Source organism: Macrobrachium rosenbergii, chromosome 54, assembly GCF_040412425.1.
Source record: "Macrobrachium rosenbergii isolate ZJJX-2024 chromosome 54, ASM4041242v1, whole genome shotgun sequence".
Taxonomy (NCBI): Eukaryota; Metazoa; Arthropoda; class Malacostraca; order Decapoda; family Palaemonidae; genus Macrobrachium; species Macrobrachium rosenbergii.
Window position 1 is genome coordinate 14,846,286 of NC_089794.1, and position 62,946 is coordinate 14,909,231.

Genomic DNA, 62,946 nt, shown 5'->3' on the forward strand with positions numbered 1-62,946 from the left:
AATCGAGTGTGCAATATACAACCAAAGTTTTTACGTGTCAAGAATTTTCGAGTGGTGAAGATCGTAAGAAATGTGTTAAAAGTTGTGTTAAGTAGAGTCAGTAATACATACCATAGTGGAAATGTGATTTATAAAGAATTGGTACTGTTTATCAGTTACGTGTGTTGCGTAAGGTTGCAGGAGCTACGTGGCCTTGACTTGGTTTAGTAAGCCTGGTGAAGAAAACGCCAAGCAGATGCTTTTGTTTGCATTTTCAAGCAATTGCTTCAGTTCCGGTGAATAGAACGAAGCAAATGCCCTTGCTAGTAACAAATGCTTATATATATATATATATATATATATATATATATATATATATATATATATATATATGTATCATATTTTCTTCATCAGTGAGCCAGGGTTGGATATTTGACATTTGTATAATTTAGTTAGACGATTAGAAACTATGTCATCCTTATCCTACCCTGTTATCAAAACAGGTTAATTTATGATTTAAATTTTCATTTACTGCAATTTCTTTATTACTACAAATCATCCATTACTAATTCTTTCGTTAATTTTACGTGTTAAGTCTTAGAAACGTAGAACAATAGTGTCAAGCTGTTTACCCTCTCTGACCTGGTAATAAGGAAGATATGGGAAAGTTTCTGCCACATCTACACCATGTCCCAACTTAGGTCAAGGTTTTATGAATCAACTCTGGGAAAAGTGGCAACGTCTAAGGCTTCTTACACACTACAGCGAATCGAAGCGACGCGACGATGAGCGATATTAATGTTTTTAGATATTCCTATGCAGAAACGCTTTGGTCTTCACACACGAGCGAAACGGAGCGAAACGAAGCGAAGCGATTCGCTCAATAAATGGACGATATTTTTTATCGCTAGCGACAATCAAATTAGGTAAGTTCCCCGTTAACGTTTTCTGTTGAATGTTTATAGTAAACGCATATAAAAGATCAATATATATTTAATAGAACTTGTTAAATACAGTTCTAATCAAATGTTTAATTGTTTTAAGCAAGTAAACCATTGGTAAAAAGCAAATGGGAAAAACTGTATGTTTAAAACATAAAGTTATGTCATATATTTGTGAAATACGATGTGTCATATTTTGAGAGTTGGTATATATTACCATTTCGAAACGTGTATCGAACCTGTATCAAAAACGACGCCGCGCTTGAGATGTAAAGAAACAATTCAGTCTGTTTCTTGACTGATTGAGTGCTGCAAGTTGCTGTCAATATGGCCAAGAAGATGCGTTCAAAGGTGAGTTTTTATTAAGAAATTTGAAAGAAGCTAGCCTAGTGCATATAGTGATTTCAATGGAATTATAGATAGAAGTTGTATTCTCTACTAAGAATTTAAAGAAAATATCAGCTGCTGACCGATAAAGTGTCAGTTCTTGCATTTAAGTGCATAACTACGGTAAGAGCCTCTTGTATCGTCACATTCCCTCTATCGACATACTCATCAGGTATTTTTTAACAAGAAGAATAGTTTGTTAATAATAACAAAATATAATAACTTGATGTTGTACACTATTTTTTTTTAAGAAAACATCAAAATGCACCTAATCGCTCCGCTCCGTTTCGCTTATATGTAAACACCTAATCGTTTCGTATCGCTTCACTCATCATCGCTTCCCGTCGCGTCGCTCTGCTTCGTTTGTAGTGTGTAAGAAGCCTAAGATGTACTACATGTTCTTAGTCACTTTGGTTTGACTGTAACGGCTCCACGGTGCACAAGCAATAGCTATGTAGGCTGTGAATCTATTCACCAAATATTCTATTCTGCACTTAATTTCTTCGTTCCCCCCGTGAAATATCAATATTGATTGACTGATCACCTCTCTTCCTCCTCCTTTCCATTGATGGGTCTTGTGGAAGCTGACAGTGATGTGGAGATATTTATGTTCCAGTTCCCATGCAAAACTTATGTGAATTCTTTGTGATCTTTAACCACTAGATAATTTGGTTTAAGTAGATGTCAACAATTACAATATTTTAATGAAAATTCACAAACACCACTTTGTTTGATGGGCAGCGCTTAAAGCTTACTGTATCATGTATATTAGGCTAAATACTAGATGATGTTAAAACTTGGTATGATGATGTGATGTAGTTAATTGTAGATGATGAAGACTTATTAGAACAGTTTCATACAATAGATTCAGTCGTACTGTTTATACTATAAGCCTTTGTAGCCATTTTTGTAAGTTCAATCAAATGTTCGAAATTTGTTGAATAATTTGTTTTGCAAGGCTTTTCAAAAAGCATAGCAAAACAGTTGTAGGGTGTAATGCCTATCGCATAGAGAGAGATGAGGCAGCCTTGTACATCCGAATAATGATCAAGACTTGTCAAAGCAATATAATTAGTATCCAAATGATAATATTTTTGAAAGAATATTGAGAATACATGTGGATTTCACGTACTACCTGGAACTATTACGTGTTAATGATTTGGCAGTAAATGCGACTTGAGTGTTTACTACTAAATTGACATAACAGAATTGCAGCATTGCACCCTGTGTTGCTCATACCTGTGGATCAGTATACGGTTACTTTGTTAGTACTTATATGTTGTCATTGTTCATATTAATTTACAGGAAGCAGAAGAAATGGCAAGTTTTGACTTTGGCAGACTGGCCTCTGAGCTTAACCTTGGTCATTATCGGGGAGAACAGTGCTTGGATGAAATCTTTGAGTGGACTTGGAACCATTTTCAGTTTAATTGCAAGGCCTTAGAAGAATCGGTAAAGTCTGAAGATAAAGCTGATATGTTACGATTGCTTGGCAATCAGTGTTACAAGGCAAAAGATTATGCAGAAGCTCTGAACTTCTATAATCGGAGTATCATGGCTGCGCCACACCCAGTGTTGAATAATGTCAGAATTGAAAAGAGCGAAGGTAATGCAGAGTTTGGTTTTCCTCGCGTCAACCCTGCTAGGTACGGTGGCGTTGCATTAGAGAAATGTAGTGCCTTAGGAAAAGGGTTTGCAAATAGATCAGCTGTTATGCTTGCTTTAGGGGAGTATGAGAAGTGTATAGAAGACGTTGATCTAGCCCTAGAGTATGGACATCTTGAGGAACTGCGTCCGAAGCTAGAGGAAAGACGGTTAAAGTGCCAAGAAGCACGAGGGCAAGAGGAGCCATCAAACTTCAGACATAGAGATGTGAATCTTGATAAACTTATCCTACAACACTTTCTTAAGGAAATGAAGTCCACCTTAGCCAAGAAGCCTCCAGTGTTAAAAGATCCCAATCCATGCATACCAGCTGTCAGTAGTGCTGTCAGTGTGTCTCATTGGCCCAATAAAGGGAGAGGCCTTGTTGCAACAAGAGATATTAAACCAGGTTAGTATTGTGTAACCTCCTGTAACTATTAAGGATGACCAGCACTGTATTATATCTTAAATGTTTTATGGCATCTGCATGTACTGTATCAGTTTTTCTAAGTTGCTGAATAATCCTGTCCTTTTCTCATGGGTTTTCCAATCTGATAGGTGGTTTTGTAGGTCTTATACTTCTGTAAAATCTTGTGCTTCAAATTATACAAAGTTGATTTTGTAAAATAATCATTATCATAAATTAAAAAGTATAAAATTAGGTACTGTGTTTTAAGAGACAGACCAAGATAAAATTACCTTCAATATAAAGCGAGTAAAATTAGTATAAGGAAAGAAATGGGAAAAACAGTTGCTCAATATTTACCTGCCTTCAGATAATAGATTAAGAAGTATAAGTAACCATCTTTCAAACAGTAGATATGAGAAAGCTGTTGGTATTAAGAACATGCATTTTTAGTACTAACTGGATATTAGTAGACAGAATGTCATGGGACATTACCTATTGTGTGAAGAGCATTTTTGTGTAGCAATTGGAGTAAAGGGGGTTTAGTGTAAAATTTAGGTAGTGATGCACTTTCAAAGTCACAATAGTGAGTATATATAGAATACAAATTATAGTGCTAGTCTTATATTAACAGAAAAGTGAGCAGTGAAAGACTTCAGTCTCCAGAATTGAAAGGAACAAAATCACACACAACTCCAGTGTACCTTATGAATCAACTAATATTAGAAAAAGTGTGTTCAGTAAAGCCTAAATTTTCTTTTAATACAAAGGGAGCTGCTTTCAGTGTGAATCTTAGCTGAATTCGTTTCATAACATCTTTTATTTTTACGTTTGGATGAGGTTGTCAGCAAGAACAGCTAAAATCCCACTGTTTCAGAACAAAGTCGGGTAAAAAGCTACGATGACTTTAGGGGGAGTGGGAAGTGCCCCTCTTTATGACTTTGCAGACCCCTTGGTCAGTTGTGCGTGCATACGTTCTAGAGCCCGGGGGTACAGACCATATCAAATTGATAGGTAGGAGCCATTTTTGAGTATGATGGGAAGAGTTTGGTTCGTTTGAAGTGGGCAGTTGGTGTTGGACTAAATGTGGAGCCTTCTCCTTTTTTAGTTGGAAAAGTATCTGGCTAGGCATAAAATTAGCTGCAACCACGGTGTGCAATATTCCATTGCTAGATACTACTTACGTGAAAGTAATTGATAATAGAACTATTCCAGGAAGAGATATAAGGAGAATTTATAGGGATTAGAGGAATATGTGCAATTATGATCTCAAATGTTGAAATGATGTTGAACTGGCTGTTGAAGAAGTTTGAAATGGTTGAAAGAAGAGAGTACAAAGCCATGTTAGTTTATTAAAAATTCCAGATATATGATGGAATTGTAGTATGAATGACAGACTAATCAACATTTGTGAACTGTAGAGGTACTGTATTCAAGAGTAAACTTATCAATGATAGATCACCAGTTACATAAACTGAGAAAAGCATTGCAGACCTAGTAAAAATTGCCAAAGAGAAGGAGTGTCTAGAAAAAGTTAAGTATACCTTAGTTTAACCAGACCACTGGGCTGATTAACAGCTCTCCTAGAGAAACAAAAGTTTGATTTTATAATGTGTTTCCTTCCCAAATTTTATTCACAAGAAGAAATCGTGATTGTTGAACAAACATGCAGAACAATAAAAGGAGGAAAGTGATAACTGTTCTGATGACTTACTTGCAGTGCAGTATATCAAGAGAAGAGTAAATGGGTAAGAGATTTGCATAAGCAGTCGTAAGAGGATTTTAAATTGCTGGAGGTGTCATCCACCAGTCCTTCCATTCATCCTATGTTATTAAGCCATAAATATAACGAAGTATTGAAATCATTACACCTTAGTTATAATGTACACTCAAGGGGAACTAAAGTCCTTGGGTATAAGGTTCAGCTTATTGCCAAGGTAAAGAGAATTTGGTATTATGGATCATATATTGGAAATAAAAAAGTGTTCGAAGAATACCACACCAAGATGAATTTTAATCTTAAATTTGCACCTGCAGGTGAGGTCCTAGGTGTGGAAAGGGCATTTGCCGTTGCTCTTAGGCAAGATCTGCTAACTTCAAATTGTTCCACTTGTACTTCCCCATGTGTGAACCCTCTTCCTTGCCCTGGATGTACCCAGGTAGTGTACCTTTGTTACTTTGTAAAAGTAAATTTCATGTCCAGGTACATTTTGTATTGTTGTGTTCCTAGGGAATGCACACACAAACCAGTTGCTGTCACGAGTCAGAAGTTACTTTTATATCTCTGAGTATTGAAAGTTTTTGTACTAAGCTGTTTCAGTAATAATAATATATATATATATATATATATATATATATATATATATATATATATATTGATTGATTGATTGATTGATTGGCAAAGTAATAGTTATTAGAATATGTCTATTACTGTACATCAGTTCATAAAAAGGGGAAGCATTTTTTCTGGTCTGATGTCCCCAAGTAGTTTGCAGGTGTTACCAGCAAATATAGTATATAGGTGGAACAAGGTAAGATTTTAATGAAATTTAAATCCTTATAGTTAGTTAGCAAGAATAGTTTAATACATATTCCTACTGACGTTGTAAAGTCGGGCAAAAATCGTTAAATGTGAATGAAAGTGCTTGAAGTTTTTTTGAAAAGTTTAAAACCAGTTAAAATACTGATGTGGGGAAGTTTTTTAATGGATGTATGGGACATTTTGAGCTGTTCTATTTTGTAGCCAAAATTCAAAAGTCTGAGACTAGCAGTTTACATACGCGTGTCAAAGAGAGTGTGTCGTGTGTTTTTAATAAGATTTGAAGCACCGTATAATTTTTTTGTTCATTCAGTCCTTCTTATCCTCCAGGTAGTGTTCTGCAGCAAATCCTGTAGGGTTAAGGGTCTTTCAGAAGACCATTGGTTAGAGTGCAAGATCCTGAGCTCAGTAATTGCCTATGGACTTCATACAAAGGCATGTTCCTATAAACTGCTGAAAACTTGGAGCTTCAGGCAAATGAAATCTATCTGCAATAAACTGAAGAGGGATAAACCTACTCTCCCTGAAAAGTTAGGATTTGATGAAAGTGGAAAATATAGTTCTTCCTCTTTCCAAGCCGTTTACCATCTTAAGCAAGACTTGGAGATTTTTCCTTTTGAAAGAGTAATATCCTTATGCATGGATGCATTTCGGTTGGCCAAACTCATAGAATTGAGCAAAAGGTTCTTTGTTGATAAGTTGGGCAAACCTGTACCAGTGAGCAAAGAAGATTTTTTGGACACATGCAAGATTCTAGTCAACAACTACGCTAAGTTTATTCAGAATTCCTTTGGAACCCCAAGGAAAGAGGTTAGTAATAATGATTTAGCAGAGAAATGTAGCAGAAATTCAGAATCTGCTCCTTCACAGTTGATCTTTATTGTTAAAGTTTGCCTTCTCGTTTAAATGTTGAACACTGTAACCTTTGTACTGTGTCACCTTTACAGGCAGTTTTGTCTTGTGTCATTGTATATCTATGAATGTATTTAATCTCTCTTCATTGCATGTGTTCGAGCAAAATATATTTATGTAAAGTAGCACCAAATCCACCACACCGTAACAGTAACCATACGAAGACCATGAGACTTAAGAGCTATGCATTTGGAGTATGGAACGATTTCATAATGCACTTGAGGAATGGTACAGATATTGTTATACAGTTTTGCTTCCCCCTGTATGGTTTGGCAAGCTGTTTTGGGACCAGTACTGTACGTGTGACCCTCTAACCAATTCCATGTTTCCCTATTTTGAGATTTGAGATCTAAAGTGCATCTCTACATTTCATATATTTTTATTTCTTTTAATTTTGTTGTTGGATTTTTATTCTCCTACAGCGTTTCGTCTAGATTTCTGGATTTTTATAGTTTCTTACCATATTACCATTCTTATGCCTGCCTCATTTTTTCAATTTATTTTGTATACTTTTGCTTGCCTGCATCTTCAATTTTTTTTCATATGAAGTTCAGGAAAGAGCAGACCATGTTGCATTTGCAATTTTTTCCCATATAGGTAGTGCAATATTTTATGACAATATTGATATTGTTAAGTGGGACTAAATATTTTATTTTGAAAAATCACAAATGTCAGTATGGTTATTAAATATATCTACATATTTACAATGACCTCAAGTACTCTAGGCATCCAAGTTTATAGTGACACAAAATGAGGTCACACAAATGGAAGTTTATACTGCACGATATATTAAACTTGAATATCAGCTCGTATATTTAATGCAAATGATGTTTGATAAAATGTTATCAGTTGTAATATTCACAATGACTCCAAAATGATTTCTAAACATTAGGCCTGATTCTTTCTTAACAGGAGGCTTCATTATTTCTAAGTGAGACTGATTCTTTGTTCTTGCATATTTTCAGATGATGGAACTGTTCCCAGCAAAGAGTCTTATCAACCACTCCTGCTATCCTGTTATATCTACTAATATTTTTGGTCGAGATTCGTTCTGGTATGCTGTAAAACCCATTGCAGCCGGCGAGGAGCTGGCAGTTTCCTATATACCTGACTTTAGCATTCAACCAAGGTATCAAAGAAAAAGAAATGTGGTGTCCTTCCAGAATATTGTCTGTAGCTGCCAAGCTTGTGAGGAGAACTGGCCAATTTTGTCGCATCTACCTGAAATTAGGTGTTTATGTGTAAATTGCAAGAACCCCTTTTCATATGTAGGAATGTATTGCAGCAATTGTTTGAAAAGGTTGACAGGAAAATTAGATATTGAAAAAGTTCTTGAACTGAGCAGCATTTCTGAAAAGGTGAAGTCAGCCCTCAACGTTTTACATCGAATGCAAAACAAAGTAGCTCTTGGGGTACCCATCTCAAAACAAGAGTTCAGATATCTTTGTGGAGCATCAGAGGTAGCCTTTGAATATTCAGCAATGCCTTCCAAAGCACTTTTAAGTTTCATGAAGTTGGTGGATGATTGTGCTGAAGCTGGATTGATGTGAAGAATGAAGTATTATTGAATTACACGTTCAAGAGGGGTAATTTTGAATTGGTAAGCATCCACTAGTAACTTAAAGCCGACCCTAGTCATACACACTGTATCCCGGGAAGGGAAAAGGGACATAGAAGTGTAAAAATCAGAGGGATTTGGTTGTAGTCAGTAGCTTCTTGAATAAATATTGCAATAAAGCAGAAATAAATAGTATGTTGATGCCAATTTTTTGTTTCTTTTGCCAGTGTGTTTCGTGAGTGATTGTAATTTTTGTTATTTACTTTTGATTTGAGCAGCAGTGTCAAGAGTGTATTTCGCCCCAAGTTTCAGATATGTTTCATGTATAACAAGAAATGTGGTCACGTGCAGTAGTTTTTTTTTTTTTTTAGTGTTTACTTAAAACTCAATGCTGTTATCATTGGTCAATGTGAGCACGGTGGTTGTGCACTCGATTCAGAATCTTGTTTCATAAGGAGTTAATAGCAGGAATGAGTTAAGAGTATTGGTTTTGGAATTCAGGTCATTTTCAAAGACGGGGTATTTATGAAGATGTATCATTTAGTACTTTTCAGTGCCTCAGGTTTGCTATTCTATTTATCTGATTTTTTTTTCCTTTTTAATAAGGGGGATCTCTTTCCGTGTTTCACTTTACTTCCTCTTACTTCTTAATGAACACCATATTCTTTGGAAGCTTGAATTTCAAGTCAGTGACCCCTGTGGGTTTGTTCCATATGAATAGGTTTCATCTACTGAATAATAATAATAATAGTAGCTCACACTGGTATTGCTTTGTCAGGGGTGTCATTTGTTTTTTTTGGGGGGGGAGGGGCGACGCTGGAGGGGCATTTGCCCTCCTGAAGACACTGATGGCCCACCCCCTAAGACTTGGTTTGCCCCCTAGCCTTTGAAATAATAATAATAACAGCAGTAAGATTCACTCTAAAGTGTGTGTGTGTGTTTGGGGATGGAGACTGGAGAAGGGCCTCTGGCTGAAACGACCAAGAAAAGGTTGTCAGGACTGCATGAGGCAGGGTGATGTAGAAGCTGTGTTGCCTAATTTTGGCTAGATCTCGATATTTTTTCATGAGTTTTAGCAGAGGAAAAATGCTCCCAGTCAATAGTCGACAAGGTTAGCTGAACGAACATTCTATAGTCAATCCATTAAATGAAAGATTCTTACTAAGCGAGAACTGCTAAGTTTGTGAACACGCAACGTCTGAACTATTATCCTATGGAGAACCGTTCCATTAACCATTGTAAACAGTACATATGATCGTCAGTTGTCAGCCAAGAGCCCTGCAATCCGTTTATTTGCCCGATTGTGTGGTGTAGCAATAATTTAATGTAGCGCTGCCTTATTAACTGAATACAGCTCGTATATGGCTTAAAAATGCTTCAAAATGCGCACAAATTTCCAAAAATTTTTCGGACGGTTTCACAGCGCCCCCTACTCCAAGCTGATAGGGCTCGTTTCGCTCGCCACCCTACCCATGTTATAAGTTCTAAACTTTGGCACCCCACCCACAGGAATGATCTGAAATGACGCCACTGTGCTTTGTAACAGTTGATTATCCCATAGCATGCATTGATTACATAGGTCAAGATCCTTAACCATTGTTATGGTGAATGCAATATATTTCTGACAAGAGTAAAAGTTATGTTTTTGAAAATTAACCATTAAAATATGTCCCACATATTGTTCCTTTGTTTTCGTTTGTGCATTGAGTGTATGGAGTCAATAAAACTTTTGATAAAGTCACTGAATGTCAGAATCCAGAGTAACAGTTCAACACTTCATGTGTCATTGTCCAAATTCCAATCTACAATGAACGAATACCCAAACATTTTGGCTGCCTGCACACGGGACACTTTTTGTGGAATACTGCAGACGAGCCAGTAAAAGTGGACAACACAAAGAGTGGGTTTGAAGTGGCTATCGGATCTGTTTCGTGGCCACACCTCATTGGCTCACCACTAGTAGCCGGGTTAGAAACCGATTTCAAATGAGAGCGCGCATGAAATTTTTTTGCAGAGATAGTTCCCGCTCAGTGGGTGAGATTGACTGACAGAGGAATCACACCATACTGATGCTGTCATAATGATATGTAGAAAGGTAATTGACTGGGAATCTCTAATTATGAAGGTGGAGAAAAGACCAGTTCTCTATGATTTTAAACTGGAAGAATATAGTGATAAACATGTAAAAGGGAAATTATTGACTGAGGTATGTGTGGTTGTTTTTAATAAAGGGAAAGAGCTCACGTCAGAGGCCAAAAAGGAAGTGTTGTAAAATTTTTCAGTGTAAGACTTCAAGTCTTCAAATAACACGTGGAACTTTCCCCTAGCAGTCTTTTGGTAATTATTGGGTGTACCTAGTGCTTTCGTCTACGTATTTTTTTTTTCTTTTCTTTCTCTTTAGTAGCAAAGTATAGACACATGCAACTTCAAAGGTATCCATGGTGAAACTGTTGGGAATTCATCTGTGGCCGCCACAAATAGTGTCTCATCTGCCAGTACAAGCTGATATTATCAGTGGCTGACCACTTTGTGGCCAGCCACTTTCCACTGAAAGTGTCTCGTGGCTCCCAAGACCATTCATTGAGGCATAGAGCCTACAGCTTCATTCTAAAAATTCCTGCATTTAGATTTGCAACAGGCCAGTATAGTAGCTTGAGTAGTCATGTAAGGTGTTCCTCAAGATAGAGTTTTAGATCTTTGTTATACTATTTGTAGTAGTGACATATCAAGGTCTGGAGAATAAATTGATTGCAAATGTTCATTCTGGCTTTGTATCCTGGTATAGATATAAATGGTATGATTTTAAATGGCCAACTCATTTAAGAAACTGACTTTTGAGAAGCATATGTCTAATGCTGCTTCTTTAGTTACTAAGAAAGTTATCTTGGAGAAATGCTTCAGAATATTTTGGGATGAAGCTGTTATATATATGCGTTGAGTTCTTCTTCTTCCTTGTTTAGAGGACTGTTTTGCAGTGTGGTCATCTGGTGCTGAGAGTAACTTCAAACTCTTGGATAGATTTATATCGTCATTGAAGTTTATTTTTCCAATTCTTATGTTTACTTATGGCACAGATGTAATGCGAGTTTATTATGTTTGTTACATAATGTACCACAACGACCAGTATCCAATGCACTCTTCTCTAACTGGCCTAGTGTCACCAGGCAGGCTGTGGTTGCAGTGTGACGTTTTCTAGCATCTGCATTAATAATGCTGAGTTTGTTCGCAGTTTTGTCTCGGCTACGACTGAAATGATCTTCAGATGCTGAAGCGAGGGGCTGACGCCTCCTGAATTTCGTGTTCGTCAGTTTTACTGTCTATATTTATTTACATATCAGCTTTTCTTATAACTTGTCTCTCTCATTTCCCTTTTGAAGTCCGATTTCCCTTTTGAAGTCCCTTGGGTTGATGTGTGTTGACTCTATCCATATGGGATTTCAGTTGAAGATCTAAAGAAAAGAAAAAAGCCCAAGTTTATGTATTACTGATGCTATACGTTTGAAAGAATAATTCCTGGTTCGCAAACAGAATGAATTAATTAGCAATTTTTTACCAACTGAACTAGCTTAGCTCAAATTTTATTACCTGGACATTGTTCCAGAATATCATGTACCCATCCTACTAGACAAGAGGGTATTGATGGGCATGTCTTCTTCAGTGATGACTCACCGTCTTGGTAGTCCTGTCCGAAGTAATATCTTTCAAGTTGGAAGTTAGAATTGTAAAAAGTTGTACGATCTGGTTCTGTTAATAGGTGATGAGCCTTTTGACTCAACCTTCTCCAGGAAAACAATGAGGGAATTTCTTGCAAGATATAAGATCGACGACACTCCTTTCAGGGCAAGAGAAGTCCCATATGTAGTGAAGAAGCTGCTCAGAGGAGAGGTACAGTTATCTGTTGTAACACTACTTTGGTAGTCTTGGAATGATTTCAATTATGAAATAATAACCTGGGAAATTCTCTCTCTCTCTCTCTCTCTCTCTCTCTCTCTCTCTCTCTCTCTCTCTCTCTCTCTCTCTCTCTCTCTCTCTATACACCCATGATAGCATAATTAGTGACATTCTGGAAACAGAAATATGCATATATTTAAAGCTCTATTTCCTATCTGATAAATAAAGGATTCGCGAACAGAAATCTAAAGGCCATTAGTATGTAAATGAGAGTCCATTATAGAGTAATTTTTCACATTCATTGCAGAAGCAACTTTGTCACCCAACCCTGCTCCCCTCCCAGCCCCCTTCCGCACATATTCTTCCACCCCCACCCCACCCCCAAACAAAAGTGGAAATAACAAATATTCCCCTTTTTCTGGTATGCTTTTTGGTGACAATTCTTTCATAACGAGTTCTTTTGTTTGGCTTCAACACAACCACACTATAAATATACAGAAATTATATATATATTATATATATATATATATAATATATATATATATATATATATATATATATATATATATATATATATATATATATATATATATATATATATATATATATATATATATATATATATATATATATATATATATATAATATATAATTCCCTAGTACCGCTGGTCACAAGGACCAACCTTGGGCCTATGAATTATCTTCATGTTTTTTCAGTCACTAAATATATGTAATCAGTTGCAGTATGAACTGCTTATTTCATTTAGCATTTTGTACAAAACTATGCTGTTTGTAAAGTATGCAGTATGTCCATTTCACGGTCAAGAAAGAACAGGTCAGCCAGTGCCCAGATATGGGTATGACTATAATCCATAAGTAAAGTTAAGTATATCTTAGTTTAACCAGACCAGTGAGCTGATTAACAGCTCTCCTAGTGCTGGCCGGAAGGATTAGATTTATTTTACGCGGCTAGGAACCATTTTCCCCGGACTCTACGTACAGTAGGTCGCGCACCTAAACAACCTTTTAGCGTGCTGCTTGCATTTGGAAAGTGTAAAACTGACCCTTTTCAAAATAGGACATCTTTCGAGTATCCCAAGGCAGGTAGAGAAGTTTTTTGTGTTTGCTGGTGTTCCTCAGTTGTTGAAACTGATTAAAAATAATTTTAACTCAGATTTTTTCTTTTTGACGAGCAACCAGGCTGATTTATGGATGGACTGCATTAATCGGGGGGGGGGAGTTGTTAATTTTTTTCTTATTTACTTATTATGAGGGATATTGATATTGATAAATAAACAAGTCCATTACATAAAGGTGATCGAGGCCAAGGGTAGTATGAGAATTAGAAGCTCCAAAACGAAAATTCTTTTCAAGTTTCAGGAAGGTACGATTTTATCATCAAAGGCAATAATTGCTTTCTTTGATATGCCGAAAGCTTCATATAATGTCGACTACAAACTGACACAGATTAAATAATGATTGCCTTTAACGGCTGTTCGGATGTACAGTATTAAGCAAATGAATGGTCACAATGATCTTTCAAATACAGTGAGTTTCAAGTGTAAAGCTCAACAGGTGGGATCTTTCCTAGATAGCGACCCCCAAAGGTTTTAACCTGGTATGTATCCACCTTTTCGGCGTGTTTAATACAAGCCCGTTGGGGATGGCAGTAAAAACATAAACAAAAGACCGTATATCATAAAGATAATAACCCCAAGAAATATTAGTCCTAGATAATTTTTTTTTTCTTCTTCTTTTTAACGTGCTTTTTACCCATTTTTGTATGGGGTAAGCACGATGCCTTCTTTTGAAGGACATTTTGATTTGGCTTTGGGGTAGACCGTAGTCTCGATCGGCTGCCCTGCCTGACATCGCTTAGACCCCGGTAGCGTATGTTACATGTATCATACCAGACCCAACGCCCTTTCTTCCCTGCAGCGAGAAGTTGTTGCGCGGGTAGGTCGGGAGTTCGAGACGTGTGAGATGTTTATGTTTTTAGAAGATGTTGTAGTGGCTTTGTTTTGTGTGTGTATTTAGTCTGTAACACCCATTTGCTTTTTAAGCAAACCTATCCGTTGATTACATACATAATCCCGGGGTGTCTACACGGATAGCAAAGTGTCCGCCTCTCTGATCAGTCGGCTGCGGATTTGAACCCGCGCCACAGACCTCTACGAAGTCCGAAGCTGCTGCTGTAACCGACTGTGCCATCGAGGCTCATTTTTTAGTCCTAGATAATGACCCCTGAAAACCTTTGGGGGTCACTATCTAGGAAAGATCCAAAAGTTGTTGTTAGGGAAGGAAATTGCACTATGAGTGATGGCCGCAACATTGCAACAAACTAATGAAACATCGTATGAACGTAACAGTGACCATGAAATAAGAAAGGGAGTCAGCCTCACCAAAATGTTCAACAGCAGAAAAGAAATTCCATGTATTCCCCAAAATTTAGGAAATGAAATAGGCACTCGGGCTGATTCGTGGGTCGAATGCAATAATCGGGGAGAGTTGGGTAAACCTCGTGAATCATTCCAGATTTTCTTAATTTGCGACAGATCTTTATAGAAGAAGAGAGCCTTGTAGGAGGAATTATTCATTGTTTAAAAACACGATATTCTTAAATATAAAGATCTGGTGTGAAAGTTCCTGATGACGTGATAACCATTTTTGCTAAGATGCCCCCACATTTTAGGATGAAATTATGTTAATAATTTAATGAAACGAAAGGGGATGTAGGGAAGCAATAAAATAAAAAAAATTAAAATTACGACCTAATGAATTAACGTTTTATATAAAGGCAGGGTCGTTTCGTTTCCCTTAAATTACAGTTTCCTTCAGGATTGTCTTGTAACTAAGAAGAGAATAATTTCTCCACGTAACAGTCATCTCTGTGTAGAAATAAAAGTTATGTTAGTAAATTCACAGGCGTTTCTTTTTATCTCACTAAGATTTAACAGAGAGAGAGAGAGAATGCAATAATGAATATGGGTATGGGTAGGACCTACGTATCCTTCCTTCCTAGGCCAAGGAGTAAGTATAAGTGTCGTAGATGCGAAGATAGGCTTATGTTGGTGGGCTCTTCGTGTTCGACCCGTTCTTTCTAGACTGTGATCTGTTTCTTCGTAAAAGCTAGCAGAAATAAATGATCGTATCGTCTTTTACTACAATTGATAAACACCTAAACCCCGTTGATTGCAGCTTTTCTTATGAGTAGTGAACGTGTCATGCAATTGATCTTGGTCGGTACGAGTGAATGAGAGTTGGCCGAGGGAGCCGTTGCCAGAGAGACTCTCCCGATCGTTTATTTGAAACATTCAGGACTATACTCTGGGAAGGAGAAAAGCCTCGTGTAATGTGAATATATTTCATGCAGTAAACGCGTAATACAACTTTTGTTTGAATGTGGACGATAATTTCGTCGTAGAAGAGCCGATTTTCTTGAGGTGAGAGTGAGGTAGTGCGATCGTGAGGTTTGGTAATACTTGCTTGTTCCGTCGACGGGAGGGGCGGTGCCATGGTGTCGTCGAGTCTGCTTAAGCTTTGTGCGTTTGCTTGCTATGTTTAGTGCGCAGCACTCGGTGCCCAAATTCGAGTGTTGATTATACATCTGTGGAGAAGTGTCGCGTGGTGAAAATCGTAAGAAATCAATGTTAAAAGTTATGTTGATTAGATTCAGCAATGTGTACCGTAGAGGAAATGTGATTTATAAAGTAACGTCACATTTATCTGTCAAGTGCGTTGTGCGAGGTTGCCATTGCTGTTTGATCTTAAGTGTAGCGATTCGTTCACAGTTTCGCCGACTGTCGGCGTTATAGGCCTATTTTCCTTGTTGATCAGGTGGTATCCCGTTACGAAAGTGATGCACTAAACTATGTATGAGGCAGCATATATAATACATCAACCCCGCCTTATTGGATAATTTCCGTTATCTACGAACCAGGCAACCGAATAACAAAAAATGGTTCACGGAATGTGTAACGGGCGTGACATTTGCTAGCGTGCACCACGCACATGCGAATCTTCGGAGACTGCTCATTGATTCGTTTGCAGTGACGTCCTTTCCAATACGTTTTATTTTGGTACTGCACCAGATTACCCGTGTGAAGCCTTCAGATAGATATTAACGTGGTTGTTCAAACTATGTTACAAATTGTACTTGGGAACGTCTTATTAGGTGACGCCGTTAATTGTACAAAATCTAGAAGCTATGATAGCTCCAGTTATAGTGTTATGAAGGCAGCATGACTGAAGACTGCTGTTGGTATATATATATATATATATATATATATATATATATATATATATATATATATATATATATATATATATATATATATATATATATATATATATATATATATATATATATATATATATATATATATATATATATATATATATATATATATATATATATATATATATATATATATATATATATATATTGTATATATATATATATATATATATATATATATATTGTTACAACTTTATCTTGGCTGATCATTTATTGTTCAATTTACGTAATTTTTCACGGCCCTGCAAGCCAAGAATACACGTAACCTGTCACTTGAAGCCACGAATTAACCTCAAAGACAGGCGTTAATTAGCCAAAGGTCGCCAGTTAAGGGTAATTAACCTTAACAAAGAATATTCAAGGAATAAAGACTTTATGATAAACGTCACCAACTGCGGACGCAGACAAAGAATCTCTACTCGTTAAGATGGTATTAAATACAACGCAACAGTTCCTCCAAACAGTGAACGAGACACAAAGAAAGCATAGAGACTTAAAATGATTTGCTTAACCTAAATCCTAGTTATTTTACTAGAATAAAGGGGATGAAGCTAACAATATAATAATTTGGCTTAATCTTAGACTACATACAAGCGATTACCTTCAATGGTGGCTGGAGAATGAAACAAAGAAAGATTTGGAAATACAGAAAAAGAGGATAAAAGAATGGGCGAAGTTTTGAACAAAACACAGACTTACCTTAGGACGAAGCGTTGTTGCGCATACAACGGACGATCGGAAGTTCTGGAAAATGTTCGTCACTTCACTTATAGAAATAATAGACAAAGGATTAACAGACAGCCCGAATACGTCTTCCCTCCGCGATAGCTTGAATCTCTCTCTTGTCCGACCAGCGCTGGGTCAACACAGGGCAGGCATTCATGTCCTCGGGGTCTAAGCTTTGTCAAAAACATTCGCCAAGGAGGACAGGTGAAAAGGGAAAAAAGACTTTAGGACCACCGCTACTAGAGAATATTGAGTGAAAACCCTCTCTGAGGTTTACGTCCCTAATGCCATCGGCATATTTCTGTTTTTGAACTAGCCCTCTGTCTCTGCTATGATCGTTATTTTTTAATTGCCTGGCCTACCTGCGGGACTGAGATGTTCTCTGTCGAGGTCAATCTGACTAAAATTACTACACATAAATTCCTTGACGGCGAACAGCAGTAATATTTATAAAAAAAAAAAAAAAAATATATATATATATATATATATATATATATATATATATATATATATATATATATATATATATTAATTAATTTGAATTCATTTGTAAGACTTATTTCATCTATTATATGTATAATAAATAGACACATCTTCATATATATATTGTATATATATACATGTACATATATATTTAAATTCAAACTGTTATTTGATATTGTAGATTTATGCTGTGATCGTGAGTCCCCGTAACATGGTTAGTACGGAACTCAGAGCAATATGTTTCACAAATTTACTTTTACCAAGATACTTTTCATTCCAATGGCGCTTGTACTGAACACGGCGCCCATGGGAGTGGTGCTGGTATTAAAGTTACTCTTTCAGCATTAAGTCTTATCCTCCTCCAGAGGTTGCTTCACAAACGAACAGGGTAATAATGTTACTGCCTTAGTCGCATTTCAAGTGCTGAATTGCCGTTGAACCTCGTGTAGAAAACTTCCACATCATCCGCTTACTACTCTGACATACTTTGACATGAAAGGCTTGTCTATAGTTTTCACCAATCCATTGTCTTCCATTCTTTCCATGTGACTACTATACTACTTCTTTTTTTTAACGTGCTTTTTCCCATTTTTGTATGGGGTAAGCACGATGCCTTCTTCTTTGAAGGACTTTGATTTGGCTTTGGGGTAGACCGTAGTCTCGATCGGCTGCCCTGCCTGACATCGCTTAGACCCCGGTAGCGTATACATGTATTGTACCAGTCACCAGCTCCCTTTCTCCCAGCAGTGAGGAGACCGTTGAGCGGTTAAGCCTGGTTCACACTATGCCAGTAATTTAGTCAAGTGGCGAGTAGTTTAGTTACTACTTTCTTACTAAACTGATCAATTTCGTTCGCACACCCAGTCAAGTAGAGTACATTAGTGTGTAAGGCATCGCAAGATGAACAGGCAACGCAGCAAAGCTAAAAGGCTAATAAAAGATATTGCAATAGCTATTTTAGAGGAAGTGGAGGAAGAAATAAGTGTCGAAAAGAAAAAGATTATGGGAACGAAAATGGATTCAGAGAAGAAATCAACTAGGAGCTACTAATTCACTTCTCAAGGAATTAGAAGTAGAAGATCCTAGAGAATACTACTCAACATTCAAAATGAGTCAGGTATATCCATGGTTTTCTCCAAATCAGCGTAGGCACTTTGCTTGATTTGTTTATTTTTATGCTGTGGACATTTAACATTCCACAAGCTCTCATGTTGTAAATATTTTGAAATAAATTTTAGTGTTGTCTCTTCATTCCATCGAAGTGCCATTTCTGCGGCAACCTACAACTCATGAACTCCACTAAGGTACTAAATTCAACACGTGTTCTCACTGGTTTAGTGGACGAATGACAAGATGAACAGGCAACGCAGCAAAGCTAAAAGGCTAATAAAAGATATTGCAATAGCTATTTTAGAGGAAGTGGAGGAAGAAATAAGTGTCGAAAAGAAAAAGATTATGGGAACGAAAATGGATTCAGAGAAGAAATCAACTAGAGCTACTAATTCACTTCTCAAGGAATTAGAAGTAGAAGATCCTAGAGAATACTACTCAACATTCAAAATGAGTCAGGTATATCCATGGTTTTCTCAAATCAGCGTAGGCACTTTGCTTGATTTGTTTATTTTTATGCTGTGGACATTTAACATTCCACAAGCTCTCATGTTGTAAATATTTTGAAATAAATTTTAGTGTTGTCTCTTCATTCCATCGAAGTGCCATTTCTGCGGCAACCTACAACTCATGAACTCCACTAAGGTACTAAATTCAACACGTGTTCTCACTGGTTTAGTGAACTACTTGACCGTAAAAACAGAACATTTTGGATCGACTAAACACTAAATCACTAAATTGCTTACTAAACTACTTGACTAAACTGTTTGGTGTTCAGACACGTTTAGTAGCTAAATTACTCGCCACTTGACTAAATTACTGGCATAGTGTGAACCAGGCTTTAGGTTGACAGTTCGAGACGTGTGAGGTATCTGTTGTGTTTTTAGAAGATGTTTGAGTGGCTGTGTGTGTGTGTGTGTGTATTAGTCTGTAACACCCATTTGCTTTTAAGCAAACCTATCCCTTGATTACATACATAATCCCAGGGTGTCAACACGGATAGCAAAGTGTCCGCCTCTCTGACCGGTCGGCTGTGGATTTGAACCCGCGCCACACACCTCTATGAAGTCCAAAGCTGCTGCTCTAACCGACTTAGCCATCGAGGCTCTTCTAAACCTCCTCAATATACAGACCCATGTTAATCAAATCTAGTTGCTTTTTTTACCACCTTTATATTTTTTCATATCTTCACTACTGGATTCTTAATATGATACATGCACTACCCATGTAATTTTTTTCATTACCATCAAGTATTTTGTTTTAGATTTCATTAAACGACCACATTTCGCTTCCATATACAAGGCTTTCACCAATCTTGCTTCACCTCCTCTCATAGTCTACCATCGTATGTTGCACCCAAATTCTTCTGCAGGTCAGTTGTCTCCATCTGTTCATCTTTATCATACCAGGCCCTGGTTAATCTTTCTGGTTTCTGTTTTAACTTTAGTAAACTTTCATGTTCTTTTAGCTAGATTCTTTAGTTTCTATTGACTATCCCCAATCTTTACTTGTATCACGCAAACCTTTCAACCATTCTGGGCATTATTCATGATAGTTTCCTTTCTTACTTCCTTGCACCTACACCCTTTGTCCTTCTGTAGACTTCTACACTCCTCTTTGCGTTAAGCTATTAAATTGCTTCAGGTGTTACAGACTTATTTCACATTTAACACTAAACCACTCTCCTGTAAACAAACAGTATTAAGATTTTTATAGTCCTGGTTTACTTTGTACAGAATTTTCCCCTGTGTATTCTAAAAATTTCTCCTTAAATGTTTCATAGTAATCAGTAGTAATGTTGTGAATCAAAATCCTACATCCTCAGTGGTAATCCTACTATACATCTTTCCTGTTATATTTATCAGTGTTGTTTCTCCATTATTTCTTAAGGTCTATTATATAACTTGTACTTAATGTATAGTCAGTAATTCCTCTCAAAGAATCCGTCAGAACTTTTCCTCATCCAGGAGTGGATTACACAGCCTGGACAGCCTTTCAATCATGTTTTCACCAGTGTAATGCAGCATTTCACCTGTGGTCGCATTAGTTGCTGGAGACTAAATAATTCGACCACGTAATTGCCCTCTTTGTTTCACAAATCCAATCCCTCCCCTCTAAAAAGCAAATATGGACTGTACTCATGCAAGTTGTCCATTCCTCGTGGTTTTCTATGTCACACTTTTGTTTCCTGTCAGCTGGTATAGTTGGCATTCGTGGGTATCAGTTAAGTTCACAGCCAATGGAGGGACATCTAGCAACTCTTGAACGCATAGATAACAAACATGGGCAGTAACTCCATGCTGGTAGCATTCTTTTCTGTACATCCTTTCTTTGTTTCTTCCTTGCAGTTTCTCAATATTGATTGAGCCCCCCCCCTCCTCCTGCTTTCCATTTCTGTGTTTTGTAGAAACTCCAACAATCATATTGAGATATTTTTTTTCTCGATACCACTCAAACCTTAGGTGTATCCCATGTAGTCTTTAATTCGCAAATAATTTGAGTAATTTGGATGTCTGCAGTGATAATAGTTTAATGAAAGTTCATATAGAAGGTTTTTTTTTTGTTTGATGGGTACCAGCAATATAACACTATCCTTCTTGTGTATGTTGGGTAATAATAATTCGTGTTAAATCCTGATATATTATTAATGTTAATAAAATTTCGATGATAGAAATTTATTTTAGGAGTACTATACCTTGAATTCAGTTGTATTGGTTTCCATATAAGTAAGTTTTAGTCATTTTTAAAGCTTGGTCAGTGATTAGAAATTGTTCAGAAATTAGTTCGTAATTCTGGTTTTTAAAAAGTATTGTAAAATATTGTATGGTATAGTGCCGACTGTTGAAAGCGGTAAGGCAGAAAGATGAATAAGTGTCTTGATACCAGACAGCCTTGTACATCTGAAAAATAACCAAGACTAGATAAAGCAACATCCTTGACATCCAAATGATAACCATTTTGAAAGAAAATTGAGAGTGCGTGTGGTTGTCACCTGCTACATGGATGTCTTATGAATAATTTGTTAGTAAAGACGACTTGAGTGTTACTACCAAATTGCCATTACAGAACTACAGCATTGCACCATACAATGCTCATACCTGTGGATCTGTATACGGTTACTTTGTTAGCTCTTACATGTCATTGTTATGTTGATTTACAGGAATTAGAAGTAATGGCAAGTTTTGACTTTGGCAAACTGTCCCCTGAGCCTGGCAATCTGGCCTCCGAGCTTAACCTTGTTCATTATCGGGGAGAACAGTGCTTGGATGAAATCTTGGATTGGGCTTTTGACAATTATCAGTTTGATTGCAAGGCCTTAGAAGAATCGGTCAAGTCTGAAGATAGAGCTGATATGTTACGACTGCATGGCAATCAGTGTTATGAGGCAAAGAATTATTTACAAGCTCTGGATTCTTATAATAAGAGTATCATAGCAGCACCACATCCAGTACTGAGTAATGTCAGAATTGAAGAAACTGAAAGTGATGCAGAGTTTGGTTTTCCTCGCATCGACCCTGCTAGATATGGTGGCGTTGCTTTAGAGAAATGTAGTGCCTTAGGAAAAGGATTTGCAAATAGATCAGCTGTTATGCTTGATATAGGTGCGTATGAGAAGTGTTTGGAAGATATTGATCTAGCCCTCGAGTATGGATATCCCGAAGAACTGCGTCCAAAACTGGAAGCAAGACGGTTAAAGTGCCAAGAAGCACAAAGGCGGGAGAAGGAATCAAACTGCAGCCAAAGAGATTTTGTTGATAACGTTGATAGATTTGCCCTAAGGGATTTTCTTAAGAATTTGAAGTACAACCTAACCTTGAAGCCGCCAGTGATAAAAGATCCTAATCCTTGCATACCAGCATTCAGTAGTGCTGTCAGAGTTTCCTATTGGCCCAATAAAGGGAGAGGCCTTGTTGCAACAAGAGATATCAAACCAGGTTAGTGTTGTTTTATTAAATCATGACTACTTCTGTATTACTGTATATCGTAATGGTTTAGGACACCTGCATATATATATATATATATATATATATATATATATATATATATATATATATATCTCTCTCTCTCTCTCTCTCTCTCTCTCTCTCTCTCTCTCTCTCTCTCTCTCTCTCTCTCTCTCTCTCTCTCTGTTGTATAACCACTGGCCTTTGTCATTGATTTTCTAGTCTAATTGATAATTTCGTAGCTCTGATTGTCATGTAAAGTCTTGGTGTTCAAATTATGCAAAGTGGGTTTTTTTATAGGAAGCATTGTCATATATAGAATAAGTTTAGGCCCTGTATTGTAATGTTTAGGTAAGGTCAAGAAATTAAATTCGATGTAAAACAAGTAGAATTAGTATAAGAAAAACAAAAAAAGAATTGCATAAAATTCACTTCTCATTCAAATGGTAGGTTGAGAAGCATAAGTAGTTGTACTTTAACTTGAAGAAACGAATCACGAGCATCTTACAAATAGCAGAGAGAAGAGAAATTTGGTAATGGCATAAATAATGTCTAGAACTGAGTAAAAAAAAAAATCCAGTATAAATTTAGCTTGTGTGTTAAGAGCATTTCTGTGTACCAACTGTAGGAAAAGAGTTTTTAGTGCAACATGCAAAATGTACAGTAATGCAGTTTCTAAGTCACAACAATCAGTTGTAGAGACATATTATGGTGCCATTTCCATGTTAACAGAAACCATGTTTTCAGTGCAAGACTACAGACTCCAAAAATGAAAGGAAGAAATTCACACACAATTCTAAAGCACCTTCTGTATCAACTAATGTCAGAGCAAGAGGCACCCTCAAATTTTGATTTACTTGTAGAAAGTTTCTCTGGAATACTTTTCTGTCGATCTTAACTTTTTCTTGAGATCACAGGGCACAGCTTTCAGGTTGACATCGTTATCTGAATTGTTTTTAGGACATTATCTTTCATCATTGGGCTTGTATAAGCTTATTAACAATAACAGCTAAAGTCCTACTGTTGCAGATGCGAGTTAGTAGCCAAAAGCCGGCAAATGCTGTTCAAGATGGTGGGGGAATGCCTCTTCTTAAAGCTTTGCGTAGTCTTGTCAAGTTGTATGTGTAAATGTGATAGTGCCTTGACAATGTATGCAGTATTATGAGTACCTGGCTTGGCATAAAATTAGCTCAAACCATGTTGTGCTTTGTTTTGGAGGAAGAAATGTAAGGAGAATGTATTGAGATTAGAGGAAGTTATGTAATTAATTTTAATTACCAGGAGGTTGCAGCAACTGGTAAAGGTCTGGCTGAGTGGTATTAGGCAAGACTAAAGAAACAATGCTAGAGTGAAAGTATTAGATAAAGTGATAAATTTTTTTGTAAATGATAGACTAATCTGTGACTCATATAAGTACTATATTTGAGAATAAGTATAAAGGAAGTAGATCATCAAGTAGAAGACCGAGAAAAGTACAGAAGTGCACCTTAGTAAAGTGTGCCTAGAGAAACAAAATGTTAAATTCAAAATTATTTTTTGTGCAGTGTTTGATTTGCAGAAGGAAATTACAGTTGCTGAACAGAAGTATAGTTCAGCAAAAGAAGGGAAATGATAGCTGTTGAGATGACCTCCTCGTAATGCAGTATGGCACGAGAAGCTTGTAATATGAAGATGGTAGCGTGGGTGGTCTTGAGATAATCTAAAATTGTATGAAGTTTCATGGATGTTATGGATTATGTGCAAACACCCATGTGTCATTTTATATAAATATATAAAAAATATATATATATATAATATACATATAATCAAACCTTGTTTAATTATTAAGCTATAAATACCCGTCAGTCACTTAAGCAATAACTTACATTCAAAGAGAAGTATAAATCCTTTGGATGTTTGGTGCAAGTTATTATGAAGTAAAGAAAAGTTGTTCTTATTGGGTATTTTGGGGAAAAGTCAGAAGAATACTACACCAATCTGATTTCATATTAAATTTGCACCTGCAGGTGAGGTCCTGGGCGTGGAGAGGGCATTTGCCTTTGTTTTTCAGCAAGATCTGCACGCTACACATTGTTCTGTTTGTGCTCTGCTAGTTGCGAACCCCCTTCCATGTCCCGGGTGTTCCCAGGTAATGTACCTTTCTTGCTTTGTACAAGTATATCATGTCCAGGTATAAACATTTTGTAGTCTTGTGTTCTTAGAGAACGTAACCACAAGCCAATGGATGTCATGAGTCAAATGTTAGTTTCAGATCACCAGGTAGTGAAAGTTTTCTTTGTAGTAAGCTAGTTCTTATTAAATAACTGTAATTGTCGAAGTACAGTAATAGTTGATACAATATGTCAATTAGCCTACATCAGTTTATAAAAAGGGGAAACATTTTTTTGTGGTTTTGATGTTCCCAGGTAGTTTGCAGGTTTTACCAGTGAATATAGTATATACTGTAGGTGGAACTAGATTAAATTTTAATGAAATTTAGAATATGTCTGGCTAGCTCGCTAGAAAAGTTTAATGCGTTAAAATATACCGTACTGTTATTGTAAAGTCAGGGTAATACTTGTTAGATGTGATTTAAAGTGGCTGAAGGTCTTCTTATAAATCAGTTTAAAACCAATTAAAAATACTGGCGTGGGGAAATTTACTAATGGATTATGGGACACATTTGGAGGTGCTGTTTTTCAGCCAAAATTTAAAAATCTCATATCAGCAGTTTATAACTTGTTAAAGTTTTTCTTTTTTTATCTAAGATTTGAAAGTACCGTGAATTTTTTTTGTTCATTCAATCCTTCTTATCTTCCAGGTAGTATTCTGCAGCAAGTCCTGTCGGGTAAAGGGCCTTTCGGAAGACCATTGGTTAGAGTGCAAGATCCTCAGTTCAGTACGTGTTCATGGACTGGGAAAAATGGAACTTTCCTATAAATTATTGAAAACATGGAACTTCAGTCAAATGAAATCTATGTACAATAAGCTGAAGATGGATAAACCTACTATTCCCGAACAGTTAGGATTTAATAAAAGTGGAAAATACAATTCATCATCTTTTCAGTCTGTTTACCATCTTCGTCAAAACTTGGAAGTTTTGTCTGTTGAAGTAGTGATATCGATATGCATGGATGCATTTCAGTTGGCCAGACTCTTAGAGTTGAGCAAAAGGTTCTTTGTTAATGAATCAGGCAAACCTGTGCCAGTGACTAAAGAAGACGTTTTGGACACGTGCAAGATTCTAGTCAGCAACTTTGCAAAGGTTATTCAGAATTCGCTTACATTCGAAAAGGAAGCGGTTAGTAATACTGTAGTGAGTTGCCACAAAAACGCAGCAGTATATTCAGAATCTGCTCCTTCATAGTTGATCTTTATTTTTAGATTTTCCTTCTCTTGTTTGATTGTTGAACACTATAAGCTTTGTATTGTGTCGCTTTTACAGGCAGTTTTGTCTTGTGTTGTTTCATTGCATGTTTTCGAGTAAGTTTAATCTTGCCTCGTTGCACGTCTTCGAGCTAAATGTATTTAGGAAAGTAACACCCAATCCAGCCTATTGTGACAGTTAACCCTTAAAGACCATGAGATGTGGGAGTACAAAAAGATTTGATGATGTCAGATAACCTACTTGAGACATGGTACAGGTAATGTTTTACGTTTTTACTTCTCCATATATGTTCTGGCAAGCTGTTCTATATCCGTTACTGTACGTATGACCCACTAACCAATTCCATGTTTCCCTTCCTTGGCTATCCTCTCCCAGACCCGAGATTTTCAGTTGTCTTCATTATATTTCGTATGTTAATTGTTTTGTCATTTGGTTGTTGGATCTTTTTCCTCATACAGCATGTCGTCCTGATTTCTGAATTGTTTAGTGTTTTACTCAGTTACCTTTTTTATGCATGTCTCTTTTTGTCAACTTATTTCCTTTATTATTTCTTTCTTTGTTTTTATATCATGCCTGCTTCTTCCAATTTTTGTCTTTCTATCATTTCAAGTTCAGCATGAGGCAAACCATGTTGTTTTTGGCAGTTTTTTCCCGTAAGGGTAGTACAGTATTTTTTGGCTAAACATTGGCATTAGTTGACTGGATTGCACATTGTATTTTGAAAATTCACAAGTTACAGTACAATTAATAAAAAGAGCCTCGATGGCCGAATTGGTTAAGGCAGCATCCTCGGACTTCTTAGAGGTCTGTGGCGCGGGTTCAAATCCGCAGCCGACCGGTCAGAGAGGCGGACACTTTGCTATCCGTGTAGACACCCCGGGATTATGTATGTAATCAACAGATAGGTTTGCTTAAAAAGCAAATGGGTTTTATAGACTATTACACACACAAACAAAGCCACTCCAACACCTAAAAACATAACAGACACCTCACACGTCTCGACTATCGACCTCACGGCGTAACAACTCCTCGCTGCTGGGAGAAAGAGCGCTGGTGAACTGGTTCAGTACATGTACACAATACTGGGGTCTAAGTGATGTCAGGCAGGGCAGCCGATCGGGACTACAAAGTCTACCCCAAAAGCCAAATCAAAGTCCTTCAAAGAAGGCATCACGGCAACCCCATATAAAAATGGGAACAAGCTGGGAAGAAGAAGACAGTACAATTAATAAATACATCCACATACTGTATCTACAATGACCATGTGTACTGTCAGCATCTAACTTCATATTGACAAAATGAGGTGTCACACATGGAAGTGTATACAATGTAATAAACTTATGAAGGTGATAAATGCAAATGTTGTTTCAGAAACTATGATGTCATTGTAATCTTCACAGCAACTCCAAAATAGTTACTAAACATCAGGCCTAGTTCTTTCTGAACAGTAGGCATAATTATTTCTAAGTATTCCTAATTCTTTGTTCGTTTGTAGTTTCAGGTGAGTGAACTGTGCCCAGTGACAAGTCTATTTAACCACTCCTGCTTTCCTGTTGCGTCCTGGGTACGTATTGGTCGAGAGTTATTCTGTTATGCTGTAAGACCTGTTGCAGCAGGCGAGGAACTAACAGTTTCCTATGTAGCTGACTTCAGCGTCCAACCTAAGCAGGAAAGGAGAGCAAAATTGATGACTGCCCAAAGTTTTCTCTGTAGCTGTCAGGCTTGCGAAGAGAACTGGCCAACTTTGCCGCATCTACCTGAAATTAGGTTGTTATGTGTGAACTGCAAGAAACCCCTTTCAGTGGGAATGTATTGCAATGAATGTTTGGATAGACTGAGAGGAAAATTAGGTAATAAAACTGCTTTCAAACTGAGAATTATTTCTGAAAAGATGACGTCAGCCCTTAATCTTTTATGTCGAATGCAAAACAAAGAAGCGCAAGGGAACCCCATATCGAAGCAAGAATTTAGACATCTTTGCGAAGCGTCAGAGGTCGTCTTTAAATATTCAGCAGTGCCTTCTAAAACACTTGTTAGTTTCAAGGATTTAATGGATAATTGTGCTGGAAATAGATTGATGTCAGGAATGAAGTACCCATTGAATTAAGTGGTGAAGTTAACTTTCAATTGTCTATGTAAGAGAGTTTTAAGTTTTAATAAGTATCCAGTGGGTAAATCTCAGTAGCCTGTAATTATAAGCACTGTATCATTTAAGTTTAATATAATCATTTTTGTGTACACATTTGGTGCAATTTTTGTAGAAGAAAGGAATGTAAGTGTGTAAGAAGTAGAGGTACAATATTTTGTTGTGGAAATAATACTGCAGTTAGAAGTCAGTGGCAATAATACTACAGTTGGAAGTCAGTTTTAGTCTTCAGTTTCTTGAAACTGAGCAGAGGCAAATGGTATTTTGATGCCCAGGAAAAAGAATTGCTAGTGACTATCAGTGTTATTTGATTTGAGCACCAGTGTCAAAAGTATATATCGCCCTGAGTTTCAATTTCAGTGGTTTATCTTTCTTGTATAACAAGTCTGTCGTCTTCTGGGCAGAAATGTATTTCAGTATATAGCCACGTGTAGTATTTTTTTTTTCCTTGTTTACATAAAACTCCAATTACTCTTATCATTGGACCATGTGAGCACATGGTCTGTGTATTTTAAATTTTTTTTTAATGACCTCAGGTCATATTCGAATGGATTTTTTTTTTGGGGGGGAATGACCTCTGGTCATTTTGAAAGACAGGTTCTCTATAAAGGTATATGATTTAGTGCTCTTTAATACCGTACATTGGCATTGATTTGTAACAGTCGATTATCCCATAACATACATTTGTTACATAAGTCAAGATCCTTAATTATTGAAATGATGAATTCAATATTTCTCTGACACTAGGAAATAAGGTACTTGATAATGAACCATTAAAGTATGCCCAATTTATTGTTCCTTTCTTTTCATTTGTCCAGTTGAGTGTATAGAGGCAGTAGACCGCCATTAATCCATTTGCTTAGGTCACAAAATGTCAGAACCCAAAATAACACTGAACTGTTGAACTCTTTGTGTCATTATCGAAAATGTTAAGTAATTGACAACGAATGAAAATCCAAACACCTTTGGAGACCGAAGCTCCCGAGACAATTCATTGGGGCATGGAGTCATCAGCCTCATCCCAAAAGTTGTTGCATAGAGATTTGCAAGAGGCCTAAGAGATCAGTATAAGCAGCAGTGAGACTTGGAAGTCAATTCACTTCCTAAAAGAATAGATGTTGCCTGAGATTTTCATCCTAATTAACTGAACTTTGTTTACTAGTACTGTATTTTTCACTTTTTTTGCCAAAGTAAACCACAATATTTGAGCTATATTTGCACACATCAGTGAAGCTATATTTTTGTCAAGGTGGAAATGTATGGTGTTCCATTAGTGAAATTTTGAGGCTGTTATGAATTTTTACCTTTAAAAGATACCGGGTAATTTCTTTATAAAATTAAGTAGATCAGTAATTCTAGTGGCTGTGGAGTTATAATGTTATTGCACAGAATTTTACTTTCCTCTTGAATGTTGAAAATTGGACACAATATAGTCAGCCCAATAGGGACGGGAAGAAAGAGTTGTGATGTGCCACCCAACTCATAGAAATAAAAAAAAAAAAAAGTGGGGTTGGGGAGCTCAGGGCATAAGAATCGTGTTTTCTCAAGGTACCTCGTAGTGACTTGCCACCAGCATTACAGGCTGGGTTCGTAAAGTTCTTGGTACTTGTGATGCGCTCATGTCAATATCTACCGTATAGCAGAGTGCTTGTGATGAGAGTGCAGAGGCAAGCAAGGTCAGTCTAGATCTTAGTGCATCCCTTGACTGTGGGAATCATGAAGCAATTGTGTACAGGCTAAGATTACTGGAAATTTGTGGATCGTTTATTAATGTTTTAAATTAAATTTTACTAGGCAGAACCCAAAGGGTCTGTCTTGATGGCCAGTATAGAAGCTTCCATAAAGTCATTTATGTTCCTGAAAGTAGTGTTCTTGGACCTTTATTATACTGTTTCTTTTTTTTGTGACGTGGCAAGGTCTAGAAAACAAACTGACTGCATACGCTTATGGTACTACACTTCTAGCTGTTGTTCCGTCCGTGTGCCTTAGGTCTGTTGATGCAGAATGCTTGAAAATAGATCATCCACGTATTCATGAGTGGAATAGGCCATGGGACATGAAGCTTAACCTTCAAAAACTCAGAGTATGATGGTCGTTCCAGAACTTTTTAGCGTTTGCATCCTGATTTACATTTAATTGTATGGGTTTAAATGTAAGTAACTCATTCATGAAGTAGACTTTTGGTAATCATTTTCATAATAATGCTGCTTCTTGCAGAAATGTTTTGGGAAGAAGCTGTTATGTCTAAATGCTTGAACTCCCTTTCTTCTTCCTTGTTTGGAGTACTATTCTGCAGTGTGGTCTTCTGGTGCTGGCTCTCATCTCGAACTCTTGGATAGAATCATCAGTGAAGTACATTTTCCAACTCTTACAACGAAAAAACATCCTGTGCACTCTTCTTTGCCTGACCCAGCTGTGTTTGCTGAAAACTCCAGGCAGGCTGCTGCTGCAAACTGTGGCTTTTTCTAGCATCAGGGTTAATACTAGTTAGCCCCGTAGGGGGTTAGTGCCATCAGTGCACGTCACGTGGTGCTCTGTAGGCATTACTTGAGGGTCTTTGCTGTGTCCTTTCTGACAGTTGTTTCATAGTGCACCTGCGAGGTTTTTCTCTTGTTACACCTTCCGAACCTTCTTACAGTCAGTTTGCCTTTCAGCTTCGAATGACCTTATAGTTCCCAGCACTTGGTCTTTGGCCTAAATTCCATATTCAATTCTCTAATACTAGCCAGTTTGCTAAGAGTTTTATCCTTGCTACAGCTAAAATGATCTCCAAATATTTAAGCCAGGCGCAGATTCATTCCTGCTTACTTACTGGTGGCACCCCATGAATTTCGTGTTTTTTGGTTTAACTCTGTTGCCTTCTTTATTTACCACCTTATCCTATAACTCGTCTCTGTCTGCAGGCTGATTTCCCATTGGAAGCCTCTTGGGTTTATTTAGTCTGTTGACTCTGTTATAAGGGTTTTTAGCTGAAGATTTGAAGAAAAGAAAGTCCAAGTTTACATATTAGTGATGCTATGCATATGAAAAAAGAATACCTGTTCTGTAAACAAAATTAATTAAATAGCAGTTTTATACCACTGCAACTGGTTTAGCTCTACTTTTATACACTGGACATTGTACCAGAATACCACGTACCCATCCTACTAGACAACAGGGTATTAATGGGCAATGGGCATGTTTTCGTTAGTGATGACACACCGTCTTGTGAGTACTGTCTGAAGTAATATATTAGTAAGTAAGCTGACTAATAGCTGGTCTTTGAAAACGTGTGTCCGGTGCAGGTGGCCTTTATGTTGACGTTGGTATTTTCCTCGGTTAGAGGCAGTGGGTATCCGATGCTGTGATGACCTTCGGTCACGAGCAAGATGCCTGGAGACAACGTTGACAGATGAATGGAAGCTTTGTGATGTCTGTGGGTTCAGAAGGTAGGGTCCTTCGAATACTGAACTTGACGGTGACGTCACGCTTCAAGGTTGAGGTTATTGAGTGAATACGCGCATACGTGCTCTCTCTAATGTGTATATTAGAGGAACCATAGAATGAGTATTCACTTGGATTTGCGGCTGGTGTGATCGCTCTTTTGAGCTGTGTTTGTGAATAGGAACAGCTCCTGTGAGGAACTGTTTCCTGGTGGCCATAGAATGTGAGTAAGGTAACTCATTGACACTTGTACCTTTTCCAGAGATTACGTGGAATACCCATTTTACGTTGCAGTGAAACCTTTCTGGTCTTTATTATGCATTTTTCCTTTATAAGTGTTTATTTTTTTTTACACCATTCCAGGTTTTAATATAAGCTATGTTTCTTTTAACAGGAATTCTGGTTGAGTCCTGTGAGGACGTATATATTGAAAGAGGTGTTCTTTTTAAACATACTATAGCCCTTTGTTGGCCGAGTCGGTTGAGCTTCAGACTGTCGCTCGATGGACCGGAGTTCAGTTCCCGCGGCCGGCTGATGAAGAGTTAGAGAAATTTATTTCTGGTGATAGGAATTCATTTCTCGCTATAATGTGGTTCGGATTCCACAATAAGCTGTAGGTCCCGTTGCTAAGTAACCAATTGGTTGTTAGCCACGTAAAAATAAGTCTAATCCTTCGGGCCAGCCCTAGGAGAGCTGTTAATCAGCTCAGTGGTCTGGTAAAACTAAGGTATACTTTAAACATACTATATGACATTTATTTTGGTCTCGAGTAATCATGACCTTTTTTTTTTGTTTGGTGACTGGGGTGTTAGTCACTTGTATTGGTAGGTCTAGAATCATTAATTCGATTGTGAATCCGAGTTTCCTCTAGTTACGACTTCCATTTTTGTGGGGTGTGAGAGACTCCATTTCATGACCGTAGCTTTTGCTGAAATACTTTCGTTAACTGTACAAATGAAGTCTAGTTTGGTATCTCGGCCTTTTAATCCAGTAAGCCTTTGTTTGAGGATAGATACAAGTTAAGTATACCTTAGTTTAACCGACCACTAAGCTAATTAACAGCTCTCCTAGGGCTGGCCCGAAGGATTAGACTCATTTTACGTGGCTAAGAACCAATTGGTTACCTAGCAACGGGACCTACAGCTTATTTTGGAATCCGAACCACATTATAGCGAGAAATGAATGTCTATCACCAGAAATAAATTCCTCTAATTCCTCATTGGCCAGCCGGAGACTCGAACTCGGGCCTGGCAGAGTGCTATCCGAGAACTCTACCGACTCGTCCAACGAGGAACTGAGGATAGATACAGGGAGAGGAGTTGACGAGAAAGAATGTGCTGACCCAATGCTGGCCGTTGCTACCGGAGAATCTTAGAGATAGATGATGAAATGATATCGTTCTTAAAACGGGTGTAGAAAGAGGTCATGACCCTGTCTGACCTTGTTTTTTAGGGCATAATAAATATCTTTTAAAGTGGATATATGTAGAAAGTTGCAAGATCTGGTCCATTTGTTGAATGGGGCGCCTTTTGGCTGAAGGGATAAGATCTACAATCCTTTCTGGGCTAGAGAAGTCCCACATGTAGGCTATCTGAACAAAGCTGCTGAGAGGAGAGGTACAATTATTAGTTGTGGCGCTGCTTTGGGTAGTCTCGGAATGATTTCAGTGATGAAATAAGTACCTGACAAATCTCTCTCTCCTTCTGCCCATGATAGCATAATTAGTGACAACATTCGGGAAACAGAAATATGAATATATTTAAAACTCTGTTTCCCATCTGATAAATAAATCATTCACGGATATAAATCTAAAGACTATTAGTATGTAAATGGGAGTCCATTATAAAGTCAGTTTTCCTATCCATTGTAGAAGCAACTTTGTCACGCAACCCCGACCCCCTCCTCCCCAGCCCCCCTTCCGAAAGCATTCTCCCTCCCCCACAAAGAAAAATTGGAAACAACATATATTCCTGTTTTTCTGGTTACGGTTTTCGGCGACCGTTCTTTCACGATAAGTTCTTTTGTTTGGCTTCAAAACACACACACACACACACACACACACACACACACACACACACACACACACACACACACACACACACACACACACACACACACACACACACACAGATATATATATATATATATATATATATATATATATATATATATATATATATATATATATATATATATATATATATATATATATATATATATATAGTCACGATGCGTATCAAGTACCTGGTTATTACACAACTAATCTCAAGATTCAAAAATATACCTCACTTCAGCCAGATACCTGAACTCTCATAACATTAATTGTTACGACTGAATACTCTAAAGGTAACAGTGATCTCTTAAGAAAAAACTTATTTATCAGTCACTTGAAAAATCAAACTAAGTTCATCAGAATATGTGTGAGGTATAAAAAATTAAACTAGAAATCTTCTAGGGTAAAAGGGCATCACTCCATAAAAAAACTTTAACTTTTTCCCTGGTTTTAATTCACTTTAGCAAAACTAAAAGAACAAAACATGTTTATCACTTTGCCTTATGCACACACAATCAATCCTATTCACTGATGGTCAATAAATGAAACACTGTTTTTCTAAAAATGTTAAATACAAAAATTTATTTTCAGATTCAAAGTTTATAATTAAAATTCACAATTATTTAGAATTCATTTATTTAGAATTCACAATCTGAAAAATTTACTATTAGTTGAAAATAACACAAAACTCAATGAATTCTTGAATTAAATTATGAAACAAATCTAATTCACAAAAATTTTATCAAGAATTTAAATTAATCAAGCAAAATTTAAACTATCAAGAATTACTCAAGATTTAAAAAGAAAATCTCAATAAATGAAATCAAGTATGCAATGTTAAATTAAGTATGCAATGTTAAATTAAGTATGCAATGTTAAATTACCAAGAAATATTTACAATGCTATGTAAATAAATGTTACATCACAAACATAAAAAAATGTGAAAATATAAAGAAATTGTAAATAGAAAAACACACAAAAATACACATAAAATTTATCAATAATGATTTCAGTTGTTCAAAATTTCCTAACTTATCACACCACAACTTCCTAACTTATCATACCATGGTATCAATAAGTAAAATTTCACGTTACCTTACACAACTTGTGAAAACCTCTGTAAATCACTTGCTGCAGCTGCGTTACACAATACACACTTTTTTTACCAGGCGCCGTTCACGAACTAAATAACTTTGCTAAATTCAGGTCTCAAAAGTTAATGTTAAAAGTGACCACAAAAATTACGTTAAAAGTAATCTCTTCCTAATTAGGAATGAGAGAGAGAGAGAGAGAAATGGAACCAAATCGACTGGTCTCAGAAATCAGAATGAAACAAATTTTAGGATTCCAGTAATACGTGAAACAATTACATGATGTCATTAAAGCATTTTGGGTACGAGATACAAAAAGTTCTAGAAGCAGGAGGTGACGTCACTAAAGCATTTTGGGTGCGAGAGACAATGGAGAAGCTTCTAGAAGAAAGTTACGTCATCCCAGCAAAACGTTTTGAATGCAATCTTACAAAACATGACGTAATTGATCAGGACATGTATTCTTTCTCTCCAAGTGGCATACGTGACTCGAATAACGCATGTAACAACATGAAATCACTCGTCTCGAGCCCGTATGGGACGAATCGGCGTTTGTTTTGCAAATCTGTCATCGCTAACCCAAAACAAAGCGTTATCTTATCTGAACTGATGACAATTGAAATGAAAGAAGCCCTGGTGGACACACACACGTGTTCACTTACTACGCTTTACCAAGAAAGATATTCGTTCCAAATTACGTTACTATTAAAATTGTATTAACAATTCTAAATTACGCTATCAAGTTATCATTAGTACTTTTGAGATCTGATGCGAAACTAAATATGACACTTCAATAATCATTATCATTAAACATAACACATGAAAAAAGTAAACATGTCAAAACTATAGGAGGATATACATATTACAAGGCAATATCATGAAATTCCTCCCCCGAGAAGATTACTTATCCCGGGTTTGAATCCCACGATTCACAACGGGATAAATAATCTGCTATGACATTATCTTTTCCTGAAATGTGTTTAACACTTACATTATACGGTTGCAGGCATAAAGACCACCTGGTCAGTCTCATATTATTATTTTTCATCCTATTGATGAATGAGATTGGGTTGTGATCCGACAACACTAAAATTTCTTCATTCCTAGGTCGGTTCACATACACTTCAAACTTTTTCAATGCTGTGATTAATGCTAATGTTTCTTTTTCGATTGTTGAGTAAGTTTTCTGGTGCTTTTTCAACTTTGAAAACATGAAACATACTGGATGTAAGATTCTGTTGTCATCTTCTTGGAGTAGAACAGCTCCAATTCCACAGTCGGATGCATCAACTTGTATCACAAACTTTTTATTGAAGTCTGGAGCTTGAAGCACTGGTCTTGAAGTTAATATGGCTTTAACCTTCTCAAATGATTCTTGACATTCTGGAGTCCAATCAAACTTTCTTTTAGGACTGGTTAAGTTAGTTAAGGGAGCTACTACGGCTGAGAAATTTGGACAGAATCGGTGATAAAATCCAGCCATGCCCAAAAATCTTTGTAGCTGTTTCCTCGTAGCAGGAGGGGTAGCCTTACGGATACCTTTGCATTAGCATCAATAGGAGTGAGAAGGCCTTTTCCAACTTCAAATCCTAGATACTGTACAGTTGCCTTTCCAAACTCACTTTTTTGTAAGTTGATTGTTAGTCCTGCTTCCCGAAGTTTCTTGAACACTTTTCTTAATATTTTCAGATGTTCTTCCCATGTATTAGAATAAATCACAATGTCATCAAGGTATACATCCACTCCTTCTATTGATCCTAGTAGTTGATCCATCACTCGCTGGAATGTTGCAGGTGCATTCATCAGACCAAACGGCAAAACAGTGTATTGATACAGTCCAAAAGGAGTAATGAAAGCTGACAGCAACTTAGCATTCTCATCTAAGGGAATTTGATAATATCCTTTCAACAAGTCTATCTTGGAAACAAATTTGGCTTGCCCAATATTATCAAGTAATTGATCAATTAGAGGCAAGGGATCATTGTCAGCCACACTGATGGAATTCAGTTTCCTATAATCAGTACACATCCTAAATGAGCCATCTGGTTTCTTCACTAACACACAAGGAGAACTATAATGACTTGAACTGGGTTCTGCTAATCCATGCTGCAACAAATATTCAACTTCTTTCTTCAAAACATCTCGATGAAAAGGTGATAAGCGATAAGCTCTCATTTTAAAAGGTTTTCCATCTTCTCTGATCTTTATCTCATGCTTTGTCAGATTGGTACGCCTAGGTACATCTGCGAAAATTTCAGGGAAACTTTGAATCACTTCACTTAATTCACTACTTTGCTCAACACTCAGATGTTTTAGTTTATCTTCCAAATTTTCTAATATTGAAGAATTGTTCATCTTGCTTTCAGCTCCCAATTCGTAGTCATCATCGTCCTCTATAGATGAAGTTGTCTGTGTTATTGACACTGTTTCAGTTTTAGTCTCTGAGAAGTAAGGTTTCAAAAGATTCACATGTATCTTCCTTTGTCGTTTCCTTCTTCCTGGTGTTTCAATCACATAAGTTCGATCACTTAACTTCTCTATTATCCTATAAGGACCTTGAAACTTATTGGTAAGGGGAAATCTTTTCACTGGTAAGAACACTAGAACTTGCTGTCCAATATCAAAATTTCTTAGCTTAGTCTTAGCATCATATTTTCTTTTCATTTTCTCTTGACTTGTTTTCAAATTTTCTAAAGAGAATTTTCTAATTTCTCTTAACCTTTTCCTCAAGTTCTTCACATATTCTCCTTGGATTTCCTCTTGATTTTCTTCCCAATTCTCTGCAAGAATCTTCAATGGACCTCTTATGTCTCGACCAAAAATCATTTCATTTGGTGAACATCCCATGCTTTCTTGATAAGCATTCCTAACTTCAAATAACATTAAAGGTAAACCAGCATCCCATTCTCTTCCTGATTCATTACAATACTTAGTTAACATATTTTTCAATGTCTGGTGGAACCTTTCCAAGGCTCCTTGAGTCTCTGGATGATAAGCAGTTGATAACTGTTGTTTTACTCCTAACAAGTTCATGACATCCTGGAATAATTTTGAAGTAAAGTTCGTTCCTCTATCACTTTGCACAATTTCTGGTATTCCAAACTTGGAGAAAAACTCCACCAACTTCTCAGCAATTACCTTAGCACTTATACTTCTTACAGGAATCGCCTCAGGATACCTAGTCACTGGACACATTAATGTTAATAGATATTCATTTCCTTTCTTTGTTTTCGGAAGTGGCCCAACCACATCTATAATTACCTTGCTAAAGGGTTCTCCTCTAACTTCTATGGGTTGTAGGGGGGCTTTCTGAATGGTTTCATTCGGTTTTCCAGCTATCTGGCATGTGTAACACACTCTGCAAAATCTGCTAACATCCTTGTGAAATCCAGGCCAGAAAAAATACTTCATAATCTTCTCAACAGTCTTCCTGATTCCCATATGTCCACACTCATGAGCTACTGCTACAACTTGTTTCCTTAATGGATATGGAATCAAAATTTGATGATATTCACCCCATTCAGCATTTCCTGGTATATCTGTAGGTCGATGCTTCCTCATTCACAATCCTTCCTTTAGATAATAACAGGTAGAGGTTTGTTGCATCTCTTCTTGATCAACAACTCCGAAGAACAAATCAGCCAACGTTGTATCCTTCTTCTGCAGTTTCATTAGCTTCTCTCTAGTCACTTGACCAACTTCAAGGGCTGAATTCTCCATATCTGCTAACTCTGCTTCTGTAGTTTCATTACTATCTTCAGGAACTCTTTGACTACTCGGAGTCTCTTCAATAACAACAGGAACCTCTTCTTCTTGGGAAATCTCTTCATTACTAACACTAGGGGAAACTTCATTTTCCTGGAACAGTTCTTCTAATCTTAAAGATCCTTCACTTGATTCTTTTAGTGCAGGTAAATCCTCAGTATTTTCACTTGCAGACATAGTTCTCTTCATACTCCTGGTAGTTACACAACTTGGAAACAGGTGTGGGTTTTTCTTCTCTAAATCTACAGTAGGACTAACCCTTAACGGTTTGTCTGTCACTATAGGACAAGGAACAAATGGTACACCACCAACTTCATTACCCAGTAAAACATGTACACCTTCAACAGCTAGTGAGTCCTTTACAGCAAAATCAACATTTCCTGTCACCAATTCACAGGACAAATGCAAGCGGCATATAGGAGTTACCTCTTCTCCTCCTATACCCTTCAAAATAACTGAATCTCCAGTGAGATTCTTCTCCAGATGTGGGTGAGCACCACGAACTACCACACTATGGTTACTCCCCGTATCACGTAATACCTTGACTGGTACCTGCACACTTCCTCCTTGAGTTGTCAGCGTACCTTCATAGATATATGGCTTAAAAGCCTCCAAGCTGCTCAGCCACTCACTGCTTGAAGTTACATTTCCACTGGTTGCTAAACACTCTGCTTGTTTAGTCTCAGTCTTCCCCACACTGCTCTTCGTAGTTTGCTTCACCTGGTTACCTTTAACCACTTGACCAACTGGTTTGGTCTGCTGTTGTGTCTGATAACAATCTCGACTGTAGTGTCCTACTCTTCCACACTTGTAGCAGACAACATTAGTCTTCTGTATCTGTCTTGAGAACAGACTGGATGATGAGGATTTAACATTTAATTGCTGAGGATGTTACCTGACTTTGTATTGGCATAGCCACTAGAAGGATTTCAGTTATAATGTTCCTGAAATTTGGATGAGACCTGAAACCTGTGCGTTGTTGGTTCTGGTACTTGACATTATAATTTCTTTTGCTAGAAATTATATTAAAATCTTCGGTCAGTGTAGCAGCTTTGTCAAGTTTCTTAACCTCTCTCTCTCTTAAATAGGCTCTTATGTGTTCAGGAATTCCTCTAAGATATTGTTCAAGGACTACTAACTCTTCAAGTTCGTCCATAGATTTAACTTTAGCAGCCTCCAACCATCGTCTAAAACATCATCTTACTTTGTAAGCATAATCCAAGAAAGTTATCTTGTCATCCTTTCTCAAAGATCTGAATCTTTCATTATAATATTCAGGGGTCATCTGGTAAACTTGTAGCACATTATGTTTAAGTACCTTGTACTCTTTACACTGATCAGCTGATACGGCTAAATAGGCACTTCTTCCTTTACCAATGAGAACACTCTGTAACAAGACCGACCATTTATCCTCTGGCCATCCCATACCTGAAGCCACTTTTTCAAAGTGATCAAAAAACTCATCTGGGGCTTCTTCTGTAAATTTTGGAATTAATTTCTGCACTCTTACTACATCAAATACAGGGTCTGAATTACCTTGAGTAGGGTTAGACGGTGTTACAGGTAACTTGGAGCGGGCTTCTATCAATTTCATCTCTCTTTCATAATCTTCTTGTTTCCTTGCTCTTTCTCTTTCCTCTTTTGCTCTTTCTCTCTCCTCTTTTGCTCTTTCTCTTTCTTCTTCTGCTGCTTTTTCTTCTTCTCTTTCCTTTCTTTCTCTTTTCTCTCTATCTTCTCTTTCTCTTTCTGCCTGTATTTTCTCTCTTTCAGCCTGTATCCTCAGCTTAATCAAATTTTCTTCTGCTTCTATACGTCTAAGCTCTGCTTCTGCATCACTTTCCTCTTTCTTTTGTTCATGTTTATCTGTAAATTCTGCCTCAGCTGCATTCAACAATTCTTGCGCCTCACCTAACTCTTCATCTACTTTACCAGAGTCCATCAATGCTTGGATTGCAATATATTTGATTTGTGCCTTAATAATACCACTAGACACATTACCCCCACATGCTACTGCTAAAGCAATCCACTGTGCCTTAGTCAGGTTGGATTCAGATAACTCTTGGATGGAAGGAGTTGCTAAAAACCTCTGAACATTGAACAGAGCCATTTCCTCTAAGTTACTCAACTAAATAATTCACAATACAAAGTAAAAAATAACTATGTTGTCACTCTCCTATCAAAATATATCCTTAACACCACCAGTATAAACCATAAACCAGAGTGATATTTCGTTTTGTTCCACGGGTCTCTGGGCACCAAACAATATAATGTCACGATGCGTATCAAGTACCTGGTTATTACACAATTAATCTCAAGATTCAAAAATATACCTCACTTCAGCCAGATACCTGAACTCTCATAACATTAATTGTTACGACTGAATACTCTAAAGGTGACAGTGATCCCTTAAGAAAAAACTTATTTATCAATCACTTGAAAAATCAAACTAAGTTCATCAGAATATGTGTGAGGTATAAAAAATTAAACTAGAAATCTTCTAGAGTAAAAGGGCATCACTCCATCAAAAAACTAACCGTTTCCCTGGTCTTAATTCACTTTAGTAAAACTAAAAGAACAAAACATGTTTATCACTTTGCCTTATGCACACACAATCAATCCTATTCACTGATGGTCAATAAATGAAACACTGTTTTTCTAAAAATGTTAAATACAAAAATTTATTTTCAGATTCAAAGTTTATAATTAAAATTCACAATTATTTAGAATTCATTTATTTAGAATTCACAATCTGAAAAATTTACTATTAGTTGAAAATAACACAAAACTCAATGAATTCTTGAATTAAATTATGAAACAAATCTAATTCACAAAAATTTTATCAAGAATTTAAATTAATCAAGCAAAATTTAAACTATCAAGAATTACTCAAGATTTAAAAAGAAAATCTCAATAAATGAAATCAAGTATGCAATGTTAAATTAAATATGCAATGTTAAATTAAGTATGCAATGTTAAATTAAGTATGCAATGTTAAATTACCAAGAAATATTTACAATGCTATGTAAATAAATGTTACATCACAAACATAAAAAAAATGTGAAAATATAAAGAAATTGTAAATAGAAAAACACACAAAAATACACATAAAATTTATCAATAATGATTTCAGTTGTTCAAAATTTCCTAACTTATCACACCACAACTTCCTAACTTATCATACCATGGTATCAATAAGTAAAATTTCACGTTACCTTACACAACTTGTGAAAACCTCTGTAAATCACTTGCTGCAGCTGCGTTACACAATACACACTTTTTTACCAGGCGCCGTTACGAACTAAATAACTTTGCTAAATTCAGGTCTCAAAAGTTAATGTTAAAAGTGACCACAAAAATTACGTTAAAAGTAATCTCTTCCTAATTAGGAATGAGAGAGAGAGAGAGAGAGAAATGGAACCAAATCGACTGGTCTCAGAAATCAGAATGAAACAAATTTTAGGATTCCAGTAATACGTGAAACAATTACATGATGTCATTAAAGCATTTTGGGTACGAGATACAAAAGTTCTAGAAGCAGGGAGGTGACGTCACTAAAGCATTTTGGGTGCGAGAGACAATGGAGAAGCTTCTAGAAGAAAGTTACGTCATCCCAGCAAAACGTTTTGAATGCAATCTTACAAAACATGACGTAATTGATCAGGACATGTATTCTTTCTCTCCAAGTGGCATACGTGACTCGAATAACGCATGTAACAACATGAAATCACTCGTCTCGAGCCCGTATGGGACGAATCGGCGTTTGTTTTGCAAATCTGTCATCGCTAACCCAAAACAAAGCGTTCGCTCTTATCTGAACTGATGACAATTGAAATGAAAGAAGCCCTGGTGGACACACACACGTGTTCACTTACTACGCTTTTACCAAGAAAGATATTCGTTCCAAATTACGTTACTATTAAAATTGTATTAACAATTCTAAATTATGCTATCAAGTTATCATTAGTACTTTTGAGATCTGATGCGAAACTAAATATGACACTTCAATAATCATTATCATTAAACATAACACATGAAAAAAGTAAACATGTCAAAATTATAGGAGGATATACGTATTACAAGGCAATATCATGAAAAAAAAAATTATATATATATATATATATATATATATATATATATATATATATATATATGATTATTATCACTTTTGTACGTGATTCATTTATCACACATTACCACAGGTGAAAAATAAGAAACGGGGTGTAGGTCCTGACCGGTTTCGACTTTATTTCCAAGCCATTGACGAAGGACTGATACAGAGTGTGAGAAGTCACAAATATATATACTACAAGAACAGTACTAACGGTTGTGTATGTTCGTCAGTACTGTTCTTGTAGTATATATATTTGTGACTTCTCACACTCTGTATCAGTCCTTCGTCAATGGCTTGAAATAAAGTCGAAACCGGTCAGACCTACACCCCTTTTTCTTATTTTTCACCTGTGGTAATAATGTGATATATATATATATATATATATATATATATATATATATATATATATATATATATATATATATACTGTATGTACATAAAATTCCCCAATGTCGCTGGTCACAAGGAGGGACTGGTGGGTCTGTGAATTGCATTCATATTTTTTGTTCATTCACTGCATATCATTTACAGTAGGAACTGCATATTTCGTTGAGTATTTTGTACAAAACTATACTGTTCGTAAGACATGTAGTTTGTTTATTTATTCATACATAAATCCAAAGAAAGAGATAGTTGTTTTGCCCTTTACTACGGTTGATAAACACCCAGATATCAGTGGACGCGTCAGGCAATGAACGCGATCGGTACGAGTGAATGAGAGATTTCCGATGTTGCCAGAAGAGACTCTCCGGATTATATATTTGAAATATGTAGGAACAGGAAGGAGAAACTCTTCATGTAACGTGAATATATTCCTTGCAGTAAACGCGTATATAACTTTTACTTTAATGTGGCCGATAATTTCGCCGTAGAAGAGCTGGTTTTCTTGAGGTGAGAGTGAGGTAGTGCGGTGTGGAGGATTTGGTAATACTGGCTTGGTACGTTGACGGGAAGGAGCGGTGACGAGTCTGTTGACGCCTCACGGTGTTGTGTGCAACACTCGGTGCTGGGACTAAACTGCCGATTATACATCTGTGAAGAAGTGTCGAGTGGTGAAGAGCGTTAGAAATTACTGTTAAAAGTAATGTTGATTTGAGTCAGCAAAGTATAAGATAGTGGAAATGTGATTTATGAAGTGTGACATTTATTTGTTAGTCTGTTGTGCAACGTTGCCATTGCTGTTTGACCTTGACTACAAGTGTAGCGTTGCCTTCATAACCAAAGCTTTTGGTCTGACAGAGTGGTTGAGTTATTTTCACCGTCCGTCAGGTGGTCTGCTTGTAATTACGAAAGTGGTGCACAAAACTTTGTATGAAACAGCATACATACTACATCATCCCCGCCCTATTGGATAATTTCCGATCTCCCACGAACCAGGCAATCGAATAACAAAAGACTGGCTCTCCAAGCACTGTTTATCACGTTTCCTGCTGGCTTGCACCGTGGACATACAAATGCTTCAGAAACTGCTTTATAATTCGTTTTTAATGACAACCTTAGCCATACGTTTTATTTTGGTACTGAACCAGAATGCTCCCTGTGACGCCCTCAGATAGATATTAGACTTGGGTGTCCAAAATATGGTACAAATTATACTGAATAACGGCTTATTTTAGGTGATCCTTTTAATTGTATTTTCTAGGAACTATGGTAGCTCCTGTGTATTGTGTTATAAATGTTATATATATATATATATATATATATATATATATATATATATATATATATATATACATACTTTTGGGGCAAAGTTTTTCTTGTATGCAAATTTCGTTGAATTCTATGGCTTTTTGATGGTTGATCAACTTCTTATTCAGAAAATATTGTCAAACTAATAAGTTGATCAACAATCAAAAACCCATAGAATTCAACAAAATTGCATATATATTATATATATATATATATATATATATATATATATATATATATATATATATACATACATAGAAATGTGATATGTATATTATGTATATTAATATACATATATATATGTCCATATATATATGTATACACATGTAGGCTATACATTACGTATATATATGTATGTATGTCTACACACACATGGTATTTTAATTCAACCTTTTAATTGATTATGTAGTTTTATGCTGTGATGATAGATCCCCGTAACATGGTTAGCACGGAACTCATGCCCAGATGTACAGCAGATTTTACTTTTACCAAAACATTTGCCTTCTTTTGTCGATGTTATACCTTTCATTCCAGTGAGTTTGTAATGAACACGGCACTCATGGGAGTGGTGCTAGTATTAAAATCCTCCAGAGGTCGCTTCACAGGAGAACAGCCGTTGGGTGGGGTCGGGGGGAGGGGGGAAGCCCTCATTGCACCTCACGGGGTGCACTAAGGCGTGGGCTTTACTAAAGGTTCTCCACAATAAGCTGTAGGTCCCGTTGCTAAGTAACCAATTGGTTCTTAGCCACGTAAAATAAGTCTAATCCTTCGGGCCAGCCCTAGGAGAGCTGTTAATCAGCTCAGTGTTCTGGTTAAGCTAAGGTATACTACTTCTTTGCAGCGCCCCCTCGGCCCCTACCTCCATTCATAGTCTCTTCCATCTTGATATCCGCCCTCTGCCATCAATTATTCCATACTGCAACTACACTACCCATGTAATTCTTTTCATTACCATCAAGTATTTTGCTTTCATTCTCATTAAACGACCACATTTCGCCTCCATAAATAACACTCTCAGCAGTCTTGCCTCAGCAATCCTTTGATTCACCCCCTCTCATTGAGTTCCTTATTGGAGGGGTGGATATAGTTCTCGGCTAGCAAGCTGTTGGCTCAGCGTTCGATTCTCCGACCGGCCAGTGAGGAATTAGAGTAATTTATTTCTGGTGATAGCAATTCATTTCTCGTCATAATGTGGTTCGGATTCCACAATAAGCTGTAGGTCCCGTTGCTAGGTAACCAGTTGGTTCCTAGCCACGTAGACTAAATCTGATCCTTCGGGCCAGCCCTAGGAGAGCTGTTAATCAGCTCAGTGGTATGGTTAAACTAAGGTATACTTAACTTTAACCCCTCTCATTGTCTACCATGATCTGTTACATTTGCACCCAAGTTCTTCTGCAGGTCAGTTGTCTCCATTTGCTCACCTATATATTACCAGGCCCTGCTTATTGTTTCTGTTTTGTGTTTTAACTTTTGCAGCTTACATGTTCTTTTTGCAAGGTTTTTATTCACTATCCAATTTTTACTTGTGTCATGCAAACCTTTCAACCATTGTACACGTTATTCATGAAAGTTTCTTTTCCCACTTCCTTGTGCCTACATCCTTTGCTCTTCCTTAGACTTCTACATCTCTCTCTGCGTTAAGCTATTGAATGGCCTTAGGTGTTATAGACTTATTTCACATTAATTTGGCACTAAACCACTCTCCCATGCACAGACAGTATTAAGATTTTTATAGTCCGGATTTACTTTGTACAGAATTTACCCCTATGTATTCTAAAAATTTCTCCCTTAAATGTTTCATAGCAACCAGTGCTTATTTTCTGAATCAAAATCCTACATCCTCAATGATAACCCTACCATACATCTTAACTGTTATATATAGTAGTTTATTTCTGTATACTATTTCTTTTAGTCTGATGTATAATTTGTGCATAGACATGCAGTCAATAATTCTTCTGAAACAATTTGTCAGAAGCTTTTTCTCATCCAGGAGTGGATTACACAACCTGGGCAGCCACTCAATAATGATTTCACCACTGTAATTCGGCATTTCACTTGCGGTCACATCAGTTACTGGTGACTTACCATAATTCGACCACTTAATTGTACTCTTTACTTCACAAATCCAATCCCCCCTCAGAAAAAAAAACCAGTTGTGGACTGTACTCACTCAAGTGGTCCAAGTGGTCCAATTTCATTTCCCTCTTGTTTCTACCCACCTGGTACTCTAGCCAGCTGGTACTTTTGGCACTCATGGATTTCCGTTATCGTGACACCCAGCTGAGAAACATCTAGCAACTCGACAAGGCATAGGTAATATATATGAGCTGTAATTCCATGCTGTTGGCATACTTTTCTGTACATCCTTCCTTTGTTCCTTCCGTGCAATTTCTCAATTCTGATTGACATTGAGGCCCCCCCCCCCTTCCTGCTCCCCCTCTCCATTTCTGTGCTTTGTAGAAACTCAGTCTTTTGGAGATGTTTATTTTCTAGTTACCACTCTAAACCTTGAGTAAATTCCATTTAGTCTTTGACTGCTAAATAATTTGGGGAATTTAGATATCTACAATGACAAAAATTTAGTGAAAGTTCATGTAACAGTGTTTGTTGTTTGACAGGTTGCAGTAGTATAAAACTACACCTGTTTTGTGTATTTTGAGATAATAATTTGTGTTAAATCTGTATAAATTATTAATGTTTAGTAATGTAGTAACATTTAGGTGACAGAAATTTATGTTAAGAGTACTATACCTTAGGTATTTATTTTAAGAGTACTTTAACTTGGTTTCAGTTGTATTGGTGCCCTATAAGCATTTTTTAGTCGTTTTTAAAGTTTGATCAATTATTAAAGATTTTTTTAAAAATTAGTTCATAATACTGGTTTTTAAAAAGTATTTTAAAGATTTGTAGCATGTATTGTTGAAAGTGGTAAGGCAGAAGATGGGTAAAGGTATCGATACTAAACGACCTTGTACATACGAAAAATGAACGGGACTAGATAAAACAACACATTTGATATCCAAATGATAGTATTTTTGAAAAAAAATTGAGTATACCTGTGGATGTCACGTGGTACTTGGGTACCTTATAAATAATTTGTTAGTAAACTCGAGTAGAGTGTTTACTACCAAATTGACATTACAGAATTAAATCATTGAACCATACATTGCTTATACCTGTGGATCTGTTTACTGTATATTGCTAGCGCTTATATGTCATTATTCATATTAATTTACAGGAACTTGAAGAAATGGCAAGTTTTGACTTTGGCAGACTGGCCCCCAAGCTTACCCTTGTTCATTATCGGGGAGAACAGTGCTTGGATGAAATCTTGGATTGGGCTTGGGACAATGATCAGTTTGATTGCAAGGCCTTAGAAGAATCAGTAAAGTCTGAAGATAGAGCTGATATGTTACGATTGCTTGGTAATGAGTGTTACAAGGCAAAGAAATATGCAAAAGCTCTAGATTCCTACAATCTGAGTATCATGGCTGCACCGCATCCAGTTTTGAGTAATGTCAGAATTGAAGAAACTGAAGGTGATGCAGAGTTTGGTTTTCCTCGCATCGACCCTGCTAGGTATGGTGGCGTTGCTTTGGAGAAATGTAGTGCCTTAGGAAAAGGATTTGCAAATAGATCAGCAGTTATGCTTGATATAGGTGCGTATGAGAAGTGTTTGGAAGATATTGATCTAGCCCTCGAGTATGGATATCCCGAAGAACTGCGCCCAAAACTAGAGGCAAGACGGTTAAAGTGCCAAGAAGTACAAAGGCGGGAGAAGGAATCAAACTGCAGCCGTAGAAATTTTGCTGATGAGAATCTTGAGAGTTGTATCCTAAGTGACTTGCTTAGGCAAGTGAAGTTCTACCAAGCTCTGAAGCCGCCAGTGATGAAAGATCCTAATCCTTGCATGCCAGCTGTCAGTAGTGCTGTCAAAGTTTCTTATTGGCCCGATAAAGGGAGAGGCTTTGTTGCAACAAAAGATATAAAACCAGGTGAGTAAAATTCTATTAAAACATGACTAGTACTGTATTATACCATAATGTTTTAGGACACCATATACATTATCTCTGTCTCACTCAGTTGTTGTATAACCACTGTCCTTTCGTCATTGATTTTCTAATCTAAATGATAGTCTCCTAACTCTTAATTGTTATGTAAAGTCTTCTCCTTCAATTTATACAAAGTGGCTTTTTTAAAGGAAGCATCAGCTCTTCGTTGGGCGAGTCGGTAGAGCTGTGGACTAGAACTCACCAGGTCCGAGTTTGAGTCTCCGGCCGGCTGATGAAGAGTTGAGTTCGAGTCTCCGGCCGGCAGATGAAGAGTTAGAGGAATATATTTCTGGTGATAGAAATTCATTTTCACTATAATGTGGTTCGGATTCCACAATAAGCTGTAGGCCCCGTTGCTATGTAACTAATTGGTTCTTAGCCACGTAGAATAAGTCTAGTCCTTCGGGCCAGCCCTAGGAGAGCTGTTAATCAGCTCAGTGGTCTGGTAAAACTAAGGTACACTTTTTTTTTTTTTTTTTAAAGGAAGCATCATCGCTATAAAGAGTAAATTTAGAGCTTGTATTGTATGGTTTAGGTGAATGTCAAGAAATGAAATTCGATTTAAATCGAGTAAAATTAGCGTAAGAAATGAAATGGAAAAAGAATTGCATAACACTCATTTGTCCTTCAAATGGTAGATTGTACTATAACTTAAAGAAACGAATTATGAGCATGTTACAAATATCAGAGAGTTGGCAATAACATGTATTTTTACAGTAATGTCTGGAATTTAGTTAATCAAATTTAAGTATATATTCAGCATTTGTGTTAGGAGCATTCCTGTGTGACAATTTGAGGAAAAAAATGAACTTTTAGTGCAACATGTAGGGTGTGATGCAGTTGATGAGTACAGTGAGTTGTAGAGAACATGTATTGTAGTGCCATTCCGATGTTAAGAGGAACCACATTTTCGGTGCAAAACTACAGATACCAAAAATAGATACCAAAAATATAAGGAACAAAAGTACATACAACTCCAAGGTACCATCTGTATCAACTAATGTTAGAATAAGAGGGACCCTGATTTTGGTTTGCTTTTAGAAAGGTCTGGAATACTCCTCAGTAAAACTTGACTTTTGCTTCGTATCATAGGGCACAGCTTTCGAGTGGAAGACCTGAGGAAAGTAGTACACCTTACTAAAGTGTGCCTAGAGAAACAAAAAAGGTAGAATTTATAATGAGTTTTTAAAGTTTGATTTGCAGAATGAAATTACAGTTGTTGAACAGAAGTATGCTTCAGTAAAAGGAGGGAAATGATAACTGTTGAGATGACCTACTCGTAATGCAGTAAGTCAGAAAATAATGTAATATTAAGAGAGTAGATTGGGTGGTCTTAGATAATCTAAAATTGCGGGAAGTGTCATGGATGGTATAGATTATGTGAAAGCACTTATGTCCCATTTTATTTGAAAGCCTTGATGTTTGTAATATATATATATATATATATATATATATATATATATATATATATATATATATATATATATATATATATATATATATATAGTTACCTATGAGGGCTTGGCTGATGAGTTTATTACTTGGTTAACATAATTTATGCGGCCCTGCGTGCCAAGGACACACATAACCTGTCAATGGAAGCTACAAATTAACCTCCAAGACAGCTGTTATGAATGAAATTAGGTCGCCAGCTGAGGAGAACCCTCGACACGAAGAAAATACAGTAAATAAGGACTTTACGTTCACCATCGCCCGACTTCGGATGCAGTCAATCTCTGCTCGTTAATATTGTTTTAAAAACGCAATGGATTCGAGACACATGGCTGCATAAAGAATGTAAAATGACTTGCTTAACCTTCCCAAATTCCTAGTTAATTCACTGGAATAGTTGAATGTTGCTAAACAATAAAAAAAATATGCTTAATCTAGGCTTCGTGAAAGCAAAATGTGCTTGGTTATTTATGGTGGCGGAAGAATGGAACAAAGGAAACTAGAAATATAGGAAGAGATACTAGTAACTCGACGAAGTTTTGAACGAAAATTCCAGACTTAACCATTATACGAAGGTTGCTGAGCATCAACGGATGATCGGAAGTTCTGGGATGAATTCGCCACATCACTAGTAACATGAGACTATAGACAAAAAGTGAAGGAGCCGAAACGCTTCAGATGTGCATTCGTGACGGCGGTCTGTTTCTCTCTGCTGACCTCGTTGGGGGTCAGATACAGGAGCGGTGCCCATGCCCTCAGGGTCTGAAATTTTGTCAAAAACATCCGTGTACCATAAGGTTAATTGTGGAAACTTTTCCTATGGGGTTAAGTCCCTAATGCTACCTATCCTTGCTATGAATGGGCATTAAGTTTTGAATGTCCTACACTGACTCGGCCGAGACAACTGTTTTCTCCCGCCTTGGTCAGTCTGATATTACTACAAATAAATGCATCGAGGGCGAACAGCAGAATATTTATATATATATATATATATATATTATATATATATATATATATATATATATATATATATATATATATATATATATATATATATATATATATATATACATACACACACATGTATGTATATATATACTGTATATATATTATGTTCTTGCCTGGCCTACTTACTGTACTCCTTGTCCAGGGAGCCAATCTGGGGGTCTAGCTGATGAACAGGGGGCTAACCTTGAGATTTTGACTGCAATTGCTATTCAGGTAGTTCAGGTAGGAACTTAAATAGAGAACAGTTGGGCTGAAGGCCGTACCTCATTTATTTTAAATGGAATATATTTACAATTAAACATGTCAGTGAAAAGACCGGGAATGATAAGCAGGTACAACGGTGGTCTGCCACGTGGTTAGATATTACAACACTTGTCCAGTTATCGAAGAATCTGTGAATAATCCTCTTGAAAAGGATACTGAAGAATTGGTTAGAAGCACAAGACAAGCAATTGTTTCCACAGCTAGGAATACCATGTGCAATTAGATTATGTCAGCGGTTACACAAGGATAATTACAACTATTTTGAGCAAATCTAGCATTGGACATATGGTGCCAAGATAACTCGATTCTATTGCGATGTGCTTGCATTAAAATTCACACTGAGCTAGGTGAGTCAGGTCTTTGTGATAACTTGCTCTTCAGAAGAGAAAATGAAAGTGCTGGGAAAGATTAAAGATACGTGACTGTTTGAAAGAACCTCGAATCAGGACTTTCCCTTATAATGGAGCGATGGAGAGCCTCGTTGAATTTCTCCAGGGTTGGAGGGATGAGTTTAGTGGGAATGCATGGATAATGGGACTGGGTGACCAAAAGATAAGGAGCACGCAAGGGGATGTGTGTTGTTCTGCTACCTGTAGGGTTCTGAGATCGAGGCCAGTTGTCTCAGGCTTCTTATGACTTTGGAGGCTTAATTTCTTGCTCCTTCCAAAGGGCACTGGGATTGCAAGATGGCATCTCAGTCACCTCGCTTTCTATGTCAAGACCTTCTAAATCCTGGTGAACTCTGGCATCCCATGTTCGCCAGTTTTTATGTGGGACGTCCTTTCTGGCCGATTTCAGCAGACTTCCGTCTCCATTTGCCATTTACCTGAAAGGAGGCAATTTCAAGCAGCCACCAGTTCTTAAGAAAGGTCAGAGATGTGTCAAAAGGGGAGTATGGAGAGAAAGTTAGGTAGGGGCTGAGTTTCTCACTCCCTTCCTCCATTAGTTATCAATAAGAAAAATACTTTTTTAAATTACAAATCATTTGGGGAGTTGGGTTTGCTTATAAAGTGGTTACCCATGTTACAGTATATATATATATATATATATATATATATATATATATATATATATATATATATATATATATATATATATATATATATTATATTTTATATTTATTCATTTATTTATTTATTTAATCAAACCTTGCTGAATTGCTAAGCCATAAATAGCCTACCCCATCAATCCATGCTTAATTATTATGCCATAAATACCTCGAAGTATTGAAATCACTGCACCTTAGCGGCAACTTACAGTCAAATAGAATTATAAATCCTTTGGATGTATGATGCAAGTTATTCTGAAGGTAAAGAGAAGTCGTTCTTTTTGGATATTGTTGGGAAAAACAGTTTGAAGAATACAACACCAATCTGAATTTATCTTAAATTTGCACCTGCAGGTGAGGTCCTAGGTGTGGAGAGGTCTTTTGCTGCTGTTCTTGAGCAGGATCTGCTAACTACAAATTGTTCCACTTGTACTCTCCTATGTGTGAACCCTCTTCCTTGTCCTGGATGTTCCCAGGTAGTGTACCTTTGTTACTTTGTAAAAGTATATTTCATATCCAGGTATAACATTTTGTATTCAGGTGTTCCTAGAGAATATACAAACAAGCTAGTAGTTGTCATGACTCAAAAGTTAGTTTCAAATTACAAGTAGTGAAAGTTATCTTTGTAATGAACTAGTTCGAATTAAATAGATGTAATTGTTGAAGTACAGTAGTAGTTAATGCATTAGTATGTCAGTTACATCAGTTGATAAATAGGTGAAACATTTTTATTGTTGTTTTGATGTTCCCAGGTAGTTTGCAAGTATTACCAGTGAATAAAGTACATAGCTAGAACTAGGTTAACTTTTAATGAAATTTAAAATCTGTCTGGTTTTGTAAAGTCATGGCAATAGTTGTTAGATGTGAATTACAGTGGCTGAAGCTCTTTTTAAAATCAATTTAAAACCAATTAAAAATTCTCTTGAGGAGGAAATTTTTTATTGGATGTATTGGACGTAATTTGAGGTGCTCTGTTTTCCAACCCAAATTCTAAAGCCCGAGATTAGCAGTTTAAAAACAAACTTGTTAAAGAGTTTTTTTTTGTGTGTGTGTTATTCATCTAGGATTTAAAAGTACTCTGATTTTTTTTTCATTCAGTTCCTCTTATCTTCCAGGTAGTATTCTGCAGCAAGTCCTGTCGGGTAAAGGGCCTTTCAGAAGACCATTGGTTAGAGTGCAAGATCCTGAGCTCAGTACTTGCCTATGGACTGGGAACATTGGCACGTTCCTATAAATTACTGAAAACTTGGAACTTCAATCAAATAAAATCTATGCACAATAAACTGAAGATGGATAAACCAATTCTTCCCGAACAGTTAGGATTTGATAAAAGTGGAAAATACAGGTCATCCTCTTTTCAGTCTGTTTACCATCTTCTTCAAGGCTTGGAAACTTTTCCTTTTGAAGAAGTGATATCAGAATGCATGAATGCATTTCGGTTGGCCAGACTCTTGGAGTTTAGCAAAAGGTTCTTTGTTAATGAATCAGGCGTACCTGAACCAGTGACTAAAGAAGATTTTTTGGAAACATGCAAGATTCTAGTCAACAACTATGCAAAGTTTACTCAGAATTCGTTTGTATCGCAAGAGAGAGGGGTTAGTAATAATGAGTTGTTATCACAGGAATGCAAGACTTCATAGCTGATCAGTAATCTTAAAGTTGGCCTTCTCTTGTTTACATGTTGAACACTATAAACTTTGTATTGTGTCATTTTTACAGGAAGTTTTGTCTTGTTCCATTATTTCTTTGAATAATTTTAATCTTGCTTCGTTGCACAATTTCTAGCAAAATGTATTCATGTAAAGTTGCACCCAGTGCAGCCCGTTGTGACAGTAGAGAGCTCTGCATATGGAATAGAAAAAGACTTTATAATGTCAAATAACGCACTTGAGACATGGTACAGCCAATGTTTTGCGCTTTGCTTTTCCATGTGTGTTCAAGCAAGCTGTTATGTATCCAATACTGTACATGTGACCCGCTAACAATTCCATGTTTCCCTTCCTTGACTGTTTTCCTCTCCCAGACTCTGGAGATCTTCAGGTGTCATTTATATTTCATATTTTTTTGATTTTTGTCTTTTGGTTGTTGGATCGTTATCCTCTTACAGCAAATCGTCCTGATTTTTGTATGTTTATAGTTTCCTCATTATACCATTCTTATGCATGCCTCTTTTTTTTCAGCTATTTTTTTACGTTTTTCTACATACTTGCCTCTTCAAATTTTTTTCCTCATTTCAAGTTCAGCACAAAGGAAACCATGTATTTGATGTTGTTTGGTAGGACTAGATGTTTTATTTTGAAAATTTACAAATTTCAGTATGATCATTAAATATATTTACAAATTTGCAATGATCTCGAGTACTCTCAGCATCTAAGTTTATAGTGACAAAATGAGGTCACACAAATGGAAGTTTATACAATGTATTCAGTTTTTATTGCATGCTTTTATTTAACTTGACTTCTGCGTCTGTCTGTCCATCTGCCGGTCTGTTTGGGTCAAATCTTGTAGCTCAATTTTCGACCTGTTCCCTTCGTCTGATGGACTTGAAATTTTGCATGGTTACTCAATCCTGGTGACAATAAACCTGACGTGATCAGTAGGTCAGCAGTGGCATTTAATGACCCTACAGTGACCTCTCCCAGTATCTCAGGATTTGTATGAAACTTCAGATTTTTCACAACTTTTTTTACTTGGTAGAATCTATGTTCTATATAACCCCTCCCCTTCCCTCTTCCATCCCCTCCCCCTACCCCCTCCCTACCCCCCCCCACACGTTCAAGTGTTAATTTAGCTGTGTCCCACTCCTCTTCCCCTTCCCTCCTCCACCCTTCTTCCCCTCCCCTTCCCTCTTCCATCCCTTCCTCCTTCCCATACTCTTCCCCCTTCCAAAGCACACGATCAAGTGTTAATTTAGCTGTGTCCTCCCCTCCATTCCCCCTCCTCTTCCCCTCCCCTCCCTTTCCAGAGCATATTGTGTTAATTTAGCTGTGTCCTCCCTTCCCCTTCCATCCCCTTCCCCTCACTTCACCCCCCCTTCTGAAGCACACGATCAAGTGTTAATTTAGCTGTCCCCCTTCCCTCTTCCATTCCCCTACATTACCCCTCCCACGGCAAGCGATGAAATGTCATTTTAGCTGTCCTCCCCTCCCCTTCCCTCTTCCATCCCCCTCCCCTTGCCCCCTTCCCTTAACCCTTGCCCCTCCCATTGCCCCCTTCCCTTCCCCTCCCCCTCCCCCCCTTCTGGAGCACACGATCAAGTGTTAATTTAGCCGTGTCCTCCCCATCGCTTCTCTCACACTCCCCTCCCCCCTTCCCCCCATTTCCTAAGCACACGATCAAGTGTTAATTTAGCTGTGTCCTTCCCTTCGCCTCTCCCTTCCCCTCCCCCTTTCTGGAGCATATGATCAAGTGTTAATTTAGCTGCGTCCTCCCCTCCCTTCCTTTTTCCATCCCCTCCCCTCCCTCCCCTTTCTAAACCCACGATCAAGTGTTAATTTAGCTGTGTCCCCCTCGCCTTCTCTCTTCACTCCCACTCCCCTTACCCCTCACATCCCTTTCCCCTCCCCTTACCTCTCACATCCCTTTCCCCTCCCCTACCACTTCCCCTCCCTCTTCCGAAGCACACGATCAAGAGTTAATTTAGCTGTTTCCTCCTCTCCCCTTCCTTCTTCCCTTCCCCTTCCTTCCCTCTTCCATCCCCACCCCTTCACCTCATCCTTCTCCTCCCATCCCCTCCCCTCCCAGAGCATGCAATCAAGTGTTAATTTAGCTGACTTCCTCTTCCCCTTCCCTCTCCCTCCCATCCCCTTTCCTCCCCCTTCCGGAGCAGTGGTCAAGTGTTAGTTTAGCTGTGTCCTCACCCTCCCCTCCCCTCTTCTGTTCTCCTCCATTCCATCTTCCCCCTCCCCTCCTTCCCCGCTCCCTTCCCCTCCCCACCCCATTCTAGAGCACATGATCAAGTGTTAATTTAGCTGTGCCCTTTCTTCCCTTCTCTCTTCCCTCCCCTTCCTTCTTCCATCACCACCTTCCCTCCCCTTCCCTTCCCACTTTCCCTCCCCCTACCCCTTCCCCCTCCCCTTTCCTCCCCATCCCATTTCCCTCTCCTCCATCCCCTTCACATTTTCCTCCCCTCCTCCATCTTCCCTCCCCTTCCCCCTTCCCCTTCCCATCTCCTCCTCCCCTCGCATTCCCCTTCCCCACCTTCCTACTTCTCCTTCCCTCTTCCCCCCCACCTTCCTACTTCTCCTTCCCCCTTCCCCTTCACTCCCTTCCCTCTTCCCTCCCTTACCCTCCTCCTTCCCACCCCTTTCACCGTAAACGGATATCAGTTTCGTTAATTACAATTATAAATCGGTTGCAGTTTATGCCAAAACTAAAAAGTAATAAAAAATTATTAAAAAATTCCAAACACTTTTATTAAAATATACTAAAAAGTAAAAAGTATTTTTTTGACACACCAGGATTTTCTTACAATTAATCATGTCTACAAAAATAAAAGCGTGGTCCCCAAACATGGTAGGAAATGCTACACGAAAAGAAATATATATATATTTTTTTATTTCTTGTACCATTTATACTTCCATGTTTGGGGCCCACGCTTTTATTTTGGAAAAAATGATCAATTGTAAAAAAATCCGTGTGTCATAAAAAATAATTTTTTTGCTTTTTAGTGCAATTTAATAAAAACATAATTAAATTTTTTTTATTTTTTTTAAATATCGTATATGTGTATATGCAATGCAAATGCTTTTCCAACAGTTCGATGTTTATCAGTGTAATCTTCACAACGACTCGTAAATAGTTTCTGAAAAGTAGGCTTGATTATTTCTGGACAGCAGGCATAATTATTTCTGAGTATTCCTAGCTCTTTGTTCCTTTATATTCGCAGGTGTTTGAACTGTACCCAGCGAAAAGTCTGATCAACCACTCCTGCTCACCTGTTATGTCCTCCAAACGTTTTGGTCGAGAGTCATTCTGGTATGCTGTCAGACCTGTTGCAGCTGGCGAGGAACTGACAATTTCCTATGTAGCTGACTTCAGCATTGAACCTAAGCAGGAAAGAAAAGGAAAGTTAGTGCCTGTCCATAACATCGTCTGTAGCTGTCAAGCTTGTGAGGAGAGCTGGCCAACTTTGCCACATCTACCTGGAATTGTGTGTTCATGTGTAAATTGCAAGAAACCTTTTCCCGATGTGGGAATGTATTGCCATGAATGTTTTGAAAGACTGAGAGGAAAATTAGATATCAAGACAGCTTTTGAACTGAGGATTATTTCTGAAAAGGTAATGTCAGCCCTTGATGTTTTGCAACGAATGCAAAACAAGGTAGCGCAAGAGGAACCCATCTCTAAACAAGAATTTAGACATCTTTGTGGAGCGTCAGAGGTCGCCTTTAAATATTCAACATCGCCTTCTAAAGCGCTTGTAAGCTTCATGAAGCTAATGGATGTTTGTGCTGAAAATGGATTGATGTGAAGAATGAAGTACTCATTGAATTAAATGTTGCAGAGGTGCAAGTTTCTTTTGATAAGCATCCATTAGTTAACTTTCAGTTGTGTGTGTAAGAGAGTTTTAATGAGTATCCAGTGGGTAACTTTCAGTAGTCTGTAATTATAAGCACTATCGTTTAAGGTAAATATGATAATTTATATGTACACATTTTGTACAACTTTTGTAGAAGAAGGGAATATAAGTTTGTAAGAATTAGAGGTGAAATATTTTGTTGTGGAAGCAGTGCTACAGTTAGTAGTCAGTGGAAATAATACTACAGTTGGAAGTCACTTGTAGTCTACAGTTTCTTGAAACTGAACAGAGCCAAATGGTATGTTGATGCTCAAGAAAAAAAATTGCTATTAAGTATCATGTTATTAATTGATTTGAGCACCAGTGTCAAAAGTATATACCGCCCCCGAGTTTCAAATTCAATGGTGTATCTTGTATAACAAATCTGTTGTCTTCTGGGCAGAAATGTATTACAGTGTATGGCCACGTGCAGTATTTTTTAAAATGTTTACATAAAACAATTTCTCTTATCATTAGACCATGTGAGCACATGGGCTGTATATATATATATATATATATATATATATATATATATATATATATATATATATATATATATATATATATATATATTGTATGTCATCAGGTGTTTTTCGAAGAAGGGATCTTTATAAAGATATATGATTTAGTGCTCTTTAATGCCTGACATTGGCATTGCTTTGTAACAGTCGATTATCCCATAACGCATTTATTGCATTGCTCAAGATCCTGAACTATTGTAATGATGAATTCAATATTTCTCTGACGAGGGGGAATAAGCTATGTTCTTGATAATTACCCATTAAAATATGCCGCAGATATTGTTCCTTTCTTTTCATTTGCCCAGTTGAGTGTATGGAGGCAGTAGACTGCCAATAATCCATTTGCTTAGGTCGTTGAAAGTCAGAACCCAAATAACATTTAACTCTTGAACACTGTATGTCATTATCCAAATTACAATTAAAAACAAATGAATATCCAAACACCTTGGGAGATAGAAGCTCCCAAGAAAATTCATTGAGGCATAAAGCCTGCACCCTCATTCGTAAAGTTGCTGCATAGAGATTTACAACAGGCCATAAGAGATCAGTATGAGCAGCAGTGAGACTTTGAAGTCAGTTAACTTTTTTTAAAGAACAATGATGCTTGAGGTTTTCATCCTAAGTAATTTAGCCTTGTTGACTATTACTGTATTTTTTTTTGCTTTTTTGCCAAAATAAACCACAATAATTGAGCTACATTTGCACACACAAATAAAGCCCTGTTTTGTCAAGGTGGAAATACATGCTGTCCCATAGGTAAAATTTTGAGGCTCTTACGAATTTTTACTTTTGAAAGATAATTCCTTTACAAAATTAAGTAGATCAGTAATTCTAGTTACTGTGGAGTTATAGTGTTATTGCACAGAATTTTACTTTCCTCTTGAATGTTGAAAAGGCCGTGAAGAAAGAGTTGTGATGTGCCACCTAACTCTTTAGAAGTAAGAAAAAAGAAGTGGGGTTGGGGAGCTCAGGGCATAGGAATCATGTTTTCTCAATGTACCTCGACCTTTAGTGTGAATTACTCGATATTATCCTGCCACCAGCACCACAGGTTGGGTTTCGTAGTCCTTGGTAGTTGTGATGCGCTCATGTCAATATCTACCGTATAGCAGAGTGTTTGTGATGAGAGTGCAGAGGCAAGCATGGTCAGTCTAGATCTTGGTGCAGCCCTTGACCGTGGGAATCATGAAGCGATTGCCTACAGGCTAAGATTACTGGAAATTTGTTGATCTTTTATCAATATTTTAAATGAATTTTTACTAGGCAGAACCCAAAGGGTGTGTCTTGATGGCCAGTATAGCAGCTGTCGTAAAGTCATTTGCGTTTCTGAAGGTAGTGTTCTTGGACCTTTGTTATACTGTTTCTTGTTTTGTGTGTTTGTGTGACGTGGCAAGGCCTAGAAAACAAACTGACTGCATACGCTTATGATGCTACCTTTCTAGCTGTTGTTCCATGTGTGTACCTTCCGTCTGCTGATGCAGAGTGTTTGAAAATAGATCATCCATGTATTCATGAGTGGAATAGGCTATGGGGCATGTAGCTTAACCTTCAAAAACTCAGAGCGTGAGGGTCGTTCCAGAACTTTAGAGTTTGCATCCTGATTTACGTTTAATTTGTATAGTTTTAAGTGTCATTCTCATTTATAAAATTGACTTTTGGGGAACATTGTTGTAATAATGCTTCCTATGTCTCTCAGAAAGTTTGCATCTTGCAGAAATGTTTTGGGAAGTTGCTATGTCTAAGTGTTTGAACTCTTTTTCTTCTTCCTTGTTTGGAGTATTATACTGCAGTGTGGTCTTGGATAGAGTTATATCATCAGTGAATGTTAGAACTTTGTTCTTTTTCATTATCTTATTTTACCCTATTTTGTTATTTAGTTTAGTATCCCCATCAGGGTTTTAAGTTTTCTTCCTCAACGTTATTTTGGGTTTCCATACCTGTTTTGATCCTTGGCCTGTTTTTCTCAAGAGTCCTTTTTTTCGGTTTCCTCGAAGTATTCCGAGGTGTATTGGGAAGTCCCTGTGCCCTAGTTGAGGAGTCTAGTTCTGGCCTTCGTGTTGGTACGACATTTGGATTACAGCAAGTTCGCTCCTATATTCTGCAAGATTTCGCTTTACTCTAACCAGTGACAGCCTATTGCAACGTTGCTGCCTCACCTTGCTGTAGCCTTGGACCAGTATCTGCCTGGAGGACTTCGCTGTGAGCAGGCATAAGTCCTTTATTTAAGTTCGGTGACGTTGGAGAGGCTTAGGCCTTTCATGTTGGGGTCGTGCCTTTAGTCTGCAGGCTCTGAAGTATAGTGGGGAATACCTTTCCGCTTCTTTGACTCACATTTGGCCTTTGAAGTGTTGTGGGGATCCCCCTTCCCGCCTTGCCTTACTCCGTTACGTCCCATTGGAACAACAGGCAGTTCCTCATATAAGGATCTTTGTGGAGATTAAAACTCTTAGAGGCGACTTTACATTTATTAGGGCATCTTAGTTTTGTGAATTGTTAGGCTTCATTCTCGCCGTTGTTTTCTCCTTTTTTTCGGGACCCCCTTATTTTTGGGAATGTGTGTTTTTGGTTTCTTTAATTAATAGAGTGGGTGTTTTGCTCAATTTATTATTATTGTATTTATAGTTTGTGTGAATGTTATTCATATATTGATGTATTTGTAGTGGTTCCGGCGATCATTTCTATCTTTATTGTGTTTGTAAGTACATTGGAATACTTTTACTTTTCGTATTTGTATCCCTTTCTGTTAATATTTGCACACTGACTGTTACCTCACCTATCGTGACTTTACCTTTGGAGAACACCTGTTGAAATTCATTGTTCTTCTGCATAATCTAGTATATGTATGATAACCCTTAGAAAAGGGTCCTGACATGAAGTATATTTTGTCAACTCTTAATGTTGACAACGACAAACATCATGTGCACTCTTTTTCACCTGACCTTGCTGTGTTTGCTGACTACACCAGGCAGGCTGCTGCTGCAAACAGTGTGAGGTTTTTTAGCATCACGTTTGATACTAGTCAGCCCCATAGGGGGGGTAGTGCCGTCACGTGGTGCACTGTAGGCATTACTTACGGGTCTTTGCGGCGTCCCTTCAGCCCCCGGCTGCGACCTCCTTTCATTCCTTTTGCTGTACCTCCGTTCATATCCTCTTTCTTCCATCTTCACTTTCCACCCTCTCTAACAATTGTTTCTTAGTGCAATTGTCAGGTTTTCCTCTTGTTACACCTTTCGAACCTTCTTACTGTCAATTTGGCTTTCAGCGCTGAATGACCTCATAGGTCCCAGCGCTTGGTCTTTGGCCTTAATTCTATATGCTGTTCTCCAATATTAGTCAGTTTGGTCGGAGTTTTTTCTTTGCTACAACTAAAATGATCTCCAAATATTTAAGCAAGGGCCAAATTCATTCCTGCTTGCTGGTGACACCCCTGAATTTCGTGTTTATTGGTGTAATTCTGTTACCTTCTTTATTTGTCACCTTATCCTATCACTCGTCCCAGTCTGCAGACTGATTTCCCATTGGAAGCCTCTTGGGTTTATATAGTCTGTTGACTCTGTTATAAGGGTTTTAAGCTGAAGATTTGAAGAAAATAAAGTCCAAGTTTATATATTAGTGATGCTATACATTTGAAAAAAGTATATCTGTTATGCAAACAGAGTTAATTAATTAGCAATTTTTTACCACTTCAACTGGTTTAGCTCTACTTCTATAACCTGAACATTGTCCATGTACCCATCCTACTAAACAGTAGGGTATTAATGGGCATGTCTTTTGTGATGACACACCGTCTTGCAAGTACTGTCTGAAGTAATATCTTTCAAGTTGGATGTAAGATATGTAAAAAGTTTTAAGATCTGGTTCATAAGTTAAATTACGATCCTTTTGCCTCAAGGGGATAAGATCTACACTCCTGTCAAGGCTAGAAAAGTCCCACGTGTGTCTGAAAAGCAGCTGAGAGGAGAGGTACATGTATTTAGTTGTGACGCTGCATTGGGTAGTCTCGGAACGACTTCAGTGATGAAATAACTACCTGGTAAATCTCTCTCTCTGCCCAAGATAGCATAATTAGTGATAACATTCGCGAAACAGAAACATATGCATATATTTAAAGCACTGTCTCCCATCTGATAAAGAAAGCATTCGCGAATAGAAGTCTAAAGGCCATTAGTATGTAAATGAGAGTCCACTACAGGAAGTTTTCCTATCCATTTCAGAAGCAACTTTTTTTTTTTTTTTTACTTAACCCCGCCTCCCTCCCCAGCCCCCTCCCACACTACCTTGCCTTACCCTGCCTCCCTCCCAGCCCCCTCCTACACTACCTCACCCAACCCTGCCTTCCTCCCCAGCCCCCTCCTACACTCCTTACCCAACCCTGCCTCCCTCCCCAGCCCCCTCCTACACTACCTCACCACAAAAAAAAAAAAAAAAAGTAGAAATAAAAAATATTCCTGTTTTTCTGGTTATGGTTTTCGGCAACAATTTTTTCACAATAAGTTCGTTTTGCTTCACCACACACACGCACACACATTATATACATATGTATACACACATACATACATAAAATTCCCCAGTGTCGCTG

General features: G+C 37.4%; 2 protein-coding genes across 8 annotated transcripts in view; both read left to right on the forward strand.

Moving 5' to 3' along the window:
• The window catches only part of LOC136834770 (SET and MYND domain-containing protein 4-like), an 8,640-nt gene extending 67 nt beyond the window's left edge, over positions 1 to 8,573 (forward strand). The window contains exons 1-5 of one of the 3 annotated variants that reach the window (XM_067097395.1): positions 1 to 63; positions 2,613 to 3,360; positions 5,395 to 5,516; positions 6,227 to 6,706; positions 7,774 to 8,573. The exon at positions 1 to 63 is cut by the window's left edge and continues 67 nt beyond it. In XM_067097395.1, the coding sequence (XP_066953496.1) occupies positions 1 to 63; positions 2,613 to 3,360; positions 5,395 to 5,516; positions 6,227 to 6,706; positions 7,774 to 8,358 (1,998 nt within the window). In that variant the 3' untranslated portion in view covers positions 8,359 to 8,573. Of the gene's footprint in view, positions 64 to 778; positions 906 to 1,232; positions 1,272 to 2,612; positions 3,361 to 5,394; positions 5,517 to 6,226; positions 6,707 to 7,773 lie in introns of those variants that run through there. The other 2 variants (XM_067097397.1, XM_067097396.1) reach the window with 2 other exon arrangements.
• A 7,163-nt stretch (positions 8,574 to 15,736) lies between these two features.
• Positions 15,737 to 58,644, forward strand: LOC136834771 (uncharacterized). Of its 5 annotated transcripts, none has more exons than XM_067097398.1 (9): positions 15,737 to 15,893; positions 22,034 to 22,808; positions 24,824 to 24,945; positions 25,618 to 26,097; positions 27,680 to 27,748; positions 47,701 to 48,457; positions 52,641 to 52,762; positions 53,402 to 53,881; positions 57,175 to 58,644. In XM_067097398.1, the coding sequence occupies exons 2-9, from the start codon at positions 22,046 to 22,048 to the stop codon at positions 57,757 to 57,759; spliced, it is 3,378 nt and encodes a 1,125-aa protein (XP_066953499.1). In that variant the 5' UTR covers positions 15,737 to 15,893; positions 22,034 to 22,045; the 3' UTR covers positions 57,760 to 58,644. The 5 variants fall into 5 exon arrangements, with proteins under 5 accessions (XP_066953499.1, XP_066953500.1, XP_066953501.1 ...); XM_067097399.1 differs by having other exon boundaries at positions 25,618 to 26,061; XM_067097400.1 differs by having other exon boundaries at positions 25,618 to 25,695.
• The last annotated feature ends 4,302 nt before the right edge of the window (positions 58,645 to 62,946 follow it).

Bases quoted from the DNA above. Each gene is read 5' to 3' on its own strand.
- LOC136834771 (XM_067097398.1), top strand. From the start codon at position 22,046: ATGGCAAGTTTTGACTTTGGCAAACTGTCCCCTGAGCCTGGCAATCTG. The intron at 52,763-53,401 runs GTAGTGTACCTT...CTTATCTTCCAG, and splicing joins CTTGTCCTGGATGTTCCCAG to GTAGTATTCTGCAGCAAGTC. The intron at 53,882-57,174 runs GTTAGTAATAAT...TTATATTCGCAG, and splicing joins TTGTATCGCAAGAGAGAGGG to GTGTTTGAACTGTACCCAGC.